Genomic DNA, 71,348 nt, shown 5'->3' on the forward strand with positions numbered 1-71,348 from the left:
GAATGTAGCATCTTCCAACCTAGAAAAGGAAAAGGAAGAAGATATATACTTAGTAAAGGGCGGTAAATTAGGATTGTAATAATATAAACGGATAAAGAAAACGCGGTAAATAAATAAATAGATTTTATAACTTGCTATTTAGCTGCGGCATAATACAAACAAAATTGCTTGTTTTTTCTTTTTCTTTTTCTTTTTCTTTTTCTTTTCTTTTTTTTTTTAAATTCTTCCTGTGTTGGTCTTCCCTCCAAAAACAAAAGCACCCGCATTCTTTCCTCCCAAGAAAGCGGGTTCAGCTCCCTCTTCTCCCTTCTAAGGTCAATCTTTTTCTCTCTCTTATTCAATAATCCCTCTGTTAATAACCTACATTGTTTAATTTTGATTTGTTTTATATTATTATTTAGGTGATTTTATTCTTAATCAATTTGTTAATAGGTTATTGTTAATTAATTTGCGTACAGGCTTGTGTTTATCGATCGGAGATGAGTGCTTCTTGGCTTGGAGGGGAGGGAGGGGACGAAAGAGAAGAATAATTCCTTTTCCACATTTTTTTTTTCATTTCTTCAAAACGCTTTTGATTTTTTGTTGTTGTTGTTTTAATTTCTTCTGAAAAATTGTTGATAATTTGCATGCAATTGGATTTAATTTATGGATTCGGAAACTAGCACCGATTCGGCAAAATGCTGCCAGTGCTGGAACTGCATCTGCGGCTGCGATTGCTCTGTGGCGGCGACACTTCAATCTTCGCGAAGCACGAAACGGAGGTATGATTCTCGACCTGCATCGCCGGAATCAGTCGCCAAGGTTGAAACATTGGACGAATGCAGCGCACTGCGGGAGGCTCTTAGCCGGCAGCAGCAGGCGGTGAAAGATTTGGCGGCTGAATTGGAGGAGGAGAGGAACGCGGCGTCGTCGGCGGCGAACGAGGCAATGTCGATGATACTGAGACTGCAGAAGGAGAAGGCGGAGGTTCAGATGGAGGCGAGGCAGTTCAAGCGCATCGTGGAGGAGAGAAGCTCTCATGATCAGAAAGAATTGTTGGAATTGGAGGATTTGTTGTACAAAAGGGAACAAACAATTCAATCTCTGAATTGTGAGGTTCAGGCTTATAAGCACAGGTTAATGAGTTTTGGCCTCACAGAATCTGAGGCAGATTGTGAAGAATTCCAGGTTGCCTCTTTTGATTATCCTCAATTGAAATGCAATATACTGAATTCCACTGCCAATGCTGATAACAATGATGCTGATGTTGAGAAGTATATATTTGGGGAAACTCCTAGAGATCGTTTGAGGAATTTGGAGAATAGGATCTCTCAGATGGAGAGGAGTCCCACCTATAGCCAGATGGAAGGGGATTTTACAGGCAAGAATTTCCTAGAGAAGGTGGTAGTTGGACAGTCGCCGCGACGATCCAGACGGAAGTATTCGTTTGATTCGAATTCATTTGGCCCCGAGCTTCTGATGGATTCTCCAAAGATCACTGGTGGTAGCTTTAGCAAGATAGAGGAAGAGCCATATTCCAATTTGAAGAAGGTAGAGAATAATGCATCAGAAGCAGGTGATGAAATATATGACAAGGTTTACACAGTTGACTCTGGTTACAATTGTTTCAATGAGTTTAAAGGTGCTCTTTATGATGATTTTCCTGTAACCACTCCAAGAGATTTTGGGAATAACATTCATGGTGATTTTGAAGATCCTTACATTAAGAAACTTTACATGAGGCTTCAGGCACTTGAGGCTGACAGGGAATCAATGAGGCAAGCAATCATTTCAATGCGCACTGATAAAGCACAGCTTGTGCTGCTGAAGGAGATAGCTCAACAGCTGTGCAAGGAAATGTCACCACAGAGAAAAAGGACAGCAAGAAAGTCAGCTATGGCTCCATTTTCCTCGGTTTTTAAGGTAACTATATCACTGTATCATTGTTGAAGTTTTTTTTTTTTTTTTTTAATGGTGTCATATCATTGTTGAAAATTGATAGAAGCACTTATGAATTCAATTTCATTTTTGTTTTTGTATGTACAGTGGGTCGTATCAATTGTTTTCTGGAGGAAGAAATCTCATGAGATCAGGTAAGTGGATGATAATTAACCACAGTTTCTTGGTATATATTAATGCATAATCCCTACACACGAAGTGTATGGTTCCTAACAAATTCAATATTTCAATTTAATTTGTTCTGAATGTTGATCATGCATAGTAGTTTGTAGCAAAGAGGATTGGTTGAATCTTGAATGATTGGTTTTGATGATTGTAGGTATATATTCGGGGTACCATCTGAAAGTGTTGGATTGCTAATGCTAATTAACAAGGAACCACGTGTAAAGTCATGGCGATATATTGCAAGAACACAATTGGAAGATTAATACTCCAATTCCAGTTGGATTCTTACAGGGTAGCCTCACCGTGGGATCACCAACTCAACCTTAATCACACTGTATAAAAACTTCTTTTTTTTTTTTTCTTTCTTTCTTTTTTTTCTCTCCCCATAGTTTTTCCCCATTTTTTTTCCCTTTTGCCAAAGAAATTCAATTTAATTTGTTGATTGATCGGTGAAAGTTGGTCATGATTTGCCATTGTGAGCGATTCCACTTGGATTCATGCGTTCCTTAATTTCCCACGCAACTTCTATATTGCCTTGCTTTATACAAAATTCTTGTAATTTTTTAAAGGCTATCAATGAAAAAAATTAACATAAAATATAAAGTTAAGTTTTTAATACATATATTATGAAAAAAAGCTCATAGACCAGTAATTTTTATTTATAGAAGTCAGCATTTTTAGTCGGTATTATATTTATAATTTTCTATTAGCATTCTGTTCATGTATAAATTTTTTTTATATTAATAAGATTATTGGCTAACTATTGGTGGAAAATAATAAATTGTATTAGCCATAGAATCCTATTGTGTTTATTAAAAATAAGAAATTATTAACAGTAATTTTATCATTGTTCTTAAAACACATGGGAGAAAAATCCATTTTTAAAAATCTTCTGCAATTTATTTTTCTAAAACAAAAAGGGGTAACAAAAAAATGAAGTAAAAATAGAAATAAGAACAAAAAAATATGTTACTTGAGTTAAAATAAAAAAAAAGGGCCTTACGCGAATTTCTATAGAGAAACGGGGATTCGAAAACGTTTCTATTTTGTAGAGAAGAAACGCGTTTCTTTGGGTTTAGGACTTTGGGTTTTGGTACCCTACGCCGTCGCTGCTGAGAGAGGGTGGCGGCAACAATTGAAACCATGAAAGGGAGCTTGAAGATGACGAACTTGTTGTCTCGTATCAGAAAATCGTCAAAGAAAACCAAAACTAGCACTAACAAACACAGGAACAGAAAAAGATTCAAGCTTAGAAACCAGAACGCCATTTCCATTCCCAAAGACTTGCCTTCTCCCCATGAAGAAGAAGATGAAGAAGGAGAAGAGAACGCTGAAGAAGGTTTCAAGCTCAAAAGCTCTGCCCCATTACTCACACATGGCGTTCAGCCCTTGGGGAACCTCTATCTCAACCCAGGTTCCATCAACTCCAGAGACACAGGCTTAGGTAACCTTCATACCCTTTCTGACGAGCTTGTTCTTGAGATTCTAGGGTTCTTGGATAGTACTGATTTGGGGGTTTTGTCCACTGTGAGTAAGTCCTTTTATGTTTTCACAAACCACGAACCTCTTTGGAGGAACCTTGTGTTGGAGAATCTCAATGGTGGGTTTCAGTTCAATGGGTCTTGGAAATCAACTTATGTTGCTGCTTCCTACCCTTCATTTGATATATCAAGTAATGCACTTAAAAGCTTTAAAGTTAGAGACTTTTATTCTGATTATCTCTTTCAGAGTTGGCTCTGTGCCAATCTTGAAATGAAACCTGAGTGGTTGGAGAGGGATAATATTGTTAGGAAGAGGGGCATTTCAGTTGAAGAGTTTGTGTTGAAATTCGAGGAGCCTAATAAACCGGTGTTATTGGAAGGGTGTATTGATAATTGGGATGCACTGGAGAATTGGGACAGAGATTATTTGATGCAGTTGTCTGGTGATGTTAAGTTTGCAGTTGGGCCAGTTGAGATGAAGCTTGGAGACTATTTTCGCTACTCAGATCAAGTTAGAGAAGAAAGGCCATTGTATTTGTTTGATCCAAAATTTGCTGAAAAAGTTCCGAAATTAGGTTCTGAATATGAAGTCCCAGTGTATTTTCGAGAGGATTTGTTTGGTGTATTAGGCAGCGAGAGACCTGACTACAGGTGGATCATTATTGGTCCTGCCGGGTCTGGATCATCTTTTCATGTTGATCCAAATTCAACTTCAGCTTGGAATGCAGTGATCAAGGGATCAAAGAAATGGATACTATTTCCTCCTGATGTTATCCCGCCAGGCGTTCATCCTAGTCCTGATGGTGCAGAGGTTGCATCACCGGTTTCGATAATTGAGTGGTTCATGAACTTCTACGGTTCAACAAAGAATTGGAAAAAGAAACCTGTTGAGTGTGTATGCAAAGCTGGAGAGGTTATCTTTGTACCTAATGGATGGTGGCATTTGGTGATCAACCTGGAGGAGTCCATTGCCATAACCCAAAATTATGTTAGTAGGTAAGCTTTTTAATTTTTTATTGCTTTCGGGAGGTTTCAGAACTATGATAAACAAAGTACTAATTGAACTTTTAAGAGGTATGTGGTTGGCTGATTGTAACTTCCATGATTTATTCTTGAAAATACAAATCCTATTAACAACAGCTTGCTTGTACTATATGTAATATATTATTACTAAAGCACTTATGAATTTGAATATGTACCATTTGAAATTTGGGCTAGCTTTGTATTTTGCATGCGCCTTGGATAATCCAATTCCAATCACAAATGTTGGTGGTAATGTTTTTGCAGGAGAAATTTGTTAAATGTGCTAGACTTTCTTAATAGGCCAAATGCTAGCACACTGGTGTCTGGAACAAGGGATCGTGTGAATTTGTATGATAAGTTTAAGAATGCTATTGAGGCTTCTTTTCCTGGAGAAATGGATGAACTGGCCAGAAAAGAAGCAGAGAAAAAGATCCAGCAGAAGAAACTCTCATTCTGGGATTCTGTCTCAGATTCCAATGCCGGAGCTTTCAAGTTCTCTTTCTAGAGAAATACATTTTGCTGAATTCCCACGATCAATTTTGACATTATGATCGGTTTTTCATTGATTGTACTCTTTCAATTGTTTTAGGTGCTACATTGTCTTGGCAACCTTCCATTTTGGCTACCTGTTGTACTAATTTTGAGTATCAAAGCTGTAAAAAACATGGATTCCTCTATCCATATATTGATGGAGAATGAACCATGAATTAATTGTCATTATGAACCCAACTTCTTTTTCCTGAGGTACTTGAAGTGAGTAGGGGGTCTTCACAACCCAGCAAGTTTGTTCCTTATCAAGGTTTTTAAGTTCAAATTTTAGAAATGGAAAAAATTCAAACTTTGATTTATGAAACTTGTCTGGTAACAGTGTAGATATTGTAGCGAATACACATCCAGTAATAATAAGAAAATGAAGAAAGCTCCAAACTTGTCATGCTTTCTACATGAAGGCATAAAATTTTGTATAGTAAATTATTCTTTCTATCTATGAAAATTTAAAATGCTAAACAAATTTAATTTTGTAAGGACAGATTTATCGACATTCTAAACTTGGGTAACAATGCTAGTTTCCTGAAAATTATAGTTTAGATGCATTGCATTAAGGTTGGGGTATTATGATTGTCTCCACCAAATCGAGAACATGAGAGGGTGGGAAAATGGCGTTTGCTTCAAACTCGGTTCTGAAAACGCTGAGGCTGAAGAATCCAAAGCTGGTGCTTTTGGAATCATGCAGCAACCTGATCGACCTCACAATCATCCACGCCCACATGCTCCGAACCCACTTCTTCTTCGATGTCTTTGCGGTCAGTCGCCTCATCGCTCTCTGCACAGACTCCAACAAGAACCTTCTCCACTACGCCATAAGGCTATTCCCCCAAATCGAAAACCCCAATCTATTCATCTTGAACGCCCTCATACGAGGTTGTTCCACCAGCGATGACCCCGCTGCTTCCTTTCGCTATTACATCCAATCGCAACGCATTGGTCTCTTGCCTGATAACATCACTTACCCATTTCTGGTTAAGGCTTGTGCTCAACTTGAGAATGCTGTTATGGGCACGCAAGCACATGGTCAAATCATAAAGCATGGATTTGAACGCGATTGCTATGCCCAGAACTCCCTCGTTCATATGTATGCCACTGTTGAGGATTCAAAGTCTGCAAGATGCGTTTTTGAAGAGATTTCTGGGTTTGATGTGGTGTCTTGGACTTCCATGATTGCTGGGTACCATAAAGGGGGGGATGTTGAGTCTGCACGCGAACTGTTTGATATAATGCCGGAGAGAAATTTGGTGACTTGGAGCACTATGATTAGTGGGTATGCCCGAAACAATAGGTATGATAAGGCTGTTGAGCTGTTTCGTGTTCTTCGGAGTGAAGGGGTGGTGGCTAATGAGCCTGTCATGGTGGGGGTGATATCCGCTTGTGCTCATCTGGGTGCTCTTGCTATGGGGAAGGAAGCTCATGAGTATGTGATTATGAATGGCTTGTCTTTGAATCTGATTCTTGGGACAGCTCTTGTTGACATGTATGCGAGATGTGGAAACATTGCGAAAGCTATTCGGGTCTTTGAGCAGTTGGCCGAGAAGGACGCACTTTGTTGGACAGCTTTGATTGCTGGACTAGCCATGCACGGCCATGCAGAGAAAGCGCTTTGGTATTTTTCGGAAATGGTGAAATCCGGGCTAGTTCCGTGGGACATTACATTTACGGCGGTGTTGACAGCTTGCAGCCATGGAGGATTGGTAGATAGAGGCCTAGAAATATTTGAGAGCATGAAACATGATCATGGAATTGAGCCAAGATTGGAGCATTATGGATGTATGGTTGACCTACTTGGCCGTGCAGGGAAGTTGGCGGAGGCGGAGAAATTTGTTCTTGAAATGCCCATAAAGCCGAATGCTCCGATATGGGGAGCATTGCTAGGAGCTTGCCGGATTCACAGAAATGCAGAGGTTGGGGAGAGAGTTGGAAAGATTTTGATAGAGATGCAACCAGAACACAGTGGTTACTATGTGCTGCTTTCAAACATATATGCTCGCACAAACAAGTGGAGAGATGTTACCATTATGAGAGAAATCATGAAGGAAAAAGGAGTAAGAAAGCCTCCTGGGTATAGTCTCATTGAGGTAGATGGAAAAGTTCATGAATTTACAATTGGAGATAAATCACACCCAGAAATCGAGAAAATAGAGAGAATATGGGAAGATATACTGCAAAAAATAAGGCTGGCAGGATACATTGGAAATACTGATGAAGCTTTGTTTGACATAGATGAGGAAGAAAAGGAAGATGCACTTAACAGGCATAGTGAGAAGCTGGCAATTGCATATGGAATTATGAAGATTCGAGCTCCTTCACCGATTCGGATTGTGAAAAACTTGCGGGTCTGTGAAGATTGTCACACTGCTACAAAGTTGATTTCAAAGGTTTTCCAAGTAGAGTTGATTGTGAGAGATCGAAACCGATTCCATCACTTTAAAGAAGGCACGTGTTCTTGTATGGATTACTGGTGATGAACTATATAACTGTCTTCATATAAAAAATGTTCGTGAACTCTATTAAAAAACTACAGGTTAATGACTATCATAGTCCTAAATACATTTAGTAGTTTGAATTTATTTACGAACAAGAGAAAATTAAGTAGTCTTAAAGATAAAATATGTTGTGATCAGAACAAAAGATATTACATGTCCAAAAGGCAAATTCCATGTCGAAGTGACTAGGCTTAAAGATATAATGAAGTCATTGATTCATCTCCCCTTCAATGAGGTGATTGACAAACGAACTGCTAGATTTCACAATTAACTTTGATATTACAGTTCTTGGTCCGAAATATGCTCCTCCAAAGTGGAAAAGAATACAAAATTCCTACTGTTTTTCATTTTCTGGAGGTTAAGGGAAGGTAATCAATATAAATTAACAATCAATATGATGATGAGTTCCTTCTTGAGGATCATACTGGGGATAGGGAAGCTGTATAAGAACCATCACAGTACTTTAAGCCTTTTAATGAACTTGACCATAAGGAAGAAGTGACCGCAGCTTCTGGGATGCCGAGTATCTTACTGCGGTTTTGCATACTTTCAATACTGACATCTTCAGATTTCAACTTCTCACAAATTGATTTAAGAGCAACATTCAAGCCAATTGAACTAGGTTCCGTCACAAAACTGTACGACACAAGATAAAACAAGACATTATTTCTGTTTAAAATAGCAATGCATGATGCAACGGGTTAATCATCAGATACCATATAACAAGTACTATCAAGGCTACCCATACCTAGCCTCAAATCTTCCTCCTTCAGAACTAAGCAGTGCACATATACCACAAATAATCCATGGTGGAAGGAACGTGTCGCTGATTTCAAGGCTGCAACTAAGATCATCTGGTGATCCTTGTGCAGGCTCACCATCACCATCTCTCCAATCAGATCCATTATAAGAAGCAGCAATGTGTTCAGCTCTTCTCATCTCCATACATTTGATCTGCAAATCAGAAGTGTAACAATTCCAACAGGTGGTATTTCACAGCTAACAAAATAAAAGCAACTATTGCTGATTGAAACGAACGGAATTATGACATACATCAGGGGAGGACAAAGCAGCGTTTTGAAAGGGCACAGAAGAGTACAAGACAGGTACATCCATAGCAGACAGTGAGGTCAAGAGAGGTCTGCAGTGTGCAGACAATTCAAGTGAGCAACATATTAAAAATGAAATATGCCGGGAACCAGAAAGCTAACAAGTGAACCCGTTGATTATTGACCTGTAATTTAGTAAAAGGTCATATAAACCATGTACATCATTGTTGCCATTGAAAACCAGCAAAGATTCTGGGCTGTTATCAACATCAGAGAACGATCTTAATCGTCGTGTCTGCATTATTTCAAATAAACTACACAAGTGAATAACCCAGAAGTAGGTCAAAACTAATTGCAACAAATACAAACTAGGAACCATTGAGAGACTGTACTGTCACACTATCAGTAATAATTGATGAGTATAAAGTTATCCATAAATCGCGGAGATAAACTCATGTCAAGAAATAGTTCAAGTTCAGTGACAGACAAATTATATACAAATAGCATATAGATACAAACCTGCCCCAGATTTTGCTTCTCTATCTCCGAGAGCTCAACCAAATCTTCAGTACTAGCTTGTTCCACTTTCGAACGGCAAAGAGGCATCGAGAAACAAACATCCTAGTTGCCATAAGTATAATGGTTATTCACCAAAATAAATAGTAATTGGAGATTCTAGTACAATAAGCTACTAAAACAACCCTTTAGATAAAAAGCAAACTCTGGTAGCACAAAGAATACCTAAAGTTTTAAGTAGTTTTAGATCAACTGCATAACTCAGGATTAACCTTGGATGCTTCAGTCAAACTATGGACCCGAAAAGGCACTAAGGGCCAGAAAATAATAGAACTATATTGTTAAGCAAAGCAAAATGTGAAGCTGAGAATATACGTAGTTAAAGCAGTATTGCATACTAAGTGCATAATTCATGAGGTTTTTTTTTCTAAGATGCCTCATAATAAATTTTAATTTTAGAATATCCCCAGTTATTTTACAACCCATGATCTATTCAAAAAACAAACAGCCATGTTGAATTGAAATCAGTGTGTCTGAATAACTGTACATAATATGAGTACAACTTACATGCTCTTTCAACAATGATCTTAAACCTCTGGTTGACTGAGACATATATGCATTGCACGAGTATTTGGAGCTACCCGAGCCATCACCACCAATAAACATCACCACAAACTGGGAAGTGCAAACTAGAAAGCGAGAAAAAAATAATTGAGAAAGTTTCATGAAATATTCCTATATGAATATAGATATATGTTAAGGTTCTTAAAGAAATAAGTAAAATGCTTAATGAATCAGAATAGTTCCGAGTGTGGCAAACTTTCAAGTCTATGCATTAGTTAACCATAGGAAGATAGTAAGCTACATCAGTAGAAGGATGCAAGTTTTTATCATGTTAATTGATCATAATGCAGAAACAATTTGGATTACATAATACATTTTCAAAAGAATGGACACTGAAAAGAGAATTCAGAAGAGAAACAGCAACAAAAATGGTATTGCATAACTACAAACAAATTTCGATTCAAGCACCATCAGACTACAAAGAGATACAGTTATGTATAATTACCATAAAAAAGGCCACATATGTTTTTTCGAAGCATGTAATAGAGATCTCGGAAGGACTCTTCCCAAGCTGATTGCCGTTTACTTAAGAAGTCCAGTTCTATTGACAAGAAAAGAAAGGAGAGAAGATGGGGAAAAAAGAGACATAAGGGAAATTGAAAAGGAATAAGACAAAGAAGAGGCATGAAATGGGATAAGTTTAAAGATGCTTGTTCACCTCCATCTGCAGTTGATGAGCTCAAGGCTGATATGAGAGCCGGTGGTAGAACAGATTGAGGATACATCCAGGAATGCAAACCTTTAAAGCCCTGGGAACCTGTCATGTTTTGATTAGTGGAGAAACAATGTTGGAAGAAAGGCATTGTACCGCATACAGCTGACCTATGTATCCTGAAATTAGAAAGCCACAATAGCCAAATCAAAAAGACAAAAAAAGGATATAAATGATGGTTGAACTGAAGCAAGCAGGTAATTATGGACCCAAATATTGAAACCATGAATCCCAGTCTAAGATCATTTCTATTCACTCCATTCCGGTGCATCCTAAGCACTCACCAATTCACTGAAGAAGAGGATACTACCCGAATACTGGTTTTTAGAGTAAGATCCAGAGGAGCCTTTTGGCCAGGTACTTGACATTCTGACACAAAATTTCCAGTGAAGTTTGATGACAGATCACCACATTTTTCAGAAGAATCAGCAGCTAAACCACTTGATGCCTGAGGTTCAAATGCAGCTAGTCCTTTTAATGCTTTGCCCTGTTGGGGAAAAGAAAAAAGTGAAGCCTTAGCTAAGATATAGCCTACAGGATCTGAAATATAAGTAAACATCCAACATCTGCCATTATATACCATGTCAATAGCTGCTGCAAAGCCAGAAGATCTGTCAGCAGCTGATGAAAGCTCGGCAACATTAAGAAACTTCCCTTGACTGCACTTCTCATTTGTTTGCGAAGCTTGCAAGTTATCATCTTTAACAACTTCAGTTGAAGCAACAGAATTCTCCAAGCTGACAACAATTAGCAATAGAGTAAAAGGAGGAAAATTGACCGCGGGCAGGAGATAAAGAAAAAGCATAAAGTATAAAGCAAACCATGAAATTCCCTGTTGTCTCTTGGTATCTGATGCAGAAAAAGCTGCAATATTATTCAGGTTGTTGGTTTGCTCCAAAGATGGACTTTCCTGAACACAGAAATAAGCTTACTTTGTTAAGTGTCAACAACATTAACAGCCAGGGACAATAACATAATAAATCTTAATTTGGGCAAATCTATTAACCTTTGCATTGTCCTTTCCAGAGACAACCCTAAACCTGGACTTTTTGGCAGGAAATACTCCATCAACTCGTGTCTCCACATATCTTGGGGCCCCTGTCAATCCCAGTCTTTTAGGCCTTTTTCCGACCCCAGCAGTGCTGCAAATATAAATAAGGCAAGTTCTTAGCAGATTATGGAAGAATATAGTGAAAGGAGGAGAATAAGTGGAAGAATATTACTCAGTCAAATTTGCTGAGGGTTGTGAAGATTCACCAGTATGCTCCGCAACACTTGCCCTCTTTAACTGCTCCCCCTGTCATGCATCTATATATGTGAGAATTTTTTTCAACCACAGACATTTCAGTGCTAGTTGTCGGTATGAAAAGTAATTATTCTAGGAAACTTTAAACTATTCTACAGCTATACACGGTTGCGCAGTGTTAGAATAGCAGAATAAACTAGAGCAATATGAAAATAACAAATATTTTATACTCATAGACTCTTTCAGTCACAAGCATAAGCATAACCAACATCTTAGTTTGAAGATAACTCTAACTAACTGCTATAACAATCAAACCCGAGCAGCTGTCATAACTGCTAAGTGATAACTCTTAGCAGTGAGTTCAACTGGACAATAACCAACTATTTCTAACTGGCAATATTAGGATACAATCTGGTTTCAATTGTAGGTTACTATAATCTCACTAATTGAACTCTTGAATAGAGATGCAGAATCCAGGTGCACAGAAAGTAAGCTGAGGAGGAGGTTATTGGGAAGGAACTTACCCTAAGTTCAGACGGTGTCTTTCTTTTAGCCATGGATCCAGCTTTTAAAGGCACAGAGCCAATTCCAAGTGAGCTAGGAGGCACGGAACTCGCCGTAGCCACTTTTGCCATCCCTTATTTCAGAGAAGCTCCACCGCCGGCGCCACTGCAACTGCTTCACCGACCAAAACACATCGAAGAGACTGTAGATTTAGTAAGAATGCAAGAATTTCAATTAGATTTGAGGAAATCAGAACTCGTACAATCAAAGAACGTGCAAAATATCAAGTGATCCTGAATGCACAAATTCGTAACTACAGCTGAATGGAATCGGATGAAAATAAAATATAAAAGAAAAAAGGAAGGGAAATGAAGAAGGAGAATATGGTGTACCGTTTAAGGTCTCGCGTCTCCGACGATGAGAGGATTTCGGAGGGGAAAGCCAAAACGACGAGATTGAGCGGATAGTGATGTCGTATCGGTTTCTGGCAGGGCGGAGTGCGAGACTGCGAGTGTTGTGTTTGGGCCGCGCATGAAACCGAGAGACTAATGTGGAAATTTTTTGCGGTAAATAGACGTGCGTTTACAATTTTTAAAACGAAAATTTGATTTCCCTCCTGTTTGTGACGCCGTTAGTGAACGTTTTGTCGTTTTGCGCTTTCCCCTATTTCGAATTCAGTTCAACAGTAGGTATTCTTTAAAAGTTGTTTTTTATTCCCTTTTTTATTGCAACAATTTAAAAAATAAAAGAGTAAACTATTATTTGTATCTACAAAATTTGAAAACGTTGACATATCTATTCATAAAAAAAGAAAATTATTATTTGTACTCATAAAATATGGTTTTTACAAGCAAAATTATCCAAACACTAAAAAATTACCTAAAATCCCTAAATTACCCTTATCTTCACCACCACACCACCTCATTTACCCAATCACCTTTCTAACCCTAATCCTCTTCACCCAACCACCACTCTCCTTTTTCTTTCTAATCTCAAATCCCACCACCATCTCATTTTCTTTATCACTACCATCACCACCACCACCACTATATCTCCATCATCATCTTCTTCACATAAAGAAGCAGCAGCAGCAACAGCAACAACAATAGAAAAAGCAGAGAAAAACAGTTCTTGCGCGCCGTCGCTCTCTCCTTCTCCGATCTCTTGCCCTCTCTTCCTTCTCCAATCTCTTGCGCGCTCTCTTCCTTCCAGACCAGCGACAACGACAGCGACAGACTCAATCGATGGCGGTGACAGATGTGACGGAGCCGGCAGCAGCAGGGCGCGACAACGGCGACAGCTCCCCCTTCCTTGGTTCTGGCTCACATCTTCTCTTTGGGCTCCCTCAACAACAGCGACGATGATGCGATAGCAGCAGCGAGTCCCCACGTTGCCAGTGCGGTCTCGCTCCCCCTCCTCTTCTCTTCTTCTTCCTCGGGTGGGGGTGTGTGTAATGTCTCCGTGTGTGAATTTTGGAGGGAAAAGGAGTGGTGGCTGCGTGAAGGGGGTGGTGGTGGGATTTGAGATTAGAAAGGGCAAGAGGCGTGGTGGCTGGGTGAAGATGGGTTAGGGTTAGAAAGGTGATTGGATGAAGGAGGTGGTGTGGTGGTGAAGATAAGAGATTTTGCAGGTAAGAGAGAGTGTGGGGGCAAAGAATCTGAAGATGGTTTTGTTGTTGTTGATGATGGTGAAACCCTTTTTCTGGGTTGAGAATTCGAAGAAGCAGAAGAGAGAGAGAAAAGCAAAACACGGAAGGAAAGCGAGAGAGAGAAATAGGAAGGAGTTGGCAAAGTTGACAGATTATGGCAGCGGTAACGAGCTCAGAAAATGAAAGGAGAGAGAGAGGATGGGTTAGTGGTGGTGGTGGGAAAAAGATGAGAACATTGAGAGAGAGAGAGAGACAGAGAGAGAGAGGGGGGGGGAGGAGGGGAGGAGATGACAGTGGTAGTGGTAGAGATAAGGGTAGTTTAGGAATTTTAGGTAATTTTTTAGTGTTTGGATCATTTTGCTTGTAAAACCCATATTTCATGGGTACAAATGGTAATTTTCTTTTTTTTATGGGTAGATATGTCATCGTTTTCAACTTTCGTGGGTACAAATGGTAGTTTACTCAAAAATAAAATTAAAACAAACATATTTAAATAGATTTAACATCTTTTTAAAATTAAATATACGTCTAAAATATAAACTAAATAAAATTTAAATTTAAAATTTTTAATTATTAACATATTATAATTATAACTTAAATACACATCTAAAAATTAAATTAAATAAAATTCAAAATTTTAATTTTAAAATTCAAAAATAAATCTTAAAGCTTCTATTTATTAACCCACAATACCCAAAATCTTAAAAAAAAAATCAAATTTCAACCGTCATCCTCAGCTAAAATCAGAGGTGCACGCTATCCGTGGGCTTCTTCCTCTGCGCGGCCGCAACATCCTCAGCGTTCGCGTCGCCGTTCTTCCACATTGCCTCCTTCTTCGGCGCTCATCCTCGTCACTGCCTTCCTCTTCGTCGTCGCCGTTCTTCGGCGCCACTACATCATCCCCAGCGCCTTCGTCTACGTCGCCATTTCTCTGCGCCGCCGTCGTCCGTATCGCTCATCCTCCCTGCCGCCTTCCTCCTCAGCGCTCATTCCTCATCTTCGTTTTGTCGTACTCCTCGTCGTCATCGTTCATCCGCATCACTGTCGCCAATCCTTCCGCGCCTGAAATGTATCTCAAGTATTTGGATGTGTCTGTATTCATATAGTTTTTCTTTACACATTTTCTGAGACCAATTCTTTTTCTATTATTCTGTAAAACATTCTATTTGTTATGATTAAAAATAGAATAAAATGTCTTCAAGAGATTTTCATATATAATGCAACATTAATTTTTTTTTCTTTGCATGTGCAAATTCTATATTTTAGATGTGTTTATGTTGTTAGCTTATTTTTGAATATGTTTATGAAAGAATAATGGCATTATAGTTTGTGTTCCCAATTTGTTTAGGTAATCAGTGAGATACTAGTGCTTGTTTATTATTGGTCTAATATAAGAGTTTTAAACCTTTGGCTTTAAAAAATGTGAAAATTTACTATGACAAAAAATCTGCATGCCTATTTAGTTTGTAATGGTAATGTAATTTGGACGTGCTAAACTCTAATTTTCTATGTGTTTATGTTGTCTAATTAATTGATATATTTGTGTATCTTTATAAATGTAAAGGCATTATACTTGTTATTTATTATTTAAAATGTATCTTGAGCACATTTACGACTTGACATTAAATATCTAATTTGTTTGTGTATCTTTCAGTGATTTTGATGTTCTTTTATTTAGTTACTCAAGTGTAAAAAATTAGGCTGAAGTAATGTTGCTAAACGAAATGAATTTAGCAATCGCATAATGCTATTTTTACTTTTTTTTATATAAATAAAATACCACATGACATTATTTTACACAAAACTGAGTATTTATATGAATTTACTATTGTTTGCAGGGGAATATTATGTGACTTTTAGTATTGTCTGGTTGTTCTATTATCATACTTGTGTTGACAATTTGTTCTTTTTTTTTTTGATAATTTTTGCTGACTATCAGGTATTTGGTGTGCAAAGCTTGTGATTTACGTTGTGTAAACGTATAATTTTGGATGTATAATCTTATAAATTTGGATTTATAATCTTATCATAGGTATGAGTTTCAGATGTATTGATGAAATAATTAGCGTGAATTATTATCATTCGGGATGTGTTTATGTTATTCCTTCAATTCTAGAAATGTTTCCGGTCAAAACTTTATATTTAACCTTATGATGTGAACACTGAACTTTGTCTTTTTTATATGACTTTTGGATGTGTTGATAAAATACCTAGGAATCTTCTTTAATAATTTTGGATGTATATTTGAGTATAGTTTTTGTCTTATATCTAATATGCAGTCTAGAATCACAATGCCAATTAAAAAACGTACTTCGACTGGTCCAAAGAAAGAAAAATCAACAGCTAGTAAGGCTTTCGTTGACAAACTTGATGAATCTAATAATAAAAATGTCAAAAAGAAAGTTGGAAGGCCAAAGAAATCAAACAGTCTTAAAAAGGTAGTTTGTTTTATACTTTAAAAATTCTCGGGATTAGCAAGTGACATACACAATTTAACATAAACTAACTAGCGTACACAATTTAACTTCCACTTTTAGGGTTCGTGGTGCAAAAGAAAAGAATTACTATCGATCAGAATAAAGCCAAAGCAATTTTAGATTTGCCATCTCCTATGTCAAAAAAAGAAGTTCAATCGTTTTTAGAAAAAGTTAATTTTTTACGACAATTTATTTCTAATTTGTCTGGTCGAACCCATGTTTTATCGCCTCTAGTCAAACTTAAAGATGAATTCCAATATACATGGACAAGTGAACATCAAAAGGCGTTTGACTCCATCAAAGATTACCTGTCGAAAGCACCAGTAATGGTGACAGTCCGCCCTCTCGAACCTTTGAAATTGTACATCGCAGCATCGACAAATACAATCGGTTGTATGCTGGATCAAAATGATAAGGAAGGACACGAAAGAGCATTCAATTATTTAAGTCAAGTATTATTTGATATTGAAACAAGGCACTCAGCTATCGAGAAATTGTGCCTTTCTTCTTATTATGCTTGTATGAAATTAAAGTGTTACATGGTTGCAAAAATTATAAAAGTTATTGCACAAACCGATTTGGTAAAATACATGTTATCTTACCCAATATTAAGAGGTGGATTAGAAAAATGGATGCTAGCCTTGATGAAATTTGATTTACAATATGTTCCGGCCAAGGCTGTTAAAGGTCAGGTCATTGAAGATTTTATGGTCAATCGACCGAATAATCTTAATGACCAGGAAACAAATTTCGTTGATATCGAATCCGAACCTTGAAAGTTGTATTTTGATGGGTTGAAACATAAAGATGGTGCTGATATTGGTATTTTGATTATATCCCCAAAAGGGATTTCATCGAAATTTTGTTTGAATTAAAGTATTCATGTTCGAATAATATAGCTGAATATGAAACTTTGTTATTGGGATTAGAAATTTTGATTGACAAGGGGGCATTAGATGTCCAAATTTTAGGAGACTCTCAGTTAATTTTAAAACAGTAGTCAAAAGAATTCAAGTGTAATAATAAAAAATTACAAAAATATTTGCCGACAGTATGGGAGTTATTAGTTTTTTCAAAAAGTATATTTGATTCATATTCCAAGGATTCGAAATGAGGTTGCTAATGAGTTGGCTCAAAATTGCATCAAAATATAAAATTCCTCCTGAATCTTTTGGAAAATTTGTAGAGATTCAACAAATCCTTGTACCCATCGAAAAAAGAAAAATCTTAGTAATTGATGAGTGGGATAATGATGATTAGAGAAAGCCAATTGCATAATATTTAAAGTATTCTAGCATTTATATTGATTGAAATGTCAAATTAAAGGTAATGAATTTTGTGGTAATAGGTGATGAATTGTATAAAAAAGGCATTGAACGAAGTCTCATAAAGTGTTTGAGTCAGTCTAAAAAAATAATTGCTCTTTGTGAAGTCCATGAGGATATATATTGTGCCCACTAGGCTAGCAAAATAATGAAATGGGTACTTAAGCATGATTGAGTGTATTGGCCGTCTATGGCCAAAGATTGTTTTGATTATGCAAAAGCGTGTCAGGAGTGTCAGAAACATAGTGTAATACAACAGATTTCTACTTCTGAGTTACACTCGATGATAAAACCTTGGCCATTTAGACGTTAAGCTTTGGACTTGATAAGAATGATTCATCCTCCATCATCTAAAAATTATAAGTTTATCTTAGTAGCAATTGATTATTTTATAAAATGGGTTGAAGTTGTTCCTTTAATAGAAGTCAGCCAAAGCAAGATTATCGATTTTATAGAAGAACATATAATACATCAATTTAAAATTCTTTGTACTCTAAGTACTGACCAAGGCACGATGTTCACTGGCCAACGTATTAAAAATTTTGCAGCATCAAAAAGTATAACTATGGTGACTTTAACCCCATATTATGCATAAGAAAATAACCAAGTTGATGCTACAAATAAAATTTTAATCAATTTGATTAATAAGCAAATTGGTCAAAAACCTCGCACTTGGTATGAAACTTTGAGTCAGGTTTTATAGGATTATCAAAATTTGCCAAAAGGCTCAACAAACACGTCTCTTTATAAATTAGTTTATAATAATGATGCAATTTTACCTTTAGAAATCAATCTTGATACCATAAGGGTAATGCAACAAGAGGAATTATCAGTTCAAGATTACTGGAATGCAATGTTTGATGGGTTGAATAATTTAGATAATGAGCGCATATTAGCACTTGATCATCTTATTCATAAAAAAGATAATATAACTCGTGTATATAATAGACGAGTAAAAAAAATGTTCAGCATTGGTGAATTAATTTTAAAAATTATTTTGCCAATTTATAAGAAACTGCGAGTCTATGGCAAGTGGTCTCCTAGTTGGGAGGGACCTTTTTGGGTAATTAATTTGTATCCAAGAAATGCATATCGAATAAAGCATATTGATACTGGAATTGAAATCAAATATATAAATGGAAAATATTTGAAATAGTATCAATGTTTAAGAGATAATATTTGAGATTGAAGCTAAAAGTATAGGCAAATTCAGTGTTATTCAAAAGAAACTTAGCTACAAAAAACACTTGGCATTTCAAGCCTTCAATATTCATAAAGTTGCAAGAGTTGGTCCAGTTGCTCTTTTATCTTTGTGCGGTCTTGTGCAAGTAAGTGAAGCTTTTGAATTTGTTCATTTTCTGCGGCATGATGTTGGAAAGTTTGATTGTCTAGATCTCTCTTTTCTTTTCATAAAGAAAAAACTTCTTGGACGAGCAATTCTTTTATGCTTTGAAGTTTCGCAAGAGGACTTTGAAGAAGAGCTTTGTTTTGTCTGATTTCAGCCAATTCTTTTTGAATGTCATCTTCTCTTTTGTTTAGCTGAGCCAGTTCAATAGAGGCCTCAGACAAGTGGGCTTCATAATCTGATATTTTTTTTTTCTTGTCAGCTAAGGAAACTTCAACTTTGACGCTTTGATCTTTGATTATTTTATCCCTTTTCGATGGAATTCAAGTTTATCCTGACATGAGAAAAGTCTTTTGGTATGATCGATGAAGGACATAAGTGGTTTGACATGATCAGAATGATCCTGGGTGAAAATATTAGAGCTTAAAATCTGGTTAAGTGCAGCGTCTAGACCATCTTTGTGAAAATCATGCTTTGACGGGATTGGCAAGCGATATTTTGAGCTTTTGAAGAAGCTCGAATATATCAGGATTGATGGGAGTTTTTGTTGAACTTGGATTTGATGTGCTTTCAAGGGGATTAGGAATTCGTGGAGTTTGTTAAAGGTGAATTGATTTGTTTTCAAAACTTGATAACCCAGTCTCTTTACCTTTGAAGATTTTCTAAATGACCCAAGAAGTTCACTTAAGATATCATCACCCTGACTAAGATCGACTATTTCTTCTCTCTGGTTATTGACCTATGTGGTCCCAGTTTGAAACAAGTGTGAAATTGGGTCCTGTGCAATGGATGTGAGCTCGATCTGGTTAGCAAGAGTAGTTACAATGATGTCATTCTTGGTTGGTGGTGGATTGATGACATTTTCAGTCCACAACAAATTGGAATCATGATTTATTGATTTCTCTTTTTCAGCATTAATTGGTAGAGTTGAATTGGTACTTGAAGATGTAAAGGACAACTGATTGGTAATCGGTCCAGTCTTAGCTTTCTTTGGAGAAAGTATTGCTTCCTACATCGAATTATTTTCTTAATTAATAAGAGTGAACTAACTTGATAAGTAAATTAACTTGGCATTTAATAAAAAGAAAGAAAAAAAGGGGTATAAATACCTTGGTAGCTTCAAAATCTACTAGATTATAAGAGTTGGAGGAGAAACCTTCAGGGTTAGCTTTGAAAATTCAGAGTTTGGTGGAGAATTCTTAGTACTTGAATCACTTAATGGAGAATCGATAGACTTGCCTGTGTGTTGTTGTTTAGCTTGAAAGATTTCTTGTTGTTTAAATAACTTTAGTATTCAATATGTATAATGTATGAAAATATTTATATTGTTATGATACCTCTGCTAAACTAGATGTTACGGAAGAGGCTTTTGAAGTTTTCAGCTTCTTTTTTGGAGCTTTTGAAAATTATGCTTTTCGTTTTGAAACAGCTATGGTGGCAAGCCTCTCACTCGTGGTCGGACAAATCCTCAGCGTACCTTTAAGGATTTCTTCAAGACTGCAATGATATTGTGAATAGTATTGTTGCCACCAAATAAAAAAATATTTGGTCACATATCGACTGGGAACGAAATTGATTGCCTCGTATTCAAATCAACGACCTTTATTATGCTTCAATTCTCGAGCTATGAGTGACATGGAATTATAGATTTTTTGGCCAAGTTAGCTTGATAACTTTGAACCAAAAGGAGCTGGAAAAGCTTGAGAAAATCTCATTTGTCTAGCCACAAAATGGGGAGCAAGTAAAGTGACTCGATATTGGTCTTTTTATATATATAGGGATACCAGTTGTGAGGATAGCAACGTAGTTGCTCCAGTTTCTATCACCTGAGCATTGTACCTTTTTATTTTTGTCTTTTGAAATCCTTGTCGCTCAAAACCATGTCGGACCACATTTTCGCTCAACAAAAGGTGCAAAATTGAGTTCTTCATTTTGAAAAGAGTTGCATGGTAGAATTTGGTGAAAACTGTCCAGAAAAGATCTCCAATTTTGGGACCAGGAAAAGTTGGTCTCAGAGATGATAGACGAATGCCTTCGATAGGTTGTCTAACTGAAATCAGGATGCTATCGACCTCTATAAATTTTTCAAAAGCTACATTCAACCACAATTGAAGGAGCCAAAGTGGTCCTCCTGCACTGAGAGGAGATTGATTTTGGAGACTTGTGACCATATGGCCCAGCTCATCATATAAATTGCCTAAGAGTAATTTAGAAAGACACAAAGTTGATGTACTTTCATGGATCAAAATAGCGAGAGGTTAATAGAGTCTCTATATAGTGACACTTCGAGAGCAAAAGACTACAACATTCAACCAAAAGCATAAAAAAGTCACATGTTCGTCATCAGAAACAGGGTCGTCACCTTGACCCATGTTGTTTTTTATGAACTCCCATAAGATGAGCTTTTCCAATTGATTTTGTATTTCTTTGATGATTCCATGTTTGAGAAAATATCGATCCCAGAAGGAGGTAGTCTTGTGATAGTTGCCACGTCGAAAAGAGTTGGATCGACCATCCCACACGGTAGATGCAGATTGCTGGTCGATCGACTCCAGAAATATAAAGTGGCTCCAATCATCCATTGATAGGTTGTGAGCTGATATTGAGATAATCAAAGTAGATCGTATATACCACGCCAGGTCCAGAAATCCTTCTTTTGTAGTTCGATTCTTTTAAACCAGGCATTGTAGTTAACGAAGTCTTTTGGTTATTTCAAAACCCTTTGGTATGGTCATCAAAGGGAGCTATGTACATGTCTTTCTTTATCAACAACTCTTTATTAGGGAGAGAAGTAAAAAAGAAAAGAACTTGATTGATTTTAAAAGGAGGAAGTAGAGAGCTCAAGAAACAGTGTATTTGGTTATCAACAAAAAAAACAATTTCCTAAACATTAGCAGCATCGACGAGATCTTCAATAACAATATCGTGGTCCTGAGCTATAATCTGAAGGCTTATACATGGATTTTCTTCTAATGTTTCTTTTCCTTTAGTGGAAGGAGAAGAATTTTCTATCAGTAGTCATGGTAATTCAAGAAAATTACAATGATAATATAAGTAAAAATAAAAATATTTTTTTATAAAATATAGATATATTCGAATGGTAGTCTAAATGTATATGATGAGTGAATGAAAGTACCTTGAAGATGAAGAGCTGAATCTTATGAACAGTGTGAAATCTGAGAAAACAAGGGATTCTTGCCTACAGAAACAATATATTATTGAAGGTGGAATGATATTGTGCTAGAAAGGAAGGAATGTGTGATGAAGGAATTTCTAAAAAAGTTTAAAGAATTAATGAAGTAAAGTATTTATAGAGAAAATTGAAAGGTTTAAACTAGAGAGTAGTTGAACATGCGGAATCAATGGAAAGTGTGCATGATGGCCCACACATTTAATGGATATAATGAGTAGAATGGTTTTCCAAAAATTGGTGTCATTTATGAATTTCAAATGTTTTGAATTTTTAAAATAATAATAATAATAATAAAAAGGAAGAGGAGAAATTTATTGAATCGACATATTTTTTTTTTTTAAGCTAGAAGTCGTTGATTCAAGGCGCAAATTGTTGATTCAAAATAATTTAAAATTGGTAAAAATATATCGAAAACATTTTGTTCAAATTATGTCGAACAGGATTTTGGGTTCATCAAAAAAAGGTTATCGATGAACGAGGTGGTTTAATTGATAACATATGTCAATGGCAAGATTTCGTTATCAAAACAATAGGAAGATTAGTAATTAAGATAGTTGAAGATGGTTATTCTATCATTCATATAGTGGGAACATTTACATATGTTTCTCTTGCATATGGAGCACGTGATGAAATTTGATTGGTTGATAGACCTTATAAATAGATAAAGTATGAAAGAAATAAAGATTGGAATTCTTCTCCAAAAAAATACTATTGCAATTTCACATCTTCAAAAATTTTTTGATCTTACTCAAAGTTCATTTTTCTGTAAAGTTTCTTCCATTATCTTTACATTTTTTTTAGTTTTTTTCTTTTTTGCAAATTTACTTTCTATTTACAAAGTTTTCCTTTCTTTATATTCTTTTATGTTTATGCATTGTATTTAAACTCAGTTATTTGATCATGTCAGAAATATTTTATTGTTTATTTTATATTTAAAAGTCATTTATTTTGTTTTTCTTATAATCTTTTTCATTTATTTTTTTTTCGGTCGTTTCAAATTTTACTTTTATATTTTAAGTTCTTTCTTTTATTATTCCAAAAACAGAATTTTTAGTGTACAACTAAAAATTGGTACTCATAAAGAGAAGTAGATTTCGCTCCCAAATAATTAAATATCGAACTAATCCAGATTTACTAAAAATCGGTGTAACATTATTTTTATTATTATCGAATTTAATGTTATTACACTTTACAAAATCAAATACATCTTATTTGTTCCATACATTTTTATTGGGTCTAAACTCAATTTCTATGCACTTTGATCCCGCTCGACGCACAGGTTAGCCTAGGAGCGATTCTAAAGAACTTATGCACTTTGGTCTCTGCTCTGTCTTGTGTAATTCTCCTAAAAACTTGAGAAAAAAAAATGGATGTTATCGAACTCATGAGCCAAGTAACTCTTTCTTCAAGCGATTTGCTGTATAAAATGGGCAATTAACTATTAATTTTTGCTTAATATTCTGGGTTACACCAAATCTCACACACAATAGAGAACACACTAATACATGGCTCGGAAAAAACCTTTAACTGCAACTTGTACACTTGAAATCTCTTGTACCTTCTTCCATCATCATTAAGAACGGGCCACCAGGAAATGAAATCTAAAGGTGCCTTTGGTTTGTATTTTAATTTTTTATTTTTTATTTTTAATATTTTTTTTATTTTTTAGATTTTATAAAAAAATTATTTTTTATTTTGATTTTTAATTTTTTCATAAAATTTTAAAAATAAAAAAATAAAAAAATAAAAAATACAAATACAAATTAAATATATCAACAGTAAAAATAATAAAATTATATTTTTTATTTTTATTTTATTTTTTTACAAAATTTTATATAAAAAATACCAAAAATCAAAATGTAAATCAAAAGCAACCTTAGCTCTTTTTTGAGAATTTACATACTTTTATTTAGTCTTGTGTTAACTTATGTTAGTTTTATCATTTTTTTTAGGAAAAATTGAAAATTCAAAAGTTTTATATAATTTAAATTTAATTTAAAAATAAAATCAAACAAATTAAAATTAAGCAATTTGAAGTTTAAACTGAAATGGTACTTCCTTGAAAATCGAAGCATGTCTAACAACTGTATTTAACATGTTTTTTGGGTGAGCCTCAGTTTAGGTTAGTTCATATTTTTACTTGTTATGAATATTTAATTTAAAATTAATATATTTTTAATTTATTTAAAGGATTGGACTTTTTATTTATGGGTTTATGATTAAATTTTCTCTCAACCTAATATGAAATATATAAATACTACTTATCAAATTATTGTAGCATTATTTGTGATATAAAGTATAAAATGCGCATATAAAATTAAATGAGTCATTTTTAATGAGCTAAAGTGATTTTTTCTATCTAATTTTATCTTATTTTTTTTAAATTTTGATTTACTTCATTCTTTTCATTTTAGTATTTTGAATTTGTATATATTCTTGACTTAAGGTTAATTTGATCCTATTCCCAAGATGTGATTTGATTATTGAAAATAAAAAAATAATGTAGCTGATACTATTGTTTGTGATTTTTTAAAAAATTTATTTACAAATTATGTGATTTGATTATTGAAAATAGAAAAATAATGTGGTCGATGCTATAGTTTGTGATTTTTTTAAAAATTTATTTACAAATTATATGAATCAGATTTAGAAATCTACATTCTTCGGAATATTCTTGTTCGGTAGATCCCATTTCTTGTGTATTTAGTTTTTTTTTTATTTCATAATAATATAAAAATTGTCTATTAAAACAATTCTTTACACATTAAAATCAACTACTATATATTTATATATAAATATATATAATTTAATTTATTTTTAATGTATATTTTATATTTTAACATATATTTGTAATTTAATTTATTTTATGTTATATTAAAAATTGATCTGTATATTAATTTTTTTAAACTAAAATATTTGTTTTTAAAATTATTAGAAACTAATTTAGATAATTATTCTTTCAAAAAATAAATTAAAAATATATTTGTCTATCAGAATAAAATTTTAAAAATAATTTTATACATTATTTTTTTTAAATTAAAATGTCCGTTTTTTTAATTTTAAAGACTAATTTCAAAATCTTTATATTCACTTATCTTATATCCACTACTCATCAATATTATAGTGGCTCTGCAAAAAAAAAAAATTTACTAAATATTCACACACACTCTCTCACACAAAACCCTAACAGGACAATTTTATTTGTATTTGTATTACTATTATTATTACTATAACGATAAAGATTATAATAGAGATAAAGATATAATTAAATATTATGAATGAAAAAGTACAAGAGAAATAAAGAACTCAAAATTTATTTATTGTTCGCTTTACAACAAAATAAAAACTAATAAAAATAAAAAATTAATAAAAATATTTAGTTTTTGTTATCCAATTCATATTTTGAGCATTTTTTTCAGAAGAGTCGAATTAACATTTTATAATGTGTTAGTTTACAATATAAAATGTGTTAGTTTACAATAACTATATTATAAATGAATTTATGTATCGCGATATACATGATAAAGTAGGTTGAATTAAATGAATTTTTTGTATGAACTCATATTATATATATAATATTTATCAATATGAATTTTTTTTCTTTATTACTCAACATTGCATCAGATAGAAAAAAAATTCATATTCACTCATCTCATATCTCATCAATATTATAGTTGGTTCTGCAAATGAAAAAAATTAATCAAAATTTATTTTATTAATATTTTTTTTAGAATTTAAATTATTTAAAAACTTTTAGTATATTTTTAGAGTGTACATAATTTTATCAAAATAATCTTGTTTTTTATGGAGATAATGGTATAAGGTTCCTAGACAAAAACAATAGTTTATCCATAACCAAAAACCAACAAAACCAATAGCAACAAATCAATACACATCTCTCAAAATCCATCTATATGCATATTCACCCCTTAGTTTATTGGCCTAACTTCCAAAAAAATACCATGATTATTCAATCTAATTTGAATTCTATACTACTTTAAAATATTGTGAAAGCAATTGTAAATTGAATTGAACCAATAATTATTAGACTTGATGATACATATAAAAGATATGTATAGGTAGTGATGGAGTCCTAATCAAGCAATTATGTAGCAATATATGAAAACTCTACCTAAATTCATAACTACCTTATAACAACTGATACCACTCTTAACCTTTTATTATTGCCTACAGTACCTATTATACCCTTATCATGTCATGTTATAGTCGATTTAAGTTATTATCATTAAGTTGTTTCATCTATCTCATCCATTTTATATATATATATATATATATATATATATATATATATATATATATATATATATGAATATAAAATGAGTAAATTTGATTCTTTTATTTAGGCTTGTATTAACTCATGTTAGAATAAAAAGAATATATATATCAGTTTAAAAATAAAAAAATTAATTTTGATAGTATTATTTTAATTTTAATTTAGTTAGAGCTTAATTTTAATTTGTTATTTTTGCTTTGTTTGGTTTAAATTTAAATTTAAATATTGTGAGATATAATTTTAAATTTTAAATATATAAAAGCATATCTGAGACGTAATATCTAAAAATAATTATTTTGATTAAAGAATAAATTATGATAAATATCTAATTATACCGTTTGCATTTGTATATATCCTTGATTTAAGGATAGTTGAAAAACAGAAAATAATGTGGCCAATGCTATTATTTGTGGTTTTTTAAAGAATTTATTTAGAAGTCTCTTTACAAATTAGTATACTCCCCTTGAAAGCATCAACTTCACTTTGCTTCAATAATTAGGTGTCTGCCTTCTCCCAACAATTTTTACCACGTGAGAGTGATGAAAAAAATGATGAAATCTCTCTTCCAATGTTTCTTTGCATGCTAGGTAAGGTAAGTCATATTTTATTTTTTCATGGAGTAACACAAAACAACACCGTGAATTTCTCTTTTTTTTTTTCTCTAAATTATTTTGTACTTAATTGCCAGGAAACCCCAAATACGAAGGTCTTATTTTGATAGTCTTTCAGTCATATAATTACCGACATTTTTGTTAGACTTTCCGTAAAATCTGATCTTATTTGTAAATGTGTTTGTAAGTATTGGAACATATTGATTTTTGATCTAAACTTTGTCAAGTTACTTTTTACTTATACATCTCCTGCTGCCATAATTCGACGCTAAAATTCAAGAAACTTTCACCTTGTTGAATATGATCGAATTAAATGCCATAAAAGGGAAAACAATCCATTATGCCTCAATTTATTTGAGGTCTTGAAACCCAATAGTAGCACCGGCATAAAACTTGATCCTAAATTTGAGATTCCTCTGCCTGATCCCAAATCAATCCAAGGTAGAAGAGTTTATGTGGATGTGCTTTCTTGTAATGGTCTTTTATACTTGAGTTGTTCAATGGATAGAGACATTTCACTTGTTTGCAACCCAATAACAGGTGAGTTCATAAGACTTCCAAAATAACCTCTAATCTTGACACCGTGCGAGTAAATATATCGGTGTTTTGGTTTTCACCCAAAAACAAACCAATACAAGGCAATGAAAATCTATATCTTTGAACATGATCATCGTATGGTTATTAAAATGCACACAGTTGGAATATCAACATGGATAAACATTGAGGTAGATTACCCCAAGAATTTGAGATATGTGTTAAATCATTCTACTTATTTTAACGGGGCAATTCATTGGATTATTATAGATGTTGATGGAAATGCCTCGATATGGACTTTCAATTTTGACATGGAGCAGTTACAAGGGTCAAGGTACAGGCGCCATGTTAGAATTCAGGGGTTTTCTTTGCTTTATGTATTTTAATGAGCTGCTTATCTCAATGTGGATGATGGAAAGACATGGAGATAGAAAATCTTGGACTCCCGTTTTTCAGTATTCTGTAAGTTCCGTTGTATTGTCTACTATGATCGTGAAAATCAAGAGTTTAGGATTTGTGCGACTCCTTGGTATGATTTTAAGGTTCATGGAAAGTTTCAAATGGTTCACTTTATTCCTACTCTTATTCCACTGAAAAATATTATCATCCGAGATAACGTGGAGCTGCATAGTATTTACTCATTGACTAATCCAAATTGAGTTCCACTGTTTTTTAGTTGAAGAAAAAAAAATCTTTCATTTTAATTTTTTTTATTAATAGCAAATTTATGCTTAATTGTTTTAGATTCACATTATAGTGTTGACATCTTATTTGGTTGCTTAATTATTGCCTCTAGCTAATCAATAGTGTTTGCAAAACTGTTAGCAAAATTCCTTTTTCTACATTATTATAATTTAAAATATAATTTAAATTAACTCAATTTAACTTGTAATTCTATTTTAATTTTATGGTGCAACTAGATATCTATCATAGTTCATAAAAATATTTTTTAATTAATCTTAATTAAATAATATTATTTAATTAAAAAATTGATTAAAGATTGAAATTTAAAGAACAAATAACATTTTTGTTTGGAATTTTTCAATTGGGCCGGCCACCTCCATTTGGTCCAGTGATTTCAGAACGCTCTTCTTGTATGAATGGAAAAATATGTACAGTATCATTCATGTTGTAAATTGAAGAATTATTTGAAGACCAAAGAAAAAAAAGGAATTATTTTTGTAGGTAAATATTACACCTTAGAAAAAGGTAATAGATGTTCCATTTACAATAATGCATAGTGGTTTCCTTTATGTAATTAAATTAAATGGGATCAAAGCATACAACATAAAATTCAATTTCAAGCAGCGTTTAAAAATACTTGGAACTGATGCTTGATTAGGTAAGTATGAAATAATTTTGTGGTGGTCATAGAAAATCTAGAAAATATTGCTGTCTCTGCTTGGGTGCAGTAGTGGTAGAGTTGCCAGTAAGGTGCTGCACTAGAGCCATAAACTCTTGAGGCCTCACGTGAATCACTTTCGGAGACCTCAAATGCACTATCACCGGCTGCTTCTTCTTCTTCATCATCTTCTCTAGGCCTGCAGGCTTTGGACCCTGCAACTGCACCTCCCTTCTTCTTCCTTCTACACGTGATGTCTCCATGATCATATTCCCACTACTTTGAGAATTTGACATTGGTATTGGTATTTATATATGAGGAGAGTATAATATACTAGTAGCAGTAGTAGATATGTATGCTAGTCTGAATTTGTCTAATATGAATTAATTAACCAATAATAATATTTTATTGTATTGCCGTCCTCTGTTGAAATTTGCAGGCTGTCTCCTCTGACTCGGCATGCCTTCTCGCAATTCACATATAGTTAGTCTCGGTCAAAGTCTCTTAATTTAATTGGCGAATAGTATTCATCGTTAAGTCAAATTAATTAAAATTTAATATATATAATTAATTAAATTGTGTTATTTTTATCAAAATTAAGCCAAACAAATTAATTTGACTAAAAGATGATGAATCAAATCTTAAATCAAACTAAATTAATATTATTTTTTATAAAAAATTACTGCAATATTCTTATTATAAAAAATGACTAAAATATTCTTATTATATATATATATTGAAAACACTAAATCCTAACCTTATAACGACGAAGAAATAAAGGGCTAGAATTTAATATTTTTAAAATTAATATTATATAATAAAATATTTTAATTATTTTCTATAATAAAGATATTGTAGTCATTTTTTATAAAAAAATAATATTAATTTATATCAATTCAAGATTTGATTTACTATTTTTCGGTCAAATTAATTTGTCTGACCTAATTTTAATAAAAATAACACGGTTTAATTAATTATATGTATTAAATTTTAATTATTAAAAAATATTCTTAAAAAAATATTTTAGACGTCTTTATCTAAATGTCTCACTCTTTTTATTTTTTTTCTCTTTGGCTAACAATTTAATCATGTTTCAATTTAGACAGAGTATTATAAAATAAAGTTCACCTGTTTATTATTAGATAAATAATTATAATTAGAATGTTTGACTTTTATATATTAATTTAATGCTCACTGTATTATACTATTTGTTTTATTTGCAAAAGTAGTCCTAGTTCCCCCGAAATGTTGACCTTTTACAAAGTCAATTATACTATAAAATATAAATATACACACAACACACAACACACAGTCACGCACACATTGACAAACGAGGTTGTTTAAACTAGTTGGTCTAGTTTACAAACCACCACCATGGACTATCTTGTTTAATTTGGTCAAGCCTCTCGTTATTTTGTTTAGGCACTATATATCAAAGCCTTTTTTTTTTCTTTGGTCTTGATCCGCATTCAGTTCGTTTGATCCATGTATTTGGTTTATGATGAGGTACCGGTTCCCAACCTCTTCATAATTCTCATTCACATCATTAGAATTTTGGTGAGCTTTGATTAAGGTTGTGAGAATTGTACTGATTATTGAACCGATCAAATGATTAGTTCGATAGTTTAATGGTCCAACTAAGATCAAATAGTAGAAAAATAAGTTTAATTAAATATAAAATAAAATAATAAAAAATTTAATATAAAATTTTAAATAATTAAAATTAATGACTTCTAAATTAATAAAATTTAAAATTTCACAGATTAATTTGTCTATAAGTTATTATTAAAAATTTACAAATTCAAATATTAAAATTTATGATTATAAAAAATTAAAATGTATATTGATAGTTTATCAGTGGTTAAGAGAAAGGGGGTTGAATTTTAGTCCTTTTTTCGCTTAATAACTCTTGCTGTCCTTTAAAACACTTGAGGAGATATTTCTTGTTTTTGTCTCGTGCTTAGTCAAGAGACTTTTTCTTTTTGTCTCGTGACCAGTCAGGAGATATTTTTCAGTTTTGTCTCCTATGCAACAGAATCAGAAATGGAGTAAAAGAGAGAGAAAATTACACCAAGATATATCCTGGTTCAGCTGCTAAGTGCAATGCAGCCTACATCTAGTTTCCATCACAACAATGATGGAATTTCACTATAATCGTCTTTGATTACAAACACCAATTTTTCCTAGGAACTACCCTTCCTATCCGGGATAAGTCCAGAATTTAACCCCAATCCTGAATTTGACTTGGTCAACTACCAAGCTTTCAACTGCTGAGTGCTAACCCAACTTGCAAGGGAATTTTCACAGAATCATGATACACAACACAGATGTACAAAGGACCTCTAAGGACATCTATGACTTTTTTTAATTTTGTGCACTCTCCCTTTTTTCGCTCTATGGCTTTTTCTTACAAACTTCACTGTTTGCCTTTTTCCATGAGACTCAAGACAGACAAAATTAAACAGAAAATTACAAAATAGAAAATATTGAAGGAGAAGAACTTCTGTTAACTTAGGTAGTTATAGGAACACTGTGCTTTCACTCTTTTTCTTTCTTCAAACCCTACCTGTTCTCCCTTATTTATAAAAGGGGAAGCCTCCACGGTTGAAACTGTTGAACCAAGCTAAACTTCTTCTTCTTCATGCAAAACTGGTCCGGCCAGAGAGAAAGGAGAGATAACCGAATGTAAAACCCAACATGCAATTACCTCTGTGTCTTCCCTTGTCACCAAACTTCATCAATCCGAGCCATCTATCTTGACTTGCACTCCAAGAAGGATTCTTAGCCCTTAATGAGTTTTTGATGATGACAGCTTCATCTGCTCTAACTTTTGCATCCTCCATCACGTAGCTACTGTAGCTACCTCCTATGGTGGTTGATCAAAAGTAAAGACAAGTCATGCCTCCAAAAATCTTCTTCCTCTGACCGAGTTGATCTTTTTCCTTTTTAGAGTATGGAGAGCTTAAGATTACTTCACCACATCTTGCCTTTTGTGGTAAAGATCTTAGTCACACCACACTTCAGATTTTTTTTTCTTGATGCCATCATCACAATGGCTTTTACACTAGCTTCTTTCACTTTCTTTTGATAGCTCAAAATTTCTTTCATAATTGCTGTGAAGTGACTGAAGCTAGAGGAGAGAAAAGAGAGAAGAGAGAAAACTTTCAATGTGATTTGAATGAAGAAATTAAAATGAATTAATTTTGCTTCTTTCTTGCTTAATGCCGTGAATCAGCATTCAATGCCATCAAATCAATTTCTCTTTTTCTTTCATAGTTTCAAGGTCTGCATTAACTCTACTTAATGAAAATTTAAATTTCACCAAAAAGTAAAAGTGGGATCCGTTAAAGCATGCAGCATTAAAGGAAATGGATTTTATCAAGTTAAATGAGTAAAGAAAATATTGTGTCCCATTTCCTTTCTTGATTTCGGACCAAACACTAAGTTGGGCTTCAAGTTGGTTTTCTTAGCCGAACAAGCACAACAATTCAGCCACAATTCATATAACAATTTTATACAAGGCTGAATGTATTTTTTGCACAATTTGGGCTTTAATTTTGCTTCTATGCCCAATATACATCACCTTTAAAGCAACAAAATTATCAATTCAATAAGTATGAATTAAAATACAGATTGACAATTTTGTAATTAAATATATTAATAATGTTTGTTCATCATCAAATTAATTTAGAGTTTTCTAAACTCATCATATATAATTAACAAATACATTATGTTTCACTACTAAAAAAAACTAGTTTTAGACACTATTTACGCAAATTTCTAATTACTGAATCCAAACTTATACAAATTACATACAGTCAATAACTAAGTATTGATTATTGAACACAAATTTACACAAAATTTCTATTCACATCAACAACTCAAGGATACATAAAGTCTCAAGATACAAAATTAACAATTAACAATTATATACATAATACAAACTCAAAAGTCATAATTAATAATTATCATCAACAATCAACAAAATTATTTTTAAAAAATTAACTTAGAAAAAGAATTATCAAGAATAAGATAAATTAACAAGAATAATTAACTCAAAAAAAGTATAGATTAATCATAATTAATTTCATAAAAAAATTAGAATTGAAGAAGCAATGAAAAAGTGTTTACTGAAAAAGAAAAGACGGCCCAACAAAAACGTTCGCAAGGAGATGATGTTGAGCAATTAAACGGAAGTGATGGCGAAGAGGACAAGCGAGCAACAATGTTTGCGTTTCGCGTGAGACACATAACACTACAAGAAATATTAGTTTTAGCGACTAACTTTTAGCAGCAATAGCTTAATGGTTGTTGTTTGTTTTATTTAAATTGTGTTTTTATGGCAATTATATATTTACCACTAATAATATATATTATACTGGCAATTATTATTATTGCCACTAAAAAATACATAGAAAATACTTTTAGTTAGAAATTTTTACTGGCCATAGTTTTATGGCTACTAGTTTTCTTACTAAAACCTTTTTTTTTTCATAACAATGGGCTAATTAACAAACAGGAGGAGAGATTGCCTGAAACAGATATAGAAGAGAGAGCCCACCGCCGAAACTCTAAACTCGTTGCCGTCGGCATCGCCGCTTCAGTTCCCAAGGTTTCTGGAATCGAGCAAAGGCTCCTCTTCCGCCTATGAGTTCGAGAGAAAGCGCCTTTTTCGTCAACACATCTCCTCCGCGAACGAGTCCTTGGACTTCATTTCCATCCGATCTGCCTCAGATCCGCATTGCTCTCATCGTTTGTTCGTCTCAAATCTACGTCGCCAAGGTCTTCCAGCCACTGTGCTGCTCTTGTTGAAACACTACACCTCCGCCACTTGCACCGCCTCCGTTCTTGCGCATAGACGCACAAGATCGTCGCCGTGGTAGGTATTTTCGGTTTATTTTTTCAATTTTGGCTTGAATTAAGAAGCATGTGATTCTCTCTCTATTATTACTTTTGCTCTGTTTGCTTGCTTGATCCTAATCAATCTGGCAGATCAAGTTGAAATCGAAGTGTGCAAGTGTTTCAGATCCTAATTTTTTGTTTGATCTGTCTTCTCCGTTCTTGCTTGCTTGTGCCGTTCTTTCTTGCTTTTTCCGTTTATATTTGGATTTTGGTTTAAATGTTTGTTTATCCTATATTGCTCTGTTCTTCATGCTTCTAATTTTGGTGTTCAAGTGTTTGCATTCTCTTTATTTATTTATTTATTTATTTATTTATTTTGTGATAATTAGATTACAAGTCCGAAAACTCTGACATTGGCATTTTTCTGGGATTCAATGAAGTCACAATTCCAAATATTTTCTTATGATGTCCTTGCAAAAGCAACTAACCATTTCGAGAATTATGTTGGGAAAGGAGGCTTTGGGAGTGTTTACTATGGTAAGAGATGTTGGATATTTAATTTTTAATTTTTTTTTTGTGTTCAAAGCAATTTTTTACTTCAATTAGTGGTTTAGTTTTAAGTGTGTGGCTTAATTTTGTTTGGTAGGTGCTGAATGGTTGCAATAATACTTTCTCTTTGACTTTATAATTTGAGTTTAGTTTTAAGTTTCAAGAGACATTACTTTATAGTGTAACTTATTTAGAGTTATATTGTGTATTTTTACAATTAAAATTACAATTCTGTTTAGGAAAGCTCCCACAAGGATATGAGGTAGTAATCAAACATTTCCATGAAAAGAAGGAGAAGACAAAAAAGCAATTCATGAGAGAAGTTGAGATCCTAAGTCTCATGCGCCATCAGAATCTGGTCTAGCTGTATGGCTGCAGTTCTGATGACAGTGATGAACTCCTGTTAGTTTACGAGTATGTCTCCAACGGTTCTCTATCAACCTATCTCCATTGAAATTCTGGAAACAAACTACCATGGGCTACCAGATTAAATATTTCCATTGAGACTGCTTCTGTTGTATATTCATTTTGGATTTTTAAGTTTTAAAATGGCAAAACTTGTGGAGAGCCTATTTTTAGGTAAGAGATATGTAGGTATTTGTCTCTGCTCTCTACTTGGATTTATATTTTAGGAATCTCCTTGTGCTTTGCATTAGTCAGTCTTCCATAGAAGTTCTATAAAAATTGGAGTAGCTTGTATAGAAATCGGACTGCTTTGTTGCATGCTTTTTTGTTTTAATGTTTCTACTTTTCTTTACTATCTTTCTTGCCTGATTTGTTTGTATCTCGTGGAAGATTTCTTATCCTACTTTTAGTCATCACTCCCTCTCTTATTTCTAATAACCTTTTTTTGTATAATGTTTAGGCACCCTTTTGATTTATTAAAGATTTTGTGTGCTGTATGTATAATGTTACTGTGAAATGTGCTACTATAACTCCTGGTTAGTTGCTGTGAAATGTTGCTATTGATTTATAATTGCTTTCATTTGTAAATCTCAATACTTTGATTAAAAAATTATTAAATTTTTACTTTCTTATTTTATAAACTTTTTACTTAAAATAACTTTTTACTTTGATTTAACTTTTGTTAATTTTAATTGTCACTGCCAATGATGGCTTCTTGAATTCTCTTTTTATTCATTTATTTATTTTGTTTATTTTGAATTGTTACTGCAGACAATGACTTCCTATTTTATTTTTGATGCAGTGGCAACTTATTACTTATATACAACTTATGTTCATCCCTTTATTTGCTCCCTTGCTACTATTATACTCATGTCACCAGATGAAGTCTTGCACAAAGGCAATGGGACCCTCTGTGAAATGTTACTCATGGTTCAGATAGGCTCTTATGCACATATTTAGTGAAATTGATTTTTCTTTTTTTTTTTTTCATTTCCAGGTTACTTGTTTTCCTTTTAATTATTTGCATTTGTTTCAGGCATACAAAGCAAATGTTATATGTCCTAACAAACACCAATCCGACAAAGAGAAATTTTATAGCAATCATCTTCTTGAGAGTGAGAATTTTCTGTATTATACATGCCATTCAATAAGAATTTTCATATCTAGATGTTGTTTATTCCCTTCGTGGTTATTTTCTCACTTCCTGCAAAATAGGGAAAGTAGATTGATTTTCAATAACATCTTATGACCAATTTGTATTTACTTTATGATCACTTGCATAAGTTGAGAGTTGAGACCATCAATAATGGACGACTAACTTAGACTCCTCTATCTTCTTTTGTGTAGTAAAATTAGTTTGTGATGATGAAACCACTTATTGTACAATATATAACTGAATGTTCTTTACTTATTTTTTTCCCTGAGTTTATTTATTTTTATTCATGTATCTCATTTGTTTTTATGCATGCATATATTTTGTGCTTCAGTTCTTGCGCTTTACAGGTTTTGGTGGGGAGGATTTTGGAAGGTAATGTTCTATCTCTTCTGTTTATATAATCATTGCACTTGGTCACTTTCAATATTTACATGTTTCATTATGTTTTTAACACACAACCCTCTCTTGCAATAACATAACTAATTTGACATACCATTGGAGCCTCTGATCTAGCTCTAACAGAGACTATGGCTTTTCTCATAGTGGCTTCAGCTTGATCAACATTTCTTGGAGCCGAGGGACTATTCTCTCTACTATTCTTTTCTTGATCATAACTGTTTCCATTCTTCTTCTCTGGAGACTCGGACTTCTCCGACAAAGAAAGCGAAGCCTCCTCTCCGATCTCAGCACCGTTTGTGGCCAATCGAAGATCCATGAACTGTCTTGGCACTGCGTCTTGCTTCTTCTCCTCCTCCTCCTCCTCTGGCTTGTGTTGTTGCATCAAAGCCACCACCTTGCATCTGCAGGGCCTTGTATTCCGCGGTTACACAATCTAGCCTCTCTCTCCATTGATTCTCCACCTTCATTCACTCCAACTCTACCAGAATACAACTGTCTGATCAGTGATGGGTCTTTTTTCGTGTGAATTTGGAGAGATGTTGTTGTCAACAACGAATTGATCGCTGCTCGTGTTGGTAGTAAGAAGATTCAGACCAGTCTGAAATAATGAATGAAAATTGAGAAGCTTCGGATACGTAATTTAGAAGTAAAGACATGGTATTGGTATGCATCGTCAATTTTAATATCTTTGTTCTGTGATACAAAATCTGATTAAATTGTAGATGATAATGTTGTATTCTTAATTTTCTGTATTAATGATACTACAGGTTGGGAATGCTTGCAACAACCTTTCATGTCATGGCAATGTGTCTTAGGATCTGTCACTAGGATTGGTTTATAGCCTAATTTGTTGTAACATAGTTATAAGCTTGTAGCATTTTTTATTGTTTAGATTTGTAACATGAGTTATTATTTTTCAAGAGAAACTTGTGTATCAATTTTTGAGTTTAATGAAATATCTCATTTTATAGTAATTAATTTCAACATAATAATAATAATAATAATAATAATAATAATAATAATAATAATAATAATTATTGGCACAAATAATTGAGATTCTAGAAAAAAAAAGTAGTTTATTACTTCTAAGAAAATAAGTATAATATAACTAAAAAAAGTCTTTAAGATTTTAGCGGCAATAGTAATGACAACTAAAAGTAAATAATATTACAATTTTAGAATTATTTTTAGTGGCCATATAAATTGCCAGTAAAATAGATTTTTGCGGCAATAGTAATGGCCGCTAAAAGTTAATAACATTGCAATTTTAGAATTACATTCCGTGACCATATAAATTGCCAAGAAAATGGCCACTAAAAGTTACCTACTTTTTGCGGCCATTAAAAAGGTCTTTACCGGCAAATGTTATAATTGCCGCTAAAACCTTTTAGCGACAAAGCATAAGACGGCTAATGTCTAATTGTCAGTAAATGTATTAGCGGCTATTTTTATTGCCGCTAAAAATAAAATAAATGACCGCTAAAAGTAATTTTTTTTGTATTGCATCAAAATTAGAGATAGAGAGAGCACAAACTTGAAGAGGGAGAAGCCGAGCAGAGACCTGAGCGACAACGATTGGGCATAACAATGACAATAACAATACAAATTACATGAAATAGTCATGTACTCAACTCATTAATCTAATGACTTTAAATAATGATTAACAATAGTAAGAGCATAAATTAAACCATGTAAAATATAATAACTCGAATTTTTGAAATTATTTATGACATATTTTATTAGTTTGACTAAATTATTTATGAATTATTTTAATTAGACATAATTAAATTGATTTTATAACTATTTGAGTTTCATTTAATTAGGATTCTTGTGTATAATTTCGTATTAATGAAATATTTTGCATAATTAAAATTAAAATTTCAGTAATTTATAAATAGTCAAAAATTATATAATTTAAATTGAGTAAGGAATGGTTTGAATTTTAAATTTTTATTTTATAAAAAATATGATTTTTTTTGTGACTTAAAAGAAAATAAACAACTAAGAAAAAAAATAAATAAGAAATTGTTTAAGAAAGACAGTCCCGCTGAATACTACTCTCAAACTCCTTCCAAGGCAATGGAAGCTCCACTTGCGGAGAAAGGGTCCTCATTGCAGTCTTTGCTATGTCTGCTACTGTATTTGCATCTCTCAAAATCAACCGAAGATCAACATGCCATTTCTAAGATATGATATCTCGAATTTTTAACACCAAAGAATCAATAAACCCAGAGCAATCGTGTAAATTATCTTTTTTATAGTTGGCTTTTACTATAAAAAAGACGATTAATTTAATTGTTACTATTCTAAAAAAGAATTGTTTAAATTTGTTAGTATGTGAATAAATTAAATTTTATGTGTCCCTAAAATAATTTTTGGTATCATAATTAAATTCTAAATTATTATTTTTAAATCTAAAAATTTTGTAAAATTTTTATACTATTAGTATGCATTTTTCTGACCCCTAAAACTAGCAACATACACTAATTATACTCTCAGTCTCACTAAGAACACGCGTTCTTTTCCTCTTCACCATCACCATGACTTACTCCCAGTGACACTCATCCCTTACTCCCTCAACCACGCTCTTTCACTCCTCACCACTCATTCTTCCATATATAATTCCTTCTTGCTTCTTCTGGGTCATCAAGAACACACAAAATAGAGAAAGAAAATAGAAGAGGGAGAGCTTAAGAGAGGAAGGCAGAGCGTGAGAAAGAGGGAGGGCGCACCGGTGGGGCCTGGGAACGCTGCCGCCACGTCGTAGTCGTTGTCAAGAGTGAAAGGAGACGCCACTGGAGCTGCTGCTGTTGTGAGTATCGTCGTTTCTGAATATTGCTTCACTCCACCATGACTGAACCCTATCTCTCTCAATCCAACAGAACTTGTGGCGCTGCTATAAGGATCACCGCTGGAGAAGACAAGCTACTATTGCTACCCCGGTTCTGCATCAGAGCTACTGTTACTGCCACTGCCGGAGGTGATTAGCATTGCTGTTGTTCCAAAATGATGCTGCTGCCGCTATCCCGATTGCACTGGGTGTTACCGCTGCTGCAAATTCAAAACAAAAGAGGGTTTAATTTTGGAGTTCAACTAATTGAGGGCTTCATTTTGAAATTAAGAGTTTTGAAATTAAGAATGCCAAAAAGCTTACTGAATAATTATAAATGATTTATAAATGCTATGCATGACCAATTAATGAGAATTGATAAAGTTGAAAATTGTTAGTAAATGTGAGTATGTTTGAGTATGCTGGAAGTGAGTTTTGGTAGAATTGCTGGTGCTGTAAAGAATTGGGTGATTAGATGAGTTATATGTATATTTGTAAATTATGATTTTGTTATTGATGATGATATGGTCATAGTTGCTGCTGGTTGTATTATGATGAATGATGGTTCATTATGGATTGGTGAATTATTGTGTGCTTGAATGATGATGATTGATGATTTATTATGTGTATGATTGATGTTGAGCTCCTATGGAAAGAAATTCTATTTATGATAGTGTAGAAAAGTACATGTTCAACTAAGTATATGTGTACTTGTGAAAAGGGTGAATTGATAAGTATGAACTCCTAGGATTGTGCTAAACACTTTGATAACTTTGATTAGTCAAAAAAAAGTTGGAATTGTGGTTTTAGAGAAATTTTAGGCTTGAATATAGAATTTGGTATGAAGGGTTGTTAAATCATTTAATGCAGAATTTTCTACAAAATTGGCAGCAAATTAAAATAAAAATTGGGAACAATCTAGACATGATTTTTTATCTAAATTATTTTTATGTCAAACTTCAAGAAGTCAAAATTTTTCTATAAAAATTTCAGGGAATTTGATCAAGTGGTTTGAAAGATGTGAATTTTTTAAATTTGGTGGTTGCTGCAGAATTTTCTGGTTTTCTGGTTCTGCAGTGTCACCTTTCAACTACTATAACTTTTGATTTATTTGGCATTTTGAGTTGCTTTTAATAGGGTTTTAAAGATCTGTAAGTCTACTTTAATTGAGTAAAAAGTTCATATCCATATCTATTTTGTAGAGTTAGTTATGTCTCTTGGAAGCGAGAATATTTGCAGAAAATTCAGAACCAACTACTAAAAACAGAATAGCACTTCCAATTGACATTTAATTAACCAAACAAGGTGCTATGAGTCTGAAATTTATTTGTTCTAGAACTTAGTGGTGTTGAGCGTATCCTCACCAAAATTTATAAGTAATGGATTAGAATTGAATTTATTACAGATTTATCAAATACAGAGCTGCTTGCTGTATTTTTTTTTGAATTCTCTTTAGTGCACCAGCAGATTTTATTAAGTTGGCTATCGGATTCAATTATAATCCAAACGTGGTAAAACTTGATTTAGACCAAAGGATATATCCAAATTTGGCAAAATGTAAGAGTTTAGTTAAACAAAGGTGTGTAGGTTATCCCTAGGACATGTTTAAAGCTAAGTAGTGATGCGGAGGTACGCCTAATTTTACGGTGATGGGGAGGTACTTTTAAGTTTCTTGGTGATGCGAAGGTATGCTTAGCTATAAGGTGAAGCGGAGGCTTAATGAAAAGGAAAGAAAGTGGGAATTAAAGAATGGAAAGGATACTTAGAGAAAAAGAAAAGGGAAGTAAAGAATTAAATAAATAATTGAGAATTATATGTTAAACGGGCCTTGCGCCAAACTGTTAATGCGAAAGTGTCTGCCTAACTGATAGCATGAGATTGCTAATGCGGGAATGTTTGCCAACTGATAGCATTGTTTCTTATTGTGATACACATTAAAATGCTATTATGATGAAGCCTAACTGACACGGGTAGCCGTGATGCCAAGGTATCAAACTAACACAGTAAAGGAACCATATTCGGAGTTCACTCCGAGTAACGTCGAGTTGTGGGTAGACAATCGACTCATGAGCTCATGACATGCGCTAGGGACAGGCATGCATCATATTGTTTGCGCATTTGTATTTGATTGTGGTTGTTTACTTTGTTTATTTGTGCTTGTGCTGTTGTCTTGGTGACTTGCTTGTATGCTTGGTTGGACATTTTACTTGTGTTGTGGACTTAATAATGTTGTGGGGCTGATATTTGTGGTTTGGGTTAAGTATATTATTTGCGATGCTGGCTTACTTAGATATTCCGGTAATTAAGAAATATTGTTTAAGGATGAGGAATTGATAATGTGACTGTGACTTTATTTAACGTGATTTAAAGAAAGAGCTTTAAATAGCTTTAGGTAAGACTTAGGAAAGATTATAAGGGTTTAACAAAGAAAATTGTATTTGCGATATGAGTTAGCTATTTGTATTTTATTCTATATTTTTACGGTATTCACTTTTTCTACTGAGAACATGCTAGGACGACGTTCTCACCCCCCTACAAATCTTTTGTTTCAGCGACAGGTTCAGGAAACCCTTGACAAGGAGCCACGACTAGTCCACAGAGGGATAGGACTTGTATTTGAAAATCCTGAGATAAGTCTATGTATATAATGTTACATAAATATACATACATACATATATATATATATATATATATATATATATATATATATATATATATATATATATATATATATATATATATATATCTTTGTGATTAAGTGATTAAGAGTAAACTTATCGTTTTCTTAATTAAAGTTTTGATTTGTATTTGCAAAAGCTCGATATTAAATAAAGATAGCATAAAATAAAAAAGGTTTAGAGGTAAGTAATACCTGAACTTTTAGTACGGTCATGAGGTACTAAAAGTTACAATGTTACATAAGATCATACTTTAATGTAAATAGTAATGGTGCGTCCGTGCGTGCCAATCGAATAACCATGTAGAATTGTAAGAATATATGTACTCTTAGCCTTAAAAAATTTGTAATATAATAATAGTAATAATAATATTGAAAATAATATTAATAATAGTAATAATATTGGTGATAATACACTACAAAGAAATTGCTGAATACCGTGAATTTAGTGTCGAATGTTAGTGTCAAGTGATGCAGAATTTATAACCCACACTTACTAACCGGCAAGTGCACTGGGTCGTACTAAGTAATACCTTACGTAAATAAGGGTCGATCCCACGAAGATTGATGGATTAAGAAACAATAGTATTTGATAGGATTAGTTAGGCAAGTAGAAAAGAGTGTTTTGGTATTCAAAGAGCATTAAACACAGATAAATAAATAAGTTGGGAATAATATAATGAGAAGATAGTTAAGGTTTCAGAGTTATCTATTTTTCCGGATTAATTTTTATTACTAACTAATTTAATCATGCAAGATATAATTTCATGGCAAACTATATGTGACTAGGCCCTAATTCCTTAGACCTTCCTAGTCTCCTCTAAAATTCATTAACTGCCAATTCCTTGGTCAGTTAATTCCATTTAGAGGGTAAAAATCAATTTTCAGTTTATATGCCACAAAAATTCTAATTACCCAAAAATAAGGGGATTATATGTCACGTATCCCATTAAATCCAAATAATTAAAATTTAGGATAATATGTTTTCAAGCTGTTGTTCAAGTAAAGAGCTTTTCCAAGTTTTACAAGAACTCAATTAGAACATGGGTCATACTTCCGTTCCACCCATATTCATAAAATAAAGAGCGAAAACAAGTATTGAAATATGAATCAAAGCATGGAATAAATTAGAAAGATCAAACGAATTAATCCATTACAAATAGACATAGCTCCTAACCTTAACAATGGAGGATTAGTTGCTCATGGTTCAGAGAAGAAAAAATAAGGGTTCTGGTAACAATCCGATGCCTGCCTAAATGTACAGAGTTTCTATTTATTACTAATCCTAATAGGTTTAAAATAAAAAATTAAAAATAATATCTTTTCCTAAAAGATAAGATTTGAATTTAAATTCAAATTAATTAACAGATCTTCAGTTGATGGTTGGGGACCACTTGATTTGTCCATTCTGTAGCTTTTAATCTGTGTTTTCTGGGCTGGAAAGTGGGTCAAAACAGCCAAAAATTCGTAACCAGCGTCATTTGTATTTTTGCAGATCGCACATGTGACGCGTCCACGTCGTTCACGCATTCGCGTCATTTGTGCAGATTCCAGTCCACGCGTTCGCGTCAGGCACGCGATCGCGTCATTGCGATTTCTCCATTCCGCGCGGTCGCGTGAGCCATGCGTCCGCGTCGATCTTCGCTAGTCATCTCTTTGGTGTCTTCTTTTTCTCTGCAGAAACTTCATCAAATCCCTCCGAATGCTATCTAAAATAAATAAAATTGCACAAAACTCAAAATAGCATCCATAGTGGCTAAAATATAATTAATTCTTAATTAACTCAACAAATTAGATGCAAATTCACTAGGAAAAGATAGATAAGATGCTCACGCATCACAACACCAAACTTAAACTGTTGCTTGTCCTCAAGCAACCAAAACTAATATAAGCTTATGATGTGAATTTGCATGAGAATGAGAGTTCGTTTAAGCTCCTGTCTCTTTTTATAGTGGGGTTTATAACTGAAATTCTGAATAGGTTTGGCATCTCATTCTCCTTTGAATCAAGAATGTTATTGTCATTCAGAATTAGAATCCAGATGATATTATGAATTCTCTGATCTTTACATTTCAGTTTAATCCTTGAACACATCAACATTTACTTTAATTTATTTTTCTTTGGTGCTTTGCACCTTGAGCCTAGCCGTGACTTTAAATATTTTGTCTCAAGAGTTACTTGACACATAAACACCACAAGCACTTAACTGGGGAACTCTCTTTGAGTTCTGATTTTTTCTTTTAATTACTCCCAGACAGTGGTGCTCAAAGCCTTTGGCATACTCTGTTAAATGCACTTGGTCTCGACTATAAGTGTTTTGTCTTAAGGATTACTTGACACAGTCACACCACAAGCATATGACTAGGGAAACAACTCTTTGAGCTTTTAATCATATCCGACCTCCCTAGTCATTGATGCTCAAAGCCTTGGACCTTGCTTTTATTATTATTTATTTATTTATTATTAATAATTTTTATTTTTTTTTATTTTTTTTTGCTTCAAGGATTAAATTTTTGTTTATTTCAGAGAAGTCATAATAATTCTCTAAATTCCTGTTCCTTATATATCAACATCCCTTGATTCAAATTCAAATATGCACTGTTCATATCATGCATTCAAAAATTACAATTAATACAACCACATTTAAGTAAATAAGACTATTCTTAGAATTAACTCAATTTCTCATGCAATACATCACTTCTTTTTCTTTTCTTTTTAGATTCAAGTTCAGTGAGTGGTACATGAAACATCTTTTCAGCATTAAAGAAATTAAAAGAAAACTAATCCTATGATTCTAACTAATAAAAGATCATGCAACAAATAAAGCAAAATAGCAGAAAGCCAGAACATAACATAGAAAAAAGAAGGAAGGAATAAAAATGAAAGGAACTCAACCACCTTAGTTATCCTAGCGGTCGCTTTATTCTTCAGGTTGTACTCTTCCGTGAAGATGATTTGCCTCCCTTTTGTGCCAGAAAACCAATAAGCGCAGCGTCCAACAACACCAAACTTAAAGGTTTGCTTGTTCTCAAGCAAATAAGAGCTGAAAATAGAAGAGATAAATATTATGATGAGAGAAAAATAAAAGGATAAAAGAATAAGAGAGAATTAGGATTGGGAGAGAGAGAGAAAAAGAAAACTGGGCGGCGAACTAGTGTGGCGCAAGCGACGCGAACGCGTGGGGCACGCGTTCGCGTGATTGCGTTTTTAGTTAGTTGACGCGGTCGCGTCGGTCACGCGGTCGCATGACCCATGTTATGCTCCGGGCGCGAGTGCAGCCTCGTGCCTGCACAACTCTCTGTTCAAATTTAAATATTTGCCAATTCAGGGGTGACGCGATCGCGTGGGGCATGATAAAAAAATTAGTAAGAACTCAATAGAAATAAAAATAAAATAACTAAGAAAAACTACTACTAGAAATAGTGAAGGATACGAAATTATCGGGTTACCTCCCGACAAGCGCTTCTTTAACGTCACTAGCTTGACGGTCAGTTCTGCTAGTTCAGCAGATGAGTGGACCTCTGGCGGTCAATCTCGCCTCCAAGATAGTGCTTCAACCTCTGGCCATTCACGGTAAATTTTTTGTCAGAATTTTCTTTCTGTATTTCCACATGACCATATGGTGAGGCTCTGGTAACCACAAACGGCCCTGACCACCGGGATTTCAGCTTTCCGGGAAAGAATTTGAGCCTTGAATTATATAGAAGCACTCTTTGTCCTGGCTCAAAGACTCTGATGGCAATCTTTTTGTCATGCAGTAACTTGGTTCTTTCCTTATAGAGCTTGGCATTCTCATAGGCTGAATATCTGAATTTATCAAGCTCATTCAACTGAAGCATCCGCTTAATTCCTGCAGCTTCTGAATCAAGATTCAGATACCTAACTGCCCAATAAGCCTTGTGCTCCAGCTCAACTGGCAAGTGACAGGCTTTGCCATAGACTAACTGATATGGAGACATGCCAATTGGAGTCTTGTATGCTGTCCGGTATGCCTAGAGAGCATCATCAAGCTTCCTAGACCAGTCCTTTCTTGAAACACTGACGGTCTTTTCCAGAATCCTCTTAAGCTTCCTGTTAGAAACTTCAACCTGTCCACTTGTCTGAGGGTGATAGGGGGTTGCCACTTTATGACGGACTCCATATCTATGCAGAAGAGAGTCTAGCTGTCTGTTACAGAGGTGACTTCTTCCATCACTAATGAGTGTCCTTGGGACGCCAAACCGGCTAAAGATATACCTCTGAAGAAAGCTCATTACCACCTTGGCATCATTGGTGGGCAAAGCAACAGCTTCCACCCATTTGGACACATAGTCCACTGCCACTAGGATATAGTTGTTTGAATGTGAGGGTGGAAAAGGTCCCATGAAATCAATACCCCACACATCAAACAACTCAATCTCAAGAAGTCCCTGCTGTGGCATTTCATGGTTGGCAGGGAGATTTGCAGCTTTTCCACATCTGCCACAGTGCTTTACAAATGCTCTTGAGTCCCTGAAGAGAGTCGGCCAGTAAAACCCGCTCTGAAGGACTTTTGTAGATGTCCTCTCACAACCAAAGTGGCCTCCATAATCAGACCCATGACAGTGCCAAAGAATCTGCTACTTTTCCTCATCTGGGACACATCTCCGGATTATTCCATCTGAGCACCTTTTAAAAAGGTATGGTTCTTCCCAAATGTAGTACTTTGCATCAGTCAATAGCTTCTTCACTTGTTGCCTACTGTACTCCCTTGGGATAAAATTCATAGCTTTGTAATTTGCAATGTCTGCAAACCATGGTGCCTGCTGAATGAGGAACAATTATTCATCCGGAAATGTCTCAGTCACAGCTGTGGGTGGTTGTTCTCCTGCTTCAGGCTCAATTCTGAAAAGATGGTCAGCTACTTGATTTTCTGACCCTTTCCTGTCTTTTATCTCAATATCAAACTCCTGAAGGAGTAACACCCATCTGATTAATCTGGGTTTAGAATCCTGTTTGGTTAGAAGGTACTTCAACGCAGCATGGTCAGTATAAACAATAACCTTAGAACCAAGTAAATAGGACCTAAACTTATCAACAGCTTACACAACAGCTAATAATTCCTTTTCTGTAGTTGTGTAATTCTTTTGAGCATTATTTAACACACAACTGGCATAATAGATGACATGTACAAGCTTGCCATGCCTCTGTCCTAAAACGGCTCCTATAGCAAAATCACTAGCATCACACATTAATTCAAATGGTAAATCCCAGTCAGGGGGAGTGTTCGGTTGTCGGGTTCCGGACAGGTCGGGTGTGCAAGTGAGGGGGCGAGGACGCCTTGGTCTGGGTCGCACTGGTTGCGGGTAAGTTGAGCAGACGAGCACTCGTCCTGGAGAGAAGATGAGGGGGGTGCCACCTACAAAGACACTCCGACGCTCAAGTCAGCGATGTGCAGGCGGGCAGAATAACGAGGTGAAAGGATATGACGTACCTCGTGGGAAGAGCCAATCTTCCCTTTATATACATGTCAGTAGTGGGTCCCTTATGGGAACAGGCCCATATTCTCAAGGACGTTGTCCTGCAGCCGCGTGCGAGCCGTACAGGACGCGTGTCCGGGCCGGTTAGGGGGCGCGCAGCCGGGTCGGGTAGAGCTTGGGTCGGGTCGACCCGTGCGGACCTTGGGCCAGGCCGTAACAGTTCTCCCACGCGCCAATGGTAGTCGTGGGAGCTACCAATGGCGTGTCGTCTCGCGTCTCGTCTGGTCGGCCGCTCGTGGGAAGGATATGCCCCCAACGCGCGTGTCCCTTGGTTGCATAAGCAACCGTTTCATCGCTTCGTTCCTTGTGCCGAGCATTGAATGCTCATAATGGGGTGGAAAAACCCTGTTTGAAAAGACTATTCTGCCCCCAGGTGTTTCGCGCTTTGGGGAAGCAGTTTTTAAACGATTGGTTTTATGCTTCTGTGCTTTTCCACACTTCCCATTCCTCTCCTTCCTCTTCCTTATTGCGAGACTTCAGAGCGTTGCTGCGGTGCCTTTGTTCATCCTTCTTGCATTTTTCCAGACTTGCAACTTCATCTTCTTTTCATCAGTTTAGGTAACTTTCGAATCATTCTCCCTTTTATGCATTATTTTTGTCTGCTTGTTGTCTGGTTCTGTTGCTGTTGTGTAGCCTTCCAATGGCGGTTATACGTGTTAGGGGGGGAGCCATTCCAGGGTAGGCTTTTCCCTGTCCACCTCTAGTGTTTTGTCCTTAGTTGGGGAGTAGTGGTGTGCTTGAACTGAGCAACCGATCTACCGATCTCTTAGACTAACTGGATGATCCTCCCGTGTAGGTATGGCTCGCACGGTCTCCCGGGCTTCCGTTAACCCCGCGGCGTATGATCCGTATGCCTGGGTTGTTTCCAACGTGAAGGATTCACCCAACCAAATGGGCGAGGAGGAGCTCACCGAGTTCCGACAAGCCGAGTACTTGTGTGGGGGAACTGACGAGGAAGCTAATTATGACGTCTTTGTCCCGGCCCCTCACGAGCGCCTGTACGAAATCAACTTCCAACCTCGCCAAGTCGCCGACTGGATTTGGTTCTACAAGGCCATGTTCACCCAAGTCGGAGTTCGTATTCCGTTCTCAGCCTTTCAAATGGCGCTTTTAAGTCGAATTTCCGTGGCGCCGTCGCAGTTGCATCCGAACAGTTGGGCCTCGATCCGCTGTTTCGAGATGGTTTGTGAATACCTCGAACTGCCGGTGTCTGTGGATGTTTTTCTCTTCTTTTTCACCCTTACGAACCCTTCAAAGGAGGGGAAGCATAAAAAGGGGTTCATGTCCTTCCGGTCTGCCCAGGGTCGGAGGATCTTCGGTTTGTTTGAGGATTCTTACCACGGGTTTAAGGACAAATATTTTAAGGTCCGCCCTGTCAAAGGTCGTCATCCCTTTTGGTTGTCGTTGGAGGGGGTACGGCTCATCCCGACCTATTGGAGTTTCGGGGCAGGGTCCAATACCTTTATTAAGGTAACCTATGGAGGTATGTCGGCGGTGGATAAGCAGATTGCCGAGGTGTTGATGGCAGTCTTTGGGAAGAACCAAGTAAATCCCCACCTCCTCATGGGTGACCGGGAGTCCGGTCGTAATTATATCTGTGAGAAACTTTTACTTTACCTTTTATCTTTTTGCTTTTGCTGATAACTTACTGCGATTAACCGACCTTCTTTGCTTTCCTGCAGTGGAGATGTCCGCGTCGGTGACGGGCCTTCCCGACTTGTTTCAAACTTTCCTTTGCGGCAGCGACGACGAAGGGGATAAAGAAAAATCTGCTGCCGAGAAGCCTGCGGTTCTTCCAGAGGGCAAGGCTACTTCCGAGCAAGAAGCTGCGGCTGATGGAACCGGGGCCTCGACCCAAACTCCCCGGGTCGAGGGCGACGCAGCAGTTCATGCTTCCCCCTTTCGTGAAGTGATAGGCACCGGGGGTTTGGCGTCTAACCCGGATGTTGATGAGGAGGTGGAAGAGGTCCCCAGCCTTAAGAGGAAGAGGAAGACGTCCTCCAGTCCCGAGGGAGCTCTTACCGTCATGGAGAGGAACTTTGATGCCGGGAATTTTATTGATTCCCAGCTGATCCCCGGTACCGAGGAGTACTTCCATGAGTCTTCCCTTGCCGGGCAGGCGAGGTGGATGTACCGTACCCTCTTGCGAGGCGCCGTGATAGCCCGGAAGGCAGAGTTTGAGCTATCCGGGATGGAGTCCCTCCGCAGAAGGTTAGAATCTGCTGGGAAAGCGAATAATGAACTGAAAAGTGAAGTTGAAACTCTCCGGGAGCAATTGACCCAGTCAAATGAGAAACTTGACGCTGCCGAGAAAAAGGCTACTGCCGCCGAGAAGAAAGCCGCCACTGCTGAGGAGAAGTTGAAAGAGTCGGGCGCCACAGTTTCTCGTCTTGTCGAGCGTGAGATGACCCTGGAGAGCCAGGTCGGCGCAGCGCAAAAGCGGGCGGCTGAGATAGAGAAGGAAAAGCAGGTCGTGGAGGCCGAATTATCAACGTGGAAGGCCAAGTACAAAGATGTCTTGAAGCAGGGGAAGGGTGCGATTTTAGCTACCGAGGAGGCCCTCAAGGCTCAGGTCAGGGTCATTGCTCCTGAATTTGATACGTCGGCGATTGGTGTTCTCAAGATCATTCAGGATGGTAAAGTTGTCGACGTCCCCAAGAAATGAGCCCCCTGTTTGAAGTTTTTTGTTTAGCCGTTTTGTTTTGGCTTGTGAACAATTTTAGTTTTTTAGCCGTTTTGACTTGTGAACAATTTGATTCTAGCCGTTTTATTTTGGCTTGTGAATAATGACCGTTCTAGTCGTTTGCTCGAGTTGTCGTGATAAATTTTTCCTTATTCGTCTAGTCGCGTTTCCGTTTCTATTAACCGTTTTTGGTTTATTGTCGTCATTTATATCAATGGCCCATGGCCTTTCGCGTAGTTGTTACGACAATGGTTGACGGGTTCCCGGGGTGATCAGTCCCGGGGACGCGTGCCGTCGCTGGTCGTGATGGGGTGGTTTATCTGGAAAATAGAGTGACAAAACAGGAGAGAAAATTTGCACAAGTATATCTTATTCGGTAATCGTATAAAGGACTCGTAAGTTGCTATGGAAAGTTCAAAAGTTAAATTTGCAAATTAACTACTTAGCTAGGCTGGTCGGCTTGTCGGGCCACCCTCTAGGAGTAGAATCTTCTTAGGTTGTCCGCGTTCCATGTCCTCGGGACTTCTTTGCCGTCAAGCCTTTCTAACTTGAATGCTCCTTTTCCCATCACTTTTTTGACTCTGTAAGGGCCTTCCCAGTTTGCCACTAGCTTGCCTTCTCCGGGGGTCGGCAGGCCGATATCATTTCGCCTCAGGACGAGGTCGTTTGGCTCGAATTCTCTCTTGAGCACTTTGGTGTTGTAGCGCAGAGCCATTCTTTGTTTTAGCGCCGTTTCTGTCAAATGGGCCATTTCTCTGGCTTCATCTATCAGGTCTTTTTCTACGGTTTCCTCCACTCCTTTCAAAAGTAACCGCGGGCTCGGCTCACTGATCTCTACGGGTATCACTGCGTCCACTCCGTACGTTAGTCGGAAGGGAGTTTCCCTAGTGGAGGATTGTTCAGTTGTTCGGTAGGACCAGAGGACCGCTGCTAGTTCGTCGGCCCAAGCACCCTTTTTGTTGTCCAACCTCTTTTTTAGCCCTGAAAGGATAACCTTGTTGGCGGACTCCACTTGTCCGTTCGTCTGAGGGTGCTCTACCGAAGAGAACCTTTGCCTTATACCCAGGCCATTGAGAAATTCCGTGAACTTTTTGTCAGTAAATTGCGTGCCGTTGTCCGAGATGACGACTTCTGGTATCCCGAATCGCGTTATCACCTGCCTCCACATGAACTTCCTGCAATTGGACGAGGATATGCTAGCTAGTGGTTCGGCTTCTATCCATTTGGTGTAGTAGTCAATTGCGACTATGAGGTATTTGACTTGCCCAGGGCCGATAGGGAAGGGGCCTAAGAGGTCGATTCCCCATTGAGAGAATGGCCGGGAGGTCGTTAGTAAGCTTAACTCGGAGGCCGGCGCCCTGGCAAAGTTGGCGTTCTGTTGGCACTTTATGCATTTTTTGACAAATTCTTTGGAGTCCGCCATCATCGACGGCCAATAGTACCCGGCTCGAATCAATTTCCTCGCTAGGGCCTTGCCTCTGATGTGGTGCCCACAGCAGCCCTCATGGACTTCCCTGAGGACGTAGTCTGTCTGGTCGGGGTGTAGGCACTTCAGCAGGGGTTGGTTGAGCCCTTTTCTGAACAGCTGTCCTTGGATGACGGCGTATTTTGCCGCTTTCCTTCTTAATTTCGCCGCGTCCTTTTTATCACTAGGGAGTTTGCCGTGTTCTAGGAAGTCGGTGATGGGGTCTAGCCATGAGGAACCTAGGCTTGTCATGTGCAATGTGATTGCTGGTTCTCTCATCATGCCTTGGATGAGGGACCGGTTCCCCTCTCCTGGCTTTGTGCTGGCTAACTTTGATAGGAGGTCTGCCCGTGTGTTCCTTTCTCTGGGTACGTGGTGGACCGTGACCTCTTCGAACTTTTGGCTCAAGCTTTTAACCTTTTCCAAGTACTTCTGTAGCAAAGGGTCTTTGGCTTGGTAGCTACCGTTTACTTGGGAGGTGACGACTTGGGAATCGCTGCATATTTCTATTCTTCTCGCACCGACTTCTGCTGCTAGGGCTAGGCCTCCTATAAGGGCTTTATATTCTGCTTGGTTGTTCGAGATGGGAAACTCGAATCTGACCGACTGTTCGTATACAACCCCAATCGGGCTTTCCAGGATGATCCCGGCACCTCCGAAGGTCTGGTTGGAGGCTCCGTCCACATGGAGCTTCCACCGTGTACCCCCTTCTTCGTTTGGATCCCCCGTTACTTCTACGAGAAAATCCGCCATCGCCTGCGCCTTGATGGCTTGCCGGGGTTCGTACCGTATGTCGTACTGGGAGAGTTCGATAGACCAAGTCATCATTCTTCCCGCTAGATCGGGTTTTTGGACTACTTGTCGGATCGCTTGGTCCGTTCTGACGACAACTGGGTGACTCTGGAAGTACTGCTTTAACCTTCGTGAGGAGGTTAGAAGTGCTAGGGCTAGCTTTTCCAACTTGCTATACCTTAATTCCGCCCCTTGTAAGGCCCTGCTTATGAAATAGACTGGCTGTTGAGCTTTTCCGTCCTCCCGTACCAGAACTGCGGCTAGGGCTTCACCCGTTATGGCGAGGTATAGGTATAGTGGTTCCCTGTCCTTTGGCTTCCCGAGGACGGGAGGTGCCGCCAGGATTTCCTTGAAGTGCCGAAAGGCCTCTTCACATGCGGGCGTCCACTCAAACGCCATCCCTTTCTTCATGAGGTTAAAGAATGGCAGGGCCTTTGTTGTCGAAGCTCCGAGGAATCGGGATAATGAGGTCAACCGCCCTGCCAACCTCTGGACGTCCTTGACACAACCCGGGCTCTTCATCTGGAGTATTGCCTGGCATTTCTCTGGGTTAGCTTCTACCCCTCTCTGAGTTATCATGAATCCCAGGAACTTGCCAGCTTCCATGGCGAAGGCGCACTTGAGGGGATTCAACCGCATACCGTGTTGACGGAGGGACGCAAATACCCTCGCCAGGTCGTCCAAGAGGTCGTCAGGTCATGTTGTTTTTGCCAGGATGTCGTCCACGTAGACTTCCACTGTTTTCCCTATGAGGTCGTGGAATATCCTGTTCATCAGCCTTTGATATGTTGCCCCCGCATTTTTCAGGCCGAATGGCATTACCTTGTAGCAGAAAGTTCCTCCTGGCGTTATGAACGCCGTCTTGTCTTCGTCAGGACGGTGCATCGGTATCTGGTTGTAACCGGAGTAGGCGTCCATGAAACTTAGATACCGATATCCCGCCGCGGCGTCGACGAGTGCATCTATGTTAGGGAGGGGGAAACAATCTTTGGGGCACGCTTTGTTAAGGTCAGAATAGTCCACGCACATTCTCCACTTGCCGTTGTGTTTTCTCACTAATACCACATTCGAGAGCCATGTCGAGTAATCCACTTCCCGTATGAAGCCTGCTTCTAGGAGGCTGGCCGTCTGCCTGGCCACCTCCTCTGCTCTCTCCGCCGACATCTTTCTCCTCCGTTGGGCCACTGGGCGTGCTTCTTTCTTGACGACTAAATGATGTGAGATGATTTTTGGGTCTATGCCCGGCATGTCGGCTGGAGTCCAGGCGAACAAGTCACTGTTGGCTCTTATCATTTCGATCAAGGGCTCTTTCAACTCATGTGGGAGGTTCTTGTTAACGAATGTGAACTTTTCCACTTCGTCACCAATTCTGAACTTCTCCAGATCCCCTTCTGGTTCCGGCCTCGGCTTGTCGTCCACTCTGGCATCAAGGTCGGCCAGAAACACACCGGATGCTTCCTTGGACTTCTTTCTAAGGGAGAGGCTGGCGTTGTCACAAGCGACCGCCGTCTCGAGGTCTCCCTTTATGGTCCCTATGGATCCGTCGTCGGTAACGAACTTCATGACTAGCAGCTTTGTGTTGATTATGGCTTCGAAGTCGTTGATTGTTTTTCTTCCCAAGATGATGTTGTAGGCAGTGGAGTCTCGGAGGATTACGAACTCGGCCATCGCCGATCTTCGGCCTTGGGCTTGTCCCACCGAGATTGGTAGGGATATTACTCCGTCCGGCTTGATGAAGTGGTCGCCCAACCCGATAACCCCGTGCTGGTGAGTCATCAGGTCGGCATCTTTTAGCCCTAGTGCGTCGAAAACATTGCGGAACATGATATTTGAATCAGCTCCTGTGTCGACGAGGATCCGTTTGACGAGGCCGGTTCCCACTCTGGCCGTGATGACCATGGGGGGGTTTTCCGGGGCGTCGTTGAACCATTGGTCTTCCGGGCCGAAAGAAATGGAGGGAGGCTTCTTAGAGCTTTGCACCGGCGGGGATGAGACCGTCAAAACCTTAACGTCTTTCCTCTGTGCCGACCGGCATCTTGGCGCGGCGTTTTTGGCCGTTACCACGTTTATCACTGTGAGGCCGTGGTCTCTGTCTTCGGGTTCTTGTCGCCGTTTGGCCGAACGGGCTTTGCCTTCCTCGTCTTGATCGCGATAGCGTCTTCTCGGCTCCCTGATGAGGTGGGAGAACGCGGCTAGCTTTCCTTCCCTTATCGCTTGTTCTAGTGCATCCTTCAGGTCAAAACAGTCCTGTGTTTGATGGCCATAACCCTTATGGTAATCACAATAGAGGTTCTTATTTCCTCCCGTACGGTCCTTAAGTGGTCGGGGTTTCGGCAGGATTTCCTTCTCCGCTATTTGTTGATAGACTTCCATGATGGGGAGAGTGAGCGGAGTGTAGTTAGTGAATTTCCCGACCCGGGGGAACGGTCGAGGTGCCCTGTTTGATGCCTCCTCCCTAGCTTTTTCCTTTGCTCTCTCTCCGTCGCCTGGTTGCCGTGCTTGGCTGTAACCGGACTGCCGCTTATTGGCAGCCACGACTCGGCTGACTTCCTCGTCGTTTATATACTCCTTGGCTACCGTCTGGATCTCATGCATCGTCCAAACCGGTTTCGTGGTAAGATGTTTTCGGAAGTTCTCGTTGAGGAGGCCGTTCGTTAGGCAAAGACTGGCCACCGAGTCGGTCAAGCCGTCGATTTCCAAGCATTCGTCGTTGAACCGATCCAAGTATCTCCTCGTCGGTTCCCCTTGTCTCTGGGTTACCCCTAGAAGGTTGATAGGGTGCTTGGCCTTCGCGATCCGCGTTGTAAACTGGGCCAGGAATGCACGGCTGATGTCTGAGAAGCTGTATATGGAACCTTGTGGGAGGCCGTTAAACCATCTGATCGCTGGCCCTGCTAGGGTTACCGGGAAGGCTCGGCATCTTACTTCGTCCTCCACTCCCTCCAGATTCATCCTGGCCTCAAAGGCCGTGAGGTGTTCTAGAGGGTCTTGGGTTCCGTCGTACCTCATGTCCGTTGGTTTGTCGAAGTGTTTCGGCAACCGGACCTCGAGGATAGATCGGTGGAACGGGGTGACGCCCATTATCACGGGTTGTCGTGTTCTCTCGGATCTTCCTTCCCCGTCTTCGCGACCTCTTGCTGCTCGGCGGGTTGGTCTGCCGCGGGAGTAGATGATCGTGTCATTTCTTCTTCTCATTATCGGTGACTCTTCCCGCGTGCTCTCCGCTTCCGTCCGGGATGCGGATGCACGCCGCGAGCGGCTTCGGTGAGAGTCTTCTTCTTCGCTCCCGGGAGATGGGGTATAGCTGGGATCGGTAGACCGTGCATCCCGCTCCCGGTCGGCTAGCTGTCGTTCTAGGTTCTGGACTCTGTGGCGTAGCTCCTGCATTATTATGGCGCTATCGCCGCCCGTTCCCCCAAATGGTCGCGTTCTCGTGTGTTGTTGGGGAGATCTCCGCGCCCCCCTTTGCGAGGCGACGGAGGCTGCCCCCTCCGCTCCGGCGGCTCGAGCTCGGTCGCCGGGACCTAGTGTGACTTTCATTTAGGTAGACGTCCCCACAGACGGCGCCAATGTTCGGTTGTCGGGTTCCGGACAGGTCGGGTGTGCAAGTGAGGGGGCGAGGACGCCTTGGTCTGGGTCGCACTGGTTGCGGGTAAGTTGAGCAGACGAGCACTCGTCCTGGAGAGAAGATGAGGGGGGTGCCACCTGCAAAGACACTCCGACACTCAAGTCAGCGATGTGCAGGCGGGCAGAATAACGAGGTGAAAGGATATGACGTACCTCGTGGGAAGAGCCAATCTTCCCTTTATATACATGTCAGTAGTGGGTCCCTTATGGGAACAGGCCCATATTCTCAAGGACGTTGTCCTGCAGCCGCGTGCGAGCCATACAGGACGCGTATCCGGGCCGGTTGGGGGGCGCGCAGCCGGGTCGGGTGGAGCTTGGGTCGGGTCGACCCGTGCGGACCTTGGGCCAGGCCGTAACAGGGAGCTATAATGGGAGCAGAGGTAAGGTTTGCCTTCAAAGTTTCAAAAGCATGCAGACAATCAGAATTAAAGACAAAAGGAACATCAACAACCAACAGGTTGCTCAATGGTTTAGCAATTTTAGAAAAATCCTTTATAAATCTTCTATAAAATCCTGCATGACCCAAGAAACTCCTAATTGCCTTAACATTAGTTGGTGGTGGTAATTTTTCAATTACCTCCACCTTTGCTCTATCAACCTCAATCCCCTTACTTGAAATCTGGTGTCCAAGAACAATGTCTTCTGTAACCATAAAATGACATTTTTCCCAATTTAAAACAAGGTTTGATTCTTGACACCGTTTCAAGACAAGAGATAAATGTTTAAGGCAGGATTCAAAAGAATTACCAAAAACAGAAAAGTCATCCATAAATATCTCAATAAACTTTTCAACCATATCAGAAAAAATTGAAAGCATACACCTCTGAAAAGTTGCTGGAGCATTGCAAAGTCCAAATGGCATTCTCCTGTAGGCAAATACTCCAAAGGGGCATGTGAATACTGTCTTCTCTTGATCTTGAGGGTCCACTGCAATTTGATTATATCCAGAATATCCATCTAGAAAACAATAAAAAGCATGACCAGCTAACCTCTCAAGCATCTGATCAATGAAAGGGAAGGGGAAATGATCCTTCCTTGTAGCAGTGTTGAGCCTCCTGTAATCTATGCACATTCTCCATCCTGTGACTGTTCTTGTAGGAATAAGCTCATTCTTTTCATTCTTTATCACTGTCATCCCGCCTTTCTTGGGAACTACCTGCACAGGACTTACCCAAGGACTGTCAGAAATAGGGTAAATAATACCTGCTTCCCATAGTTTCATTACCTCTTTTGGACCACTTCTTTCATAGTTGGATTGAGTCTCCTTTGTGGTTGCACAACTGGTTTGGCATCATCTTCAAGAAGAATCTTATGCATACACTTAGTTGGACTAATCCCCTTCAAGTCACTAATAGTCCACCCAAGAGTTGTTTTATGACTCTTGAGCACTGAAACCAGCGCCTCTTCCTCTTCAGGTTTCAGAGAAGAGCTAATAATCACTGGATATGAATCATTTCCACCCAAGAACACATATTTCAGGGAAGGAGGTAAGGGTTTGAGCTCAAGCTTGGGGGCTTCCTCCTCCTTGCTTGGCGTGTTCATCAGCTTCTTTTGGGGTGGTGAATCATCAACTTCAACTAATTCATACTCAGAAATAGGATCTAGAACATCATCAAGTACCTCAGATTCCTGTCTTGAACAAGTGGTTCGATAACATCTATTTTCATGCACCCCTCAGAATCATTAGGGTGCTTGAGAGCTTCAAAAACATTCAGGACCACCTGTTCTTCATTGACCCTCAGGGTTAATTCACCCTTCTGCACATCAATCAGAGCTCTACCTGTAGCTAAAAAGGGTCTACCAAGTATAATAGAGGGTTTTACCTCCTCTTTCATGTCTAATATAACAAAGTCAACAGGGAAGATAAATGGTCCTACTTTAACAAGTAAATCTTCAACCACACCCACAGGTAATTTAATAGAAAGATTAGCAAGTTGAAGAGAAATACGAGTAGGTTTTACCTACTCAATTTGAAGCTTTTTCATCACTGAAAGTGGCATGAGGTTGATGCTAGCTCCAAGATCACATAAAGCTCTCTGAATGCCGACTTCTCCAATGGTGCAGGGAATGACAAAGCTTCCTGGGTCTGGCATTTTCTCAGGAAGGGTGTGTTGAATAATTGCACTGCATTCCTTAGTTAATACCAGAGTTTCTTGCTCCTTCCAATTCCTCTTGTGGGTCAACAATTCTTTCATAAATTTGGCGTAGAGAGGCATTTGCTCCAGAGCCTCTACAAAAGGGATGTTGATCTGCAGCTTCTTGAAGACATCTAAAAATTTAGAGAATTGCTTTTCCTTGGACGCCTTCTGAAGCCTCTGAGGATATGACATTTTTGGCTTATATTCAGGAGCCTTTGGTAAGGTGGGATAGTTGTCAAGAGAGTCAGGAAACGGGTTGTCTGCACGCTTAGGAGGGGCATGTTCTACCTCTTCCTTCTTCTCCTCTCGAGCTTCTCCTTCAACTGGATCTTCATTTACCTTGGTCTTAGAACCAGCTACCTTACCACTTCTCAATTGAATGGCCTTGCAATCTTCTCTTGGGTTCACCACTGTATCACCAGGGAATGTATTTGGAGACCTTTCAGGTATTTGCTTGCTCATTTGACCCATTTGCACCTCCAAGTTTCTAATGGAGGCCCTGGTTTCTTGCATGAAATTCATCATCATTTCCCATTTAGAATCTTCTTGGGATTTAGAATTTGCCTGCTGAGGTGGTTGTTGTTGCTGAGACTGAAATTGGCGGTTATTATAGTTGTTCTGTTGAAAACTGCCCTGAGGATTATTGTTGAAGTTTTGAGGTCTCTGAGGTTGATCTCTCCACCCAAAATTTGGGTGATTCCTCCACCCCTGATTGTATGTCTTAGAATATGGATCATTGTTGGGATTTTTAGGACCACTCCCCATGTAATTCACCTGTTCAGAAGAAGGTTGAGCATAATCATAATTATCATTTTGCATAAAATTACCTGCCATGTCATAAGAGACTTCCTCTGTTGGATTTTGGGTGTTGATAGCTGAGACTTGCATGCCACCCATCTGTTGAGTAAGTAGATTTATTTGCTGAGACATCAGCTTGTTCTGAGCAAGAAGAGCATTAACGGCTTCTACTTCCAACACGCCTCTCTTCTGAGGGATCTCAGAGTTCACAGGATTCCTGTTAGATGAGTATAAATATTGGTTGCTTGCAACCAATTCAATCAGCTCAATAGTCTCCTCTGGTGTCTTCTTCTTGTGCAATGAACCACCTGCAGAAGTGTCTAGGCTCATCTTGGACATCTCACCCAAGCCTTCATAAAAGATATCCAGTTGGGTCCATTTGGAGAACATGTCTGGAGGGCATTGCCTAGTCAGTAGCTTGTATCTCTCCCAATCTTCATACAGAGTTTCACCATCCTTCTGTCTGAAGGTCTAAACCTCCAACCTAAGCTTAGTCAGCTTCTTAGGTGGGAAAAATTTTGTGAGAAACTCAGTAACAACCTTGTCCCAAGTATCCAAACTCTCCTTTGGTTGGGAATCTAGCCATAGCTTTGCTTTATCCCTCAGAGCAAACGGAAAAAGCACGAGTCTGTACACCTCTGGATTCACTCCATTTGTCTTCACAGTATCACATATCTACAGAAAATCAGATATGAACTGATTTGGATCTTCATGAGAAAGTCCATAATACTGGCAATTTTGTTGCACCAAGGTGACCAACTGTAGCTTCAACTCAAAGTTGTTTGCATTTATAGGAGGCACCACAATACTTTTTCCATAAAGATCCGCAGTAGGAGCAGAATAAGAGCCAAGTACTCTCCTCTGTTGATCATCCCCATTCGGATTTACCACATTGGCATTAGCATTATTATTTGCCATAGTGGATTCTGCAGCCTTGCAAAGTCTTGCTTGTTGTAAACGCCACCTGAAAGTCCTTTCAGGTTCAGGATCAAAGCCTAAGAGATATTCTTTGTCTCTGTTCCTGCGCATAAACAAACAGAACACAAGAAAGAATGGGAATCTCTACGTCAGAGTGTAGAGAATTCCCAGTGAAGTAACCTGTGTAAAGAGATAAAAATATTGGATAAAATAAATAAAAGAATAATAAATAGGTAACACCAAACTTAATTTCAGAAATTAAGAAAAATATTGGTGCTATATATTTATAAATTTTATTTTATTTTATTTTATTTTATTATTTTTTTTTGAGATAAAAATAGACTAAAACTAATAAAATATAGAACGAAAAATAAAACAATGGAAGTAAACAAAAACAAAAATAAAAGAAAGTAAAAATAGAAAGAAATAAAATTGAAATAATAAAATAAAAATAAAAACAAACGCACTAAGAAAAAAAAGAAAGAAAGATCAAAGCAAAAGGACGTAAGGGAAATAGGGGGACGAACGAACTGTACGGGAAATAAACTAAAAAAAATTAGAAAATAAAAAATTAATAATAATAAAATAGAACTAATTAAAATTAAAATACCTAATCTAAGCAATCAAATAACTAATAGTTGTTAATCACAGTCAATCCCCGACAACGGTGCTAAAAACTTGATGCGGAATTTTTAACCCACACTTACTAACCGGCAAGTGCACTGGGTCGTACCAAGTAATACCTTACGTGAGTAAGGGTCGATCCCACGAAGATTGATGGATTAAGCAACAATAGTATTTGATAGGATTAGTTAGGCAAGCAGAAAAGAGAAAAGAGTGTTTTGGTATTCAAAGAGCATTAAACACAGACAAATAAATAAGTTGGGAATAATATAATGAGAAGATAGTTAAGGTTTCAGAGTTATCTATTTTTCCGGATTAATTTTTATTACTAACTAATTTAATCATGCAAGATATAATTTCATGGCAAACTATATGTGACTAGGCCCTAATTTCTTAGACCTTCCTAGTCTCTTCTAAAATTCATTAACTGCCAATTCCTTGGTCAGTTAATTCCAATTAGAGGGTAAAAACCAATTTTCAGTTTATATGCCACAAAAATTCTAATTACCAAAAAATAAAGGGATTATATGTCACGTATCCCATTAAATCCAAATAATTAAAATTTAGGATAATATGTTTTCAAGCTGTTGTTCAAGTAAAGAGCTTTTCCAAGTTTTACAAGAACTCAATTAGAACATGGGTCATACTTCCGTTCCACCCATATTCATAAAATAAAGAGCGAAAACAATTATTGAAATATGAATCAAAGCATGGAATAAATTAGAAAGATCAAACGAATTAATCCATTACAAATAGACAGAGCTCCTAACCTTAACAATGGAGGATTAGTTGCTCATAGTTCAGAGAAGAAAAAATAAGGGTTCTGGTAACAATCATGTGCCTGCCTAAATGTACAGAGTTTCTATTTATTACTAATCCTAATAGGTTTAAAATCAAAAATTAAAAATAATATCTTTTCCTAAAAGATAAGATTTGAATTTAAATTCGAATTAATTAACAGATCTTCAGTTGATGGTTCGGGGCCACTTGATTTGTCTATTCTGCAGCTTCTAATCTGTGTTTTCTGGGCTGGAAAGTGGGTCAAAACAGCCAAAAATTCGTAACCAGCGTCATTTGTATTTTTGCAGATCGCGCATGTGACGCGTCCGCGTCGTCCACGCGTTCGCGTCATTTGTGCAGATTCCAGTCCACGCGTTCGCGTCAGGCACGCGATCGCGTCATTGCGATTTCTCCATTTCGCGCGGTCGCGTGAGCCATGCGTCCGCGTCGGTCTTCGCTGGTCATCTCTTTGGTGTCTTCTTTTTCTCTGCAGAAACTTCATCAAATCCCTCCGACTGCTACCTAAAATAAATAAAATTACACAAAACTCAAAATAGCATCCATAGTGGCTAAAATATAATTAATTCTTAATTAACTCAACAAATTAGATGCAAATTCACTAGGAAAAGATAGATAAGATGCTCACGCATCATCGGGTTTACTGACAAATTTACCAGCAAATTCGATTTTTTGACGCTAAATACGACGATAACAATTGAAGGAAAAGAACGAAAAATTGGCGTGATCTTTACCGTCGGAATTATCGCCGCCGGTAAAGTTCAGTTAATGGAACGATGCATTTTGGTCACATGTAATTCATTACTGTCGAATTTATCCGCTGGTAAATTCGATGGTAATTTTGTCCTAAATTAAAATTGCACCCTATCTCCCCTCATTTTGAAAGACAAACTCTCTCTAGACCTCTCCTCTCTCTCTCTCTCTGCATCTCTCATTTCCAAACCACGCCTCCGACAACCCCTTCTGTTAGTGCCGACGCCACCAACAACCTCCAAAGGATCTCCTCTTCAGTCTCACTCTTCACAACGCGGAAACACCCCACTCTCACTCTCCCAACGCCGAATCTTCTCTCACTTTCTTAGCCTCTGACAACAACGAAGCTCCTCCCTCTTCTCCACCGTCGACGTGGCCCCACAGTGTCCTGATTTGCATCCCACGGCGGCGCGACCCTTTCTTCTCCCTTCCCTATCCTTGAAGTGCTTCTCTCTCCGTCCTCTTTGTTGGTGCCATGCACCAGCAGCTGTCGTCATCATCCACGCACCAACAGCCGCCATCGTCCTCCACACATAGCAACAACACGCATCAGATGGTATCTGATTCAGGATTTTTTAATTCTATTTTGATTTAGAATTTTTTAATTCTGTTTTGATTTAGGGTTCTTTTAATTCAGGATTTTTTATGATTCTATTTTTTTGTTGTTGGATTGTTTAATTGAAGAGAAACTGTTGGATTTTGAAGCTTTTACTATTTAACCTTCTTTATTCTTCTGCGATGGCCACATTAGATTTTGGAAAAATGCAGTTGCAGGCACTCAAGTGGTGAGTGATTTTAGAAAATTCTATCTAATTTGTATAAGTAAATAATTGAATTGTGTGAGCTATGTATTATTCCCAACAAGTGGTATCAGAGCTTCGGTTCGGTGGGATTTATTCTTAGTATGCTCTGTGGTTGCAGCCTAGTCTGACCTTCCACATCAGAAAAGAATTTTGTCCTGTGGCTTGAGGTTGATCTTTGGTTGCTGTTGTTGTTGCTGGAAGGCAGTGTGACAATGTGAGAGTGCAGTTTGGAAAGGTTCTGGCTAAGGAAAGACCTGGTGTTTAAGTGTGTCCATTGTGACCCACCTCTCTTTCTTGGGGACCCTTCCTAGTACACGGTCTACAGTTGAGTTATACTATTCCAGTATACGGTTGCAACAATGTCAGGATATTCAAGTGCTGTGAAGCTTGAAATAGAGAAATTTGATGGAAGAATCAATTTTGGCTTGTGGCAAATACAAGTCAAGGATGTGTTGATACAATCAGGTTTGTACAAGGCGTTAAAGGAGAAGATCTCTGGTTACTCTCTCTATAAGAGAAGATGATGTTCTCTAGAAGACAAGAAGTATCCTCATGGTATTACCGCACTGCCATGGATAAGGATAAGTTGTGGCAATCGGGTCCACAATTGCACATGAGCATTGGTTGGCGTTGAGATGCAAGGTGTGTGGCGGAGTTAGGTCGATGGCTGAAGAACTTCCAGGAAAAGCCAATTTGAAAGTTGCACCATGAATTTTCAGCAAGGTTTCGATCTGTACCAAGGCAAAATGCTTGGAGTGGTCTAATTCCAAGTGAGTATACTTTCATGGTGGAGTATGATAGTTCTTTGAACTATGATTGTCGGTATAGACAATGGCAGCAAAGAATTGTCGGTGTTGACAATGGAAGCTGAAGATGTGTGACTATTTCAATCAAGGTGGAGATTGTTAGGATTTGGTTGAATTAGTCCCACATTGCTTAGGATAGCAAATGGAGTGGGTGGCCTAGGCTATAAATATGAGGCTAAGTTCTCCATTTGTTTTTGCACCAGTCAGAAACACTTTAAGCTTGTATCTGATTTTTCTTTTCCTCTGTACTCTTTGATTAGAGAGTGTTGTGAGGTGTAGTTAGATATTTGCTTTGAGAGAGTGTGGGTGTACTGGGGTGCCGGTGTTAGAGAGAAAGAAGTCTATGTGTTGTAACAATTTTTACATAGTGATATTCTCTGGTTGTCATTTGACAACGGCCGTGGTTTTTTCTCCGGTAATTGGAGTTTCCACGTTAAATTCTTGTGTTGTGATTGTGTCTATTTTATTTCTCTGTCAAAGGTGTTTTCTCAAGGAAAAATTGTGTATTATTCCCAACATGAGCTTCTAGTCAAAATATGCTTTTATACTAATTTTTTTATCTCAACTGCATGTTGTATTTTAGTAGGTTTGTACAATTTGATTTTGAACAACTTGCTAAATTGGCTTGATAATTGTTTCTGATTCTGCTGTGTGAAACTACACTGAGATTTCATATTCATGGTACAACTTTATGTTGTGTCTTTCATGGTCATGTATAAGACTTTTAACATTCATCTAATTTTAGTTTCAATTTTGGGGGTTAAATTAAATCTTTTTTGCATTACAATCTAATTTGAATCAAAAGTAAGTTGATATAGATGCTACAACCTACTATTTTACATGTTTTTTTATTATTTCTAAAAGAAAATAATTGCAATTGAAATTAGATTTTCGCCTTGGAGAAATTGTTCTATCTTTTTCTAAGGTGAAAACTCAGGTGAATTCGACTTCACGTGAAGTTAATGTCTGAGAGCCGTTAGATGAAAATGTAGTCAAATCAGTCAAATCATCTATCGACTGTCAGGCATCTACTTCACGTCAAGTCGACTGCACCTGAGTTTCTACCCTTTTCTATACTTAAAATTTTAGTATAGAGTTCATTCAATGACCAGATTACACTCTTATTTGTTTATATATGAAATCTTTATGTATAAAGTATTTGGTATAATTAATTATTTTTTGTGACTAATTCAATTACTTTTATGTGGTTATTTTTTTGTATATATCTGTGGAGAACAAAAAGCTTGTTGTGGACATGATAAAGACTCTAGTGTTTCAAAAGGATAAAGCACCTAAGGGAGATCGAACTAATTGGATTTTGCATGAATACCAATTTCAAGATAAGGACCTTTCTCATAAGGGTATTCATTAAGTAACTACTTATTTCTTATTCAAGAAAATTAAGTGTATTTTTACTTTGTTGAGACTAAAGAAATATGTTGAAATATATATTGCTAATTATTTGTTATCTATTAGTATTTGTGCTTTTCTACCCATATGGGGATAATTAGGAATCTAGGATTATTGTTATTTATCGTGTCATCGTCTTATGTTTCACTAGAAGTTATGTCCTTAGCTAATGAGTATATTTTAATACATGAGGATTAACAATCTTTTAAAAAAATTTAAAATTTAAGTTTATTGTCGAATAAATCTGCTGGTAATTATTAATTAATAATATATTAACATTGAATTTATCGGAGAAAAAATCCAACGATAAAAATTACTAACGAAAAATTTTCGACGGTAATTAATGGCGGACAAAAAAGTTCGTCGGTAAACAATTATCTGCGAAGTTTATACTGTTAGATTTATTCTAACGATAATTCTAACGATAAAAATATTACCGACGATTTTTTTTAAATCCACTAATAAATCTGACAGTACTCGATGAATTTCTTGTAGTGATAATGATAATGATTTTTATCGTAAAATCTGGTGAAAAATAGTATTAGTCCTCATTTTTAACAAAAAATGAAGAAATTGAAAATATTCTTAATTTTTTTTTATCTTTATCTTGAATGTTGCTATCATAACCACATCTTGAATGTTGAAATATTGTTAATGTTAGTTTGGATCGACTTATTTAATGAAAAAAGTTTTAAATAAAATATTTTTATTTAATTTAAAATTTATTTGGATATATCTTTTAAAAAAAATATTTTTATTAAAAAAAATATTTGTTTTCTCTAAAAATTAACAATATCTTACTTTTAAAAATAAGTAAAAATAAAAGATATTTTTAATACTTAAAAATTATTTTTAAAAAATTTATTTAATTATAAAATAATTTTTGTCTATTAATTTTTAAAAAAATAAAAAAATAAATATTTTTTTTTAAAATTAATTCAAATTTACCCTAAATCTTCGTTGCAATAGGAAAATCTTTATCGAAGGCCAAACAACCATATCTCAATTTTTTTTTTTTTTTTGGTGACTACCATATCTCAAATTTAAACATACTCATTGAATAGCTTTCCCTCAAAGAATGAGATGAAACTAAATGTGGATAACTCATTCTTTGATAGTAATTAATTTTAATTAATGCATATTTAGTATAGTTACAAGTTTAATTACCCGTGCCATGCACGTGATAAGATTAAAATTATAATTTTAAGTTGTTATGTTAAATTTTATTTTAATTATAATAATTTAATTAATAAAAAAATAATTTGTATGCGTTGTTTTTCTTAATATAGTGTTAATTGTATTAACTATAAAATAGTTATTTAATCTACTTTTTTCAATAAATCAGGCATATATATTCAATATGACCATAAATAATCTAGTAATACTTAAATCTACCAACAAAGTTTTATATGTTAGTATACTGTGAAGTAAGAAAATATCAAAATCAGCTCAAAATAAAGAACAAATTAATAGAGAATTTTAATGCAGAAAATTTTGTAATAAATAATAAATAATTTAAACCTACTGAATAACAATTCAATGCTATCCTTTGATACCTGCAAAATATATACATGAAACAACACTGTATCAATGTTTGTATATAAAATTATATGATTAACGTAATTATAAAATTATTTGTCAAAGAATAAAATTATACAAATTTTTATGATAATTTTAATATTCTCAAACTATTAATGTACAATAAGAATTCATCTATTAGTTCCTAGAATTTCTAAATTTTTTTAAGTGATAGTAATCAATTTTAATAAATAAATAGATTAGTAAGACATTTGTTATTACCTTTATTATAGACTCTCAAAAACTTCTCTATATACCACATTCGTCATGCAGTAATTTCCAAGTGTATTACCCGTGTGCACGTGATAAGATTAAAATATAATTTTAAATTATTTGTTAAGATTAATTTAAATATAATTATTTGATTAATAAAAATATTAACATGTTATGTATATTGTTTTTTCTTAAGATAGTGTTAAATATATTACTCTAAATAGTTTAATTGGTTTTAGTATCTACTTTCTTCAATAAATCAAACATATATACTTAATGACCATAAATAACTTAATAATACTTCGACCCACCAACAAATTTTTATATGTTGTTTTACTATCAAATAAGAACATATCAAAATTAGCTCAAAATAAATAATAAATTATTAGAGAATTCTAATGCACAAAATTCTCTAAAAACAATGAATAATTTAAATCTACTAAAAAATAACTCAACAATTTCTTTGATGCCTGCAAATATATACCTAAATAATATTATATCAATGTTAGTATACAGTTTTACAATCATCGACCGTATTTATATACATGATTCCTTCTTAAAAGTTATTCTATACACGTGTGCAGTCGGAAGAAAATTACTGGACTTATTTATTTTCTAAATTATTATAATTATGCATTATTCATTAAATACTAATTGTAATATTGTAATATAATTATAATAAATATATTTTTCTAAAATAAATTTAGGAGAAAGAATAGTACTTTCATTTTGGAGGGAAAATGAATTCATGAGGAATTGACACCTCGCTTTTATTAGTTGATAATGTATTAAATATTGATTTTATATAATTATAATAAAAATATTTCTCTAAATTAGTATAATCATGCATTATTCGTTAAATGTTAATTGTAATATAATTATAATAAATATATTTTTTTAAAATAAATTTAGAAAAAAAATATTGATTTCATTTTAGAGAAAAAATGAATTCACGAAGAATTAACACCTCACTTTAGTAGTTGGAGAAAAAATTCCAATTTTAGTATATTTTGTCATTATTATACATTTTTCTCTAATCATATATCCACTGTTTTCTTTTTTGTTTCAACATTTTAAACATGGGTTAACTTCTCGTAGTTATCACTTCTCAGTCATTCTATTAGATGTAGTTGATAACTATTAAAATTCTTTGATTAATATAGGAGAAAAATATATTATATGATAGAATTAATATGAGTATATTTTATTATTAAATAAATAAAGTTAATATAAAATAAAATTATACATAAAAAAACAAAAAAAATAAATTAAAATAGAAAGTGATAAAAAGATTATTTTTATAATTTTGTTTTGTCATTTTTATGTGTAGAAGATTAGAAAGTAGTAAGTTTTTAACTAAATTAATTTATATTTGTTGTATCAATTTAAATAAGTAATAAATTATCTTATTTTAATTTATTCCTTAAATTTATATATCATAAAAATTAAATCAATAATTAATATACATAATTTAAATTGTGTGATACTTAATATCTATTCAAATTAATTAGTTGATATAATTAATCATCATAATGAATTGACTTAATGAGTTAAACAAAATAATACAAAAACATGCTATGTTGATTCTATCATTAAAGGTAAAAATTCGATTTATATAATAGGATAGAAATATAGATAGCGAGAAAGAGAAGATAAACATTTAGATCCTAGTTGTTTCATTTGAATGTTGCAAGTGGGTATCACATTATTTTACTTATTCTACCCTATGGACCCTTTTGTAACTTTATTCAGTATCAATAGAATTTCACTACCTTTGAGTATTAAATTAAAATTCAAATGAAACTAAAAAAAAGTAAAGAGTATAAAATTATTTGAACAACACTCTAAATAATAAAAAGTCATTAACTTAATATTAAATTCATTAATACGATTTTAATTTATATAATAGTTAGAAAATATATTAGTAAAAGCAATGGAAGAATAGCTTTAATTAGTATTGATAAAATATTCATTTAGAATAATTAAAATATAAAAATTATGATATTATTAAAAATAATACATTATGTTAAAAAAATTATATTTAAATAAAATATTTATAAAATATAAAATTTAGAGTAACATAGCTTTATAAACATTAATCATTAATCAATTATAAACTAACATAAAATTATAATATAATTTATTTATGAAAAAAATAATCAATAATTAATATTAATAAATATAAAAATCATCCAATACTTAATTAAAAGTATGAATGGTTAATTATTATTCATTATTAATAATATTTTGTTCATAAAAAAAAACTGAAATATAATTATTCAGATTTAGATTTTAGAAAAATAAACGTATAAATAACAAATGATCTATTTTATCATGTTATATAAATTAATGAATTAAACTAATTGGTATAATGAATTATAATTAATTGATTAGTATAAATTATAATAAATTATATGATTTAAAAAGAAAATAAAATGAAATAAAAGAATAAAAAATAGAAGAATAGAAGACTATAATAAAATAAATTGAATGTAAGTTTTTTTTTCTTTTTACAAATTTTATATCACATATGCTTCAATAATAATAAATAAAAATACATCAACTTAATATCTAAGAAAAAAGGATGAGATAAAATCATAACACAATTCTAAAATAAAAGCTTAAATTAAACCATAATATCATTGCACAACACAAATTAAAAGTAATTTCACACTACAATATACCACACAAATAGATAAATGACTTAAGCTTAATTATGGATTTTTTATTTATTTATGCAAACATAATAACACCATGGTCTATAAATGCCAAGGTTGCGAGAACCGGACCGGTCAATGAACCGGTGAGGTTACTGGTTCAATGGTTTAATGGTTCGACCGGGGTTCAATCGGGGTTCAACCGGTTTAATTAAATATTAAATAAAATTATTAAAAAACCTAAAAATAATTTTAAATATATTATTTAATAAAAAACCGTTAAAAAACCGGCCGGTTCGACCGGTTTTTTACCGGTTTTTTGCTGGCCAGTTTTTGAGCTTACCCGGACCGGTTAACTGACCGGTTCCCGGTTTTTCCGGTTGAACCGGCCGGTCCGGTTCGGTTTTCAGAACCATGATAAATGCTTAATGAATAACATATCATATATTGCTCTAAATGATGAGTACGGGAGTTGAAGAGCGTCTGCTGATTTGTGTTCATGATAGTTGACTTCTTGTGACGGCGCCTTATAGGAAGAAAAAGAATTGTTGTAAAAGCTACCCAATGAAAGAGTAAAATTAGTAAATGAATGATATTTTCTTCTAGCATATATGGTATTTTATAACGGTAAAATAAAAATGGAATGAATAAAATTTTGTATTTTTATATTAGAAATAGAATTTGATATTTATCCTAATAAAATTAAATAACTAATTAGTTATATTTAAATAAATAAAATAAATTAAATAAAATATTTTTTAAGAATTAATCAAATCAATTAGTCAATACAAATAATTAGTATAATTAATTTTATTTGATTTATTGAATTCAAAAATAAATTAAAAAATAATTGATTGAATTAATTAGTTGATATAATTAATTTATTATAATTGATTGGATTTAATGAATTAAAAAATAAATAGGAAACATAGGAGACAGTGATTTTTTTAACTAAATTAATATGTATTTATGTATTTAATCATATAAGTAACAAATCATCTATGTTATTATATATCTTATTAATTGCATGGTACGGATAATTATAAGTTATATTTTGATTTCTAATTATTTACGTACATTAATGATTAAAAATATAACATAAATATCGTAATTATTATAATTCTATGATATAATTATAATTAACATATTTTATCATAATTAAATATTGATTTGATATAATTATAATGAAAATACTTTTCCAAAATAATATAATCTACTATTCATCCACTAATTATTTGACAATAAACCTTAATATGATTTTTTACGTCTCCGCTATGGGAAATAACTACTTAGATATAATATGTAACATATTTACCTGTATAAGTTAAGGCATAAACACATGATTTAATTAAGGTGATTGAAACTTTCACGAAACAGAATACCTCAATGAAATAAAAAGGGGGTACGCGATTTTGCATTAATTAGCTAGTCGAAAAAATAAACATACTCATTCATTATTCATGTTTCATATATTTTAAATAATATATAGAAAACATTATCCTGTGTATAAAATGTGACTATTAATTTTTATTAATAAACCTTTTTTAAACTATTACTAATTTCAATTTTAATAGAAAATATGAGAAATAAATTTGCTTGCCATAAATAATATACTAAAACTGTTAGTATATCTTCTATATGGTTAATTGAATTTATCAATGATTTTTCCGTGTAATCGTTATTACCAGTTTTTTAAACTACTTAATATACAAAATTTGAAATTGGAAATTGTTATTACTAATTCAATTAATTGGTAATTGAGTAATAATTGTCAAATATTAAGGGCAAAATCATTGATTTACTCAATAGATTTTCATATATTATTATATTTCAAGTAATAATTTAAAATTATATTATTTATCCA

The 71,348-nt window shown here is 35.6% G+C and overlaps 6 protein-coding genes across 19 annotated transcripts; 4 read left to right on the plus strand and 2 right to left on the minus strand.

The window, feature by feature from the left end:
- The first annotated feature begins 624 nt into the window (after positions 1-624).
- On the plus strand, positions 625-2,570 carry LOC130936504 (myosin-binding protein 7-like). The gene is made up of 3 exons (XM_057866582.1): positions 625-1,902; positions 2,026-2,072; positions 2,258-2,570. Exons 1-3 carry the CDS (start codon positions 646-648, stop codon positions 2,364-2,366), a joined length of 1,413 nt encoding a protein of 470 aa, XP_057722565.1. The 5' UTR covers positions 625-645; the 3' UTR covers positions 2,367-2,570.
- Positions 2,571-3,172: 602 nt separating this feature from the next.
- On the plus strand, positions 3,173-5,440 carry LOC130933290 (arginine-specific demethylase JMJ22). The gene is made up of 2 exons (XM_057862868.1): positions 3,173-4,580; positions 4,872-5,440. The coding sequence occupies exons 1-2, from the start codon at positions 3,247-3,249 to the stop codon at positions 5,110-5,112; spliced, it is 1,575 nt and encodes a 524-aa protein (XP_057718851.1). The 5' UTR covers positions 3,173-3,246; the 3' UTR covers positions 5,113-5,440.
- A 228-nt stretch (positions 5,441-5,668) lies between these two features.
- LOC130936754 (pentatricopeptide repeat-containing protein At5g06540) lies at positions 5,669-7,677 on the plus strand. Its single transcript, XM_057866906.1, has one exon. The coding sequence runs from the start codon at positions 5,765-5,767 to the stop codon at positions 7,622-7,624; it is 1,860 nt and encodes a 619-aa protein (XP_057722889.1). The 5' UTR covers positions 5,669-5,764; the 3' UTR covers positions 7,625-7,677.
- Positions 7,678-7,742: 65 nt separating this feature from the next.
- On the minus strand, positions 7,743-12,840 carry LOC130936753 (uncharacterized). Of its 3 annotated transcripts, none has more exons than XM_057866904.1 (15): positions 12,689-12,840; positions 12,317-12,467; positions 11,770-11,843; positions 11,553-11,688; positions 11,368-11,456; positions 11,127-11,283; positions 10,831-11,033; positions 10,493-10,665; positions 10,280-10,375; positions 9,778-9,899; positions 9,214-9,315; positions 8,880-8,989; positions 8,699-8,786; positions 8,394-8,599; positions 7,743-8,281 (listed from the first exon to the last, which is right to left on the minus strand). In XM_057866904.1, the coding sequence occupies exons 2-15, from the start codon at positions 12,425-12,427 to the stop codon at positions 8,065-8,067; spliced, it is 1,884 nt and encodes a 627-aa protein (XP_057722887.1). In that variant the 5' UTR covers positions 12,428-12,467; positions 12,689-12,840; the 3' UTR covers positions 7,743-8,064. The 3 variants fall into 3 exon arrangements, with proteins under 3 accessions (XP_057722887.1, XP_057722886.1, XP_057722885.1); XM_057866903.1 differs by having other exon boundaries at positions 12,317-12,470; XM_057866902.1 differs by having other exon boundaries at positions 7,744-8,281; positions 12,317-12,498.
- A 20,710-nt stretch (positions 12,841-33,550) lies between these two features.
- Positions 33,551-37,390, plus strand: LOC130935519 (uncharacterized). 12 transcript variants are annotated; one of them, XM_057865300.1, is made up of 8 exons: positions 33,551-33,944; positions 34,297-34,444; positions 34,696-35,050; positions 35,664-35,791; positions 35,898-35,976; positions 36,349-36,389; positions 36,561-37,079; positions 37,184-37,390. In XM_057865300.1, the coding sequence occupies exons 3-7, from the start codon at positions 35,005-35,007 to the stop codon at positions 36,732-36,734; spliced, it is 468 nt and encodes a 155-aa protein (XP_057721283.1). In that variant the 5' UTR covers positions 33,551-33,944; positions 34,297-34,444; positions 34,696-35,004; the 3' UTR covers positions 36,735-37,079; positions 37,184-37,390. The 12 variants fall into 12 exon arrangements, 6 of the variants coding, with proteins under 6 accessions (XP_057721283.1, XP_057721281.1, XP_057721282.1 ...); XM_057865304.1 differs by having other exon boundaries at positions 33,552-33,944; positions 34,696-35,035; XM_057865298.1 differs by lacking the exon at positions 34,696-35,050.
- An 8,030-nt stretch (positions 37,391-45,420) lies between these two features.
- Positions 45,421-45,882, minus strand: LOC130933693 (uncharacterized). The gene has a single exon (XM_057863313.1). It carries the CDS (start codon positions 45,880-45,882, stop codon positions 45,421-45,423), a length of 462 nt encoding a protein of 153 aa, XP_057719296.1.
- Between the last annotated feature and the right edge of the window lie 25,466 nt (positions 45,883-71,348).

Source organism: Arachis stenosperma, chromosome 6, assembly GCF_014773155.1.
Source record: "Arachis stenosperma cultivar V10309 chromosome 6, arast.V10309.gnm1.PFL2, whole genome shotgun sequence".
Classification (NCBI taxonomy): Eukaryota; Viridiplantae; Streptophyta; class Magnoliopsida; order Fabales; family Fabaceae; genus Arachis; species Arachis stenosperma.

Excerpts from the sequence above, each read along its gene's own strand:
- LOC130936504 (XM_057866582.1), top strand. The coding sequence starts at position 646 with ATGGATTCGGAAACTAGCACCGATTCGGCAAAATGCTGCCAGTGCTGG. Across the intron at positions 1,903-2,025 it reads CATTTTCCTCGGTTTTTAAG|TGGGTCGTATCAATTGTTTT; the intron begins GTAACTATATCA and ends TTGTATGTACAG. Across the intron at positions 2,073-2,257 it reads AAGAAATCTCATGAGATCAG|GTATATATTCGGGGTACCAT; the intron begins GTAAGTGGATGA and ends TGATGATTGTAG.
- LOC130935519 (XM_057865298.1), top strand. The coding sequence starts at position 34,342 with ATGAAGTCACAATTCCAAATATTTTCTTATGATGTCCTTGCAAAAGCA. Across the intron at positions 34,445-35,663 it reads CTTTGGGAGTGTTTACTATG|TGGCAACTTATTACTTATAT; the intron begins GTAAGAGATGTT and ends TTTTTGATGCAG. Across the intron at positions 36,390-36,560 it reads GGTGGGGAGGATTTTGGAAG|TGGCTTCAGCTTGATCAACA; the intron begins GTAATGTTCTAT and ends CTTTTCTCATAG.
- LOC130936753 (XM_057866904.1), bottom strand. The coding sequence starts at position 12,427 with ATGGCAAAAGTGGCTACGGCGAGTTCCGTGCCTCCTAGCTCACTTGGA. Across the intron at positions 10,666-10,830 it reads TCCTCTTCTTCAGTGAATTG|GATACATAGGTCAGCTGTAT; the intron begins GTGAGTGCTTAG and ends TTCTAATTTCAG. Across the intron at positions 8,600-8,698 it reads CTGCTTTGTCCTCCCCTGAT|ATCAAATGTATGGAGATGAG; the intron begins GTATGTCATAAT and ends TCTGATTTGCAG.
- LOC130933290 (XM_057862868.1), top strand. The coding sequence starts at position 3,247 with ATGAAAGGGAGCTTGAAGATGACGAACTTGTTGTCTCGTATCAGAAAA. Across the intron at positions 4,581-4,871 it reads ACCCAAAATTATGTTAGTAG|GAGAAATTTGTTAAATGTGC; the intron begins GTAAGCTTTTTA and ends ATGTTTTTGCAG.
- LOC130936754 (XM_057866906.1), top strand. The coding sequence starts at position 5,765 with ATGGCGTTTGCTTCAAACTCGGTTCTGAAAACGCTGAGGCTGAAGAAT.
- LOC130933693 (XM_057863313.1), bottom strand. The coding sequence starts at position 45,882 with ATGTCTCCATATCAGTTAGTCTATGGCAAAGCCTGTCACTTGCCAGTT.